This window comes from Notolabrus celidotus, chromosome 10 (assembly GCF_009762535.1).
Source record: "Notolabrus celidotus isolate fNotCel1 chromosome 10, fNotCel1.pri, whole genome shotgun sequence".
NCBI lineage: Eukaryota > Metazoa > Chordata > Actinopteri > Labriformes > Labridae > Notolabrus > Notolabrus celidotus.
Window position 1 is genome coordinate 21,037,075 of NC_048281.1, and position 72,089 is coordinate 21,109,163.

General features: G+C 39.4%; 3 protein-coding genes across 6 annotated transcripts in view; 1 reads left to right on the top strand and 2 right to left on the bottom strand.

Moving 5' to 3' along the window:
• Nucleotides 1-104, top strand: part of edar (ectodysplasin A receptor) — a 51,662-nt gene extending 51,558 nt beyond the window's left edge. The window contains exon 12 of the mRNA XM_034693282.1: nucleotides 1-104. This exon is cut by the window's left edge and continues 2,756 nt beyond it. The gene's annotated coding sequence lies outside the window, so the exon portion shown is untranslated.
• An 11,298-nt stretch (nucleotides 105-11,402) lies between these two features.
• On the bottom strand, nucleotides 11,403-34,899 carry LOC117820663 (coiled-coil domain-containing protein 138-like). Of its 3 annotated transcripts, none has more exons than XM_034694510.1 (16): nucleotides 34,761-34,862; nucleotides 34,552-34,654; nucleotides 32,967-33,006; nucleotides 32,732-32,846; nucleotides 32,556-32,656; nucleotides 32,176-32,339; nucleotides 31,804-31,941; nucleotides 30,233-30,355; nucleotides 29,708-29,785; nucleotides 29,452-29,571; nucleotides 28,803-28,955; nucleotides 28,556-28,672; nucleotides 26,416-26,626; nucleotides 22,717-22,890; nucleotides 13,895-14,033; nucleotides 11,403-11,905 (listed from the first exon to the last, which is right to left on the bottom strand). In XM_034694510.1, exons 2-16 carry the CDS (start codon nucleotides 34,630-34,632, stop codon nucleotides 11,779-11,781), a joined length of 1,881 nt encoding a protein of 626 aa, XP_034550401.1. In that variant the 5' UTR covers nucleotides 34,633-34,654; nucleotides 34,761-34,862; the 3' UTR covers nucleotides 11,403-11,778. The 3 variants fall into 3 exon arrangements, 2 of the variants coding, with proteins under 2 accessions (XP_034550401.1, XP_034550402.1); XR_004632815.1 differs by adding an exon at nucleotides 12,610-12,721 and having other exon boundaries at nucleotides 11,801-11,905; nucleotides 34,552-34,877; XM_034694511.1 differs by having other exon boundaries at nucleotides 30,233-30,352; nucleotides 34,552-34,899.
• A 32,457-nt stretch (nucleotides 34,900-67,356) lies between these two features.
• vgll3 (vestigial-like family member 3) lies at nucleotides 67,357-70,555 on the bottom strand. Of its 2 annotated transcripts, none has more exons than XM_034693272.1 (4): nucleotides 69,996-70,555; nucleotides 68,894-69,242; nucleotides 68,046-68,597; nucleotides 67,357-67,963 (listed from the first exon to the last, which is right to left on the bottom strand). In XM_034693272.1, exons 1-4 carry the CDS (start codon nucleotides 70,107-70,109, stop codon nucleotides 67,923-67,925), a joined length of 1,056 nt encoding a protein of 351 aa, XP_034549163.1. In that variant the 5' UTR covers nucleotides 70,110-70,555; the 3' UTR covers nucleotides 67,357-67,922. The 2 variants fall into 2 exon arrangements, with proteins under 2 accessions (XP_034549163.1, XP_034549164.1); XM_034693273.1 differs by lacking the exon at nucleotides 69,996-70,555 and adding an exon at nucleotides 69,400-69,760.
• Nucleotides 70,556-72,089: the final 1,534 nt, after the last annotated feature.

The window sequence follows — 72,089 nt, forward strand, 5'->3', positions numbered from 1 at the left end:
AGTATAGTAGAACATGTAGAAACACACAAACTCAACACAGAACCAAAGTATAACTGTATATATAACTTATTATTGTACATACTGTATACATTAATAAAGATTTGAAAAAAAAGCTTAATCATATGAATTCTTTATTTTACTGACTGAATGATTAAAAAGTTTGTTATTAGCTCATATTGTTTATAAATGATGAAGGTGTATTTCTTTGAGATGAGTCACTCTGGATTATACCACTAGGATCCACATGGGGCTGGGTAAACAATAGATTGTTTAAATAATGGGCGTAGTATCCTTAACGTCACCCATCTATTCCTGAGTGCTGTTTTGAAGCCAATCGACAGCGGCAGCCATATTGGAGATGCGGAACTCAACCAGGCATAGTGTGACGTAGTTTGAGCCCCCTAGCTATGTGTTCCCGTCCGGGAGTCAAGTCAGTCATGTCCTTATTTGGGCAAAAACTTGTAATCTTAATATCTTCTGAACCGTTGCATTAGAAAAAAATTCACCCCCATTCAGTGTGTGCCGATAGAGATTAGCTATGTAGGGCCAAGCCGTTTTTTGACCCAGGCTGTAAACATGTTTATTAATGCTGCAAAGATCGTCTTTTTTGAATTTGTGTCTATGTGGTTTCCGGTGTTTCTGCAGCCAGCCTCAAGCAGATTCTTGATGAATTTCAGTTTCTAACACTTCTGCATGGGCTCTGTATTTTGAGAAGTAGTGCTGATGTAACCTTTTTTTTTTTTGATGTTTTATTGGAGCGGCAACCATCAAACTCGGCCTTGAGAAATGAACATTATGTATGAAGGCTACTTGCCTTGACTTTGTAGGGGCACTGTAACTGTTATCAATGAGACTAAAGGCCCACCTCTGTTAGGTTGATCAACAGTTAGGTTGAGGCAGGATTTCCAGTGACCATAGGCTTCAAAACTTTGCCTCGGAAACCAATGTGTCACTGATGATGATGTCACTGAGGCTGAGTCCACGTATTATGCGGTCTATGTTTTTATTGAGTGTAAAATTTTATAGCCTAGCTACGCCAGAGCTGTTTTTTTGGTGGAGGACGATAAGCTAAAAAGAAAAGTTATCTATATTCTGGTAGCAGCTATTTGAAACTGTAGTTTGAAATTTTGCTTTCAGCTAAATAGGAATGTAAACGTGGTCATATGTTTGACAATGCGTCCAGTGCCATGCGTTCAATATGTCCAGAAATCAGCTGCCCGGTTACTCACCCACTCGCTCCAGAGCCCACATCACACCCATCCTTCAGCACCTCCACTGGCTGCCCATTCAGCACCGAATCCACTTCAAGATCCTGCTCATCACCTACAAAGCCCTCAATAACCTCGCCCCCTCATACCTGTCACTCCCCATCTCGCCGCCTCAGATCATCAGATGCCAATTTCCTGTCCCCTATCACCAAGTCCAATCACCGCACCTTGGTGGACAGAGCCTTTGCCATCGCTGCCCCGACTCTCTGGAACTCTCTCCCTCCACACATCCGCAACTCTGACTCACTTCAATCATTCAAAAACCACCTCAAGACCTACCTGTTCAAAAAAGCATACAACACATGACCTCTACCACCGCCACACTTCTGTCCTTGTTTTGTTTTATTTACCTGTTTTATTTTTAGCTTTATCTTATGTAAAGCGACTTTGAGTATTTGTAAAAGCGCTATATAAATCCTTTGAATTATTATTATTATTATTATTATTATTATTATTATTATCATTATCAATGCTAACGTTTTTAGTCTAATGTTATGTCAGTGTACGCAGGTAGTAAGCTTACCACCCTTTGTCAACATGCTGACATTTGAGGAGTATAAAAAACACAAATGTGGGAATTTGATGTATCTGGTCAGTAATTTTGAAAGATTTAGAATTTACAGAGTGACCTGAATGTTTGTGCCAAACTTTGTGGCGATGTAGCCTGTAATTGAGGGTTAATTTCACTCAAATCTACAGATGTTTACTTCATAATGGAGCTAAAGAAAAAGTCGAAGTAGGAAGTAGGAATCATTACTCAGGGAATTGAATTGACCTTTTGTAAAGGAGTGCTGGACCGAAGTTGACATATACAGACTCAATGCTAGAAAACCATAAGGAAACAGTTTCATAGAGATTTAAATCTTTTCAACATGTATTTTTGCATGTGGATATATCTATGTAAATGTATTTAAGACAGTTGTAGAATACATTTTTAAAAGTATCTAGAAGTTTTGAAGCACTGATAAAGTAAACACAAATATGATAAGAGCCATGGAAGTCCTGTCAGAGGTGAATGACCCATGCCATGTGGTAAATGATCAGCCATCACAGCACAGCACACAGCAACATGGTCTGTTCATGGCTTTGAGACACCAAATAGAAATTTGCTGATCACATTTTCAAGTTCATTCAAAACTCCCACAGTTAATTATACATCATTAAAGTTGACATATTAACGAGACAGTTTATCCAACGAGACATGATTTCATAGGAAAAAGACTCTAGGATAAGATTAGAAGAAAACTTCTCTATTCAGACGGCTCTCACCCCGTTCTCACCCCACTGACTTGCAACTGCAAGTTTAAAAAGAGCTAGAAAGCCAAACCACTTTTCCCTTTCAAATTAAACATAATAACGTATATTAACTCATTATATAGCATTAATTGATTTCCAGTTTCCACATGGATGTTTTAATACGGTAATTTTACATAAAGGAAAAGTACTTTTTTAGGATTTAGACAAAAAACAGGGGTTCCCAAACTTTTCAGCCTACGACCCCCAAAATATAGGTGCCAAAGACTCACGACCCGACTGTCCCTCAAAGTGATTTAATGTGGCTTCATTTAGCTGGTCTGAAGAAAATCAGCCTACCTATATGAGCATGTGGCTGTGTTTCCCTTGCAGTTATGAATTAACCTTCTGCTACTGATGCTTTTGATAAATAACTGTTTGCTAACCCTAAACTTAGAAGTCATCTGGCGAAAAGAAAGGCAGAAAACTCATTACATTTTCTATTTTCAGGGTTTTATTTAAAGTTTAGCTACTATTTTTGCCCATATTTTTTACTATAATGGGTAAAATTGTCTATTTTTAGATAACTTTAAAAAAAAAAAAACATTCTGGGAGACATCTCACGACCCCCCATTTGTGTCTCGCAACCCCTCGGGGGGTCCCAACAGGACAACCCTTCAGGTAATCTCTGTGGTCCATCCTACTTTGTTTCTCCTTAAAACTTAAGACCTTCACTCCACCCATCAGCCACCTGTGGTGCTGCTCTGTCATCATAGTTTCACTGTGTGGGTGTTTTTTTGTGCCAAAATTCCCAAGGCCTTAGCTCGACCATTAGGCGTGCTGGCTGGGGATCTGAGGACAGGTTCACAGAAGGTCTGCCTGGCACTGACACTGCCAGTGATGCTACTCAGGGGCATCAGGCCAGCATTCAGGTCTTTCTCTTATCATGTTTCAAGAACTCAAAATTGCCCACAAGTAATCCAACTCAATTGAAGAGCCATTCAGTGTTTTAACAGACACACACACATACTAGAGGTACACTCGTGTATGCAAAGGTGTGCAGTAGTGTCCCCAGGGTGTGTTTTTGTGTCTTCGACGCTTGGCTTGACTTTAAATGAGGGGGGTGAGGCCACAGAGAGCCACTTCAGGGCAAGGAGTGCCAACCATGAGACTAATTAAACCCCTGCCAGGCGGTTACACCTTCATCCTCCACACAACATCTGCTCATCAGTGTCAGTCATCAGCAAAGACATCAAACAGCAGCAGAACAAGTGCTGTCCGCACCTCAGTCAGGTGTGTTTTATGTAACTGTCTGAATCAGATCATGTATTTGTCTGCGGTCCAGGATGACTTGAATTCGAACAGCAGAGCGTTTTGGTAACACTGCCACACCTGTTAGAAAATAAAAGAACCTGGTGGCAACACATCTTGTTTTATGAATCAGTTATATCAAAATATATCAATCGAGGAACTGTCAGTTGTGAAAAAATGTGGCGCAACAAAGCTCCATGAACCGATCCGGAGCTGCCATTGTGGACCATCTTAAAACAAAATAGAGGGAAAAATTGTTTAAGAGGAGTTCAGGTGGAGTATTCACCCCAATCTGCTGAGCAGAAGGCTGTTCTGTAAACATTCACAAGGACAGGCACAGAGGTGACTGATGTAATGAAAATAATTGTTTAGAAAAGTAGCAACACAGATAAATTGACATAAAAAAACGGTGTGGTGCATGAGTGGTTTAAGAAGTTTCCATCAGAGAGAAACTTCTTATCTAATTCAACCAAACTGGCTGCTTTCACTTAAGATGCCAATTTGCCAGCCTGAGGCAAGAGAGCATTTGATGTTTCTGGTTGTGTTACACCAAAAATATGCTTTAAATGTTGGTCAGTGTCTTAATTTCATTACTGAGCTTTAAACAAGTGGACTGTTATCACTCTTATTACCGTGAGTTGAGTGCAAAGCTGAAGACATGATGCAATAACAAGCGGCAACCTCCGGTTTTAAAATATGAAGTCAATGCGGAAGTGTTATAAACTGCAGTTCATCGAGCGTCCACTTAAGGCTGGCTGTAGAAACACCAGAAACCACATACACACCCATTCAAAAAGCGTTACCGCGAAATGAACCATTTGTAAGACAAAGAAGAAGAGAGTTGTTCTTGTGCACAACGTCTTGTCTATTGGAGGATCACTCTTATTGTGCATCATAGGAGCTTCTTGCCCTCAAAGGCCACCGTCACTTCATCGATGGGAGGGGTGAACATGGGAGCGATGAAATCAAGAACACTGTATAACAAACTGGTCAACAGCAAATGCAACAACACTCAAACCAATAGAATCTCTTTAAAAAAAAAAGCACTAAAAGTCTTTGACAGAAAGCCACTTAGTTTACATCGTTGCATCGATCTACAAAGTCTTGCATGGACCTGCTCCACCGCCTCTCGTGAATATATTAAACTTAAATCTAGAGACAGAACCGCAACCAGAGCTTGCACTAGAGGAGACTGTGTGATACAATATAGGCGTACTACATTTGGTCAATCCATGCTGTCTGTTAAGGGAGGGGAGATCTGGAACAAAATACTGATTGCAATAAGGGAATGCCCCACTTACCCCACGTTCACAACCCATCTGAAACGTTGGCTCAAGACACAGCAGGTCTGTAATCACTAACCTATATCCATTGCTCTCTCCCTGTCTCTCTTCCGCTGTGTGGGCGTGTGCTGTGTGGGTGTTATTTTACAGGTTTAAGGTATGCACTTTTACTTTTACTCCGGACATTCACGTGATTATGCTCAATGTCACTTTAATGCACTAACTTGCACTTTAGTATAACTTAGTATGCTCTTGTGATGTATTGTTTTTTTCATTGTCATGCTACCATGATGTGCTGTTTTCATGAACTCTGTTTTGACCTGCCGGGGACTAGGATGAAAATTAGCCTTATGGCTAACTCTGGCATATTTACATTGATGCAAACGCTGAAATGTTCATTAATATGCACTGTCCCTTTGAATAAATAAATAAATAAATAAAATAAATAAATAAATAAAAGAACCTGAATGCTAGATATTGCTAAATATTCCCATTTCTTTTCACCACAGAGGACATCTTGAACTTTGTACTAAGCTTGAAGCCGTTGCTCCTGCCTTCAAGCTTTACACTGTGCAAATCAGAGATGGCATGAATGGCATTAATGTAATACTCTAGCTGTAAGCAAGAATATCAGTAAGTGAATTCCAAAATTGACAATTTCCTTTAACATTTATACCTTTGCACACAATCCTCTTTTGGTTAGGACAGATTTGTTATTCTGTGAGCTGTAGGGCTGCAGGAAATTCAAGTCTAGAGCTTAAATTTTGAATAACACTAAAACTGATCCATGTCGTATTGCTTCAAGACTTTATACTGACTAACATTCAACAAAGTATTTTGGTGTAATTGTTTGTGGAATAAAAAAAATATTACAAAGTACGCACATCATCTGTGGAAATGTTGGAGGGATTGAGGAAACAAGGTAATCACATCCCAATTTAGAGGCACACAAAAATGGATTAGGATTGACACTTCATTTAGCACATACAATCATTCAATCATCAGATGTAAGCTTCTTAGTCCAGGATAATGAGGGGAAAGCAGAATAAAAGAAGTTAAAACAAACAGGAATGTTGGAAACCAGTGTGATCCCTTCCTGCCTACCATAAATAACCTCTGACAGCTGCTTCCACTCACAACTCCTTTACACACTCCCTCATTTACAGCCAGGTATATTACCAGCGCCTGCATGTGCTTATTGCATTACTCCAGCAGCATACTTATGCATGCATATTGTGGCTTGTGGAAATAATTTACATTTGGTGGTCTGCCATGTCAAATCGCTGATTGACTTGACTTTATGGCTGTGCTGAAGTGGAACCACTAATTTTTCCCCCCTGCCAGCCTCCTCCGACAAACCAAATAACATTTTAATGAGGTTTACCAGCCAGACCAGAGCAGGGCCACTCTTTGGGTAATTTTCTGAATTTTTGGTCCACTGAAAAACCCCAAACATAAATCAAGATCAGTGTATAAAGTCGTGTGGGTGATGCTGTGCAGGGCGGATTGGCAGCATTAAGCCCCGATATGCCGACTGCAGTGCAGACCAGACTTTGCCCAAGTCATGAAAGTAAATAAATCAGTTGCTGATACATCCTGGAGTAGTCATAGAGGCAATAAGGCCTGGAAAACGGTATCACACTCAAACTTTAGGTCTGAAAAAGCAGCTGTAAGACAGATTCCTCTTGCTTAAATTTTTGTCACACAAAATAAATAAAAAATTTAAAAAGTTTTAAAAATCCTTGGAAACTTCCCATTTATATGCTTGTCTTTAGCATGTGTTTCAACTATATGTTTTTGTTTTTGTTTTTGTCTTTATTGTGAAGTGTATGTGCCTGTTTGAGCCCTGTCAAGGAAGAATTTCTGCCACCATCTGGGGCAGACAATAAAGCTTTATCTATCTATCTATCTATCTATCTATCTATCTATCTATCTATCTATCTATCTATCTATCTATCTATCTATCTATCTATATATATATATATATATATATATATATATATATATCCAGATGACACTGTATTATATCCAATGTATGGTATGGTGTGGAATGGTATGGTATGGTATGGTATGGTATGGTATGATATATGATATGATATGATTTAATATGATATGATATGATATGATATGATTTAATATGATATGATATGATATGATATGATATGATATGATATGATATGATATGATATGATATGATATGATATGATATGATATGATATGATATGATATGATATGATATGATATGATATGGCTATGTCCAATAAAGTAGTGAAGTAACATACTGGATGTGTCTTAGGGTTAAATGCCTAAATATCTATGACATAATATCAGGGAATGATCATGGTGATGGTTAATAAAAAGGCACAACATTAACGGCACATAAATGGGGTGTAAACTGTTAGTCTGAGTCATTGTCCCATGACATTAGATTTCAATGTGTTCACATACAAGGAATTTGACTGGTTAACTTGCCCTGAGTACAAACAATAAACATAACTAATATGTATATTACGGAGGCCTTCAGGTGAAATTTTATAAAAAATAATCATTTGTGGCCATGAGAAAAGTAAAGCGTGGCCAGGAACTACTATTTTGTGGCCACAAATAGTTATTGTAAATTATGTCCATGCAGAAGATGTTCATAATTGCCTGTGTCACCCTATTAAAATTTGGCCTAAGTCATTTTTTGATGAAAATGAGTTTTTGGCCTACACCATCCCTTGATGATTCTGGCCACCTCTGGTAAAATTGCCTTAATCCTTAGTTGATTATGCTCTTTATGCCCTATAGGACAATGCCCTATCTCAAGAGGGTGACTTAGGCCATTTTATTCTTGTCCTAAGTCAAAAAATGTTATTCTTTAGAATAAAATGTTTGTCTTGGGCAATTTAACATGCTTTCATGATGGCAGCTGCTTCAAGAAGCAACAGAATGTATAGTGCAGAAGAAGCTCTAAATGTGATCCTTGCTCTGCCAATCAAAGAGAGGAAGTTCCAGGACCCTCAGTCCATGAAACATGTGATGCCCGTCGAGCGTCATCACTTCTTTGACAATTTGCCACATAGTTAGGCAAATCAAGATGACCGAGAATGAAGATTCAGGGGATAAACTGATTAGTACTGGGATAGGTACAAAAACCCAGCAAAGAAGAGTTGGACAAGTGAGGAGAGGGACATGCCTCCTCAGCGTTTGATTGACCTGACATTTGTTCAATTTAGGTTCGAGTTATTTTCGTGTGAGTTTGCTTTATGGAATTAAAGGACAGTTAATAGTCAGGTTTCAAAAAGTAGTCAAAGCTGTATGTTGGAAATGGGTTAAGTTCAATAAAAACCCAGCAATGAAGACCTGGAGAAGTGAGGAAAGGGACTGCCTCTTTACCAATTTGATTTACCTGACATTTGTTTAATTTAACTCAGGGTCATTTCAGTTTTGAGTTTGCACTATGGAATGAAAGGGCAGTTTAAGCCAGGTTTAAAGTTGCCTAAGTCACACTAGAATGTTCAAAAAAGGGCCTAAGTCAATTTATTCTTTAATGTTACATAATTGACACACAACGTTCTATGTATGTCAACAGTCATCCACTGTCAAGGCCTTTTTGATTGAAATGATTGATAAATATCATATGCTCTGCAACTGGTCAGGTTTTTTGTTTTCCCAAAAGCTCAAAAAAATGACGTAGGCCATTATTTTAATAGGGTGACGTTGTGTTGCTTTCAAAATGTAGATAAGCTGTTTTTTTGTCCATTTACTATATGAATAATAAAGATGAACCGTCAGAGAGACAGTGATGTTTACCTTCAAAGTAGGTTGTAGCTCGAACTGAACTAGAACTAGACTGAACGCTTAAGGCGCTCCTTTGTGCCCACCGCCATCAGACTGTTAAACAGTAACGGAGGCCACAGACTGCACCACGCTGACCGCTGACCCCCATGAACAGATTCATACCATCCCTGCATTGTCTGTCACACTCCCTCATCTCGTACTGACTAACCATAATCACACCATGTCAACCTGTCACTACTGAAACATTTTTAATACTGCCTGCAATTACTGCTATTTAATCTAAATTCCATTTGTAACAATGTATATATCTAAATTGTATTCTATATTTATTCATCTATTTTTATTTTTACTTATTTTATTTTACTTATTGAAAATTCTTCTTGATTGTACTTTTGTCTGGGTTGCTGTAACAACTGAATTTCTCCCCTGGAGGATCAATAAAGTAATATCTTATCTTATCTTACAATCAGTAGAAACCTGCCTGACGTGTCATGCAGTTGAAATGGATGTTAACCAAATGGTTGATGATACTATGACATGTCAGAACTGACTTGAAGAGGCAGAATAAAAACAGATGTTTGATCACTGAGGATTCATGCAAGTGAACCCTTGGTTGTGTATAAAGGATGATGGTCAAAGGAGAAGTGTTTACATGGCCGCCATAAGTCTGTTCCGCTGTTGATCATACAGTCGGATGTTTCCATTTGATATCATCCAGATGCAACCAGAACAGCAACAATGTGAAAGCAATGCAAAAGTTATCTTCCTGTATAACACTGAGCAAAATATGACCTCTGTTTAATTTAATATATAACCTCTTCAGCTTATGGCTGTTGGTGTCGTTGTAAAAAATGTAAGCAGGAAAAAAGTTAATAAGCTCAGTTGGATGGAGAGGGATTTCTCTGTACTGGTCCCTGCATCTCTACCACGGCAATTTACTCTCACCCCCGGTTAAGTTTAAATTTTACTACTTATTTACAACGGTGCAATCATTTTTAAAAGGGCCATAAAAAGAATAGTTTTCCAGTCATTCTGTATATAGAGAACTTTTAATGTTCCCAAACGTGCTCTGTTGCTTGCCACGCAATAACAGACGAGGCCAGAGACCAAAGTAATTTAGAGTATTGACATTCAATAGCGTTAAATGGGATAAACTTTCAGCTTCAGCTCACTGCTGAACCCTGCCACAGTTGATCAAAGGCTGTGATGTGGAAGCTTCCAAACAGCTCAAAACATAAAACGAATGCTCCAAAATAAATTCAATGAATGCACATTAGATTGTTTTAGAAGTGCATGATGCTCTTAATTTTAATGTTATACCAAACACACTCTTTTTACTGAAAGTCCCAAAATATTTTTTGACTGGGTTACATTCATCAGAGCTAATCACTTTGTCTTTTTTTTTTTAATTCTTTATTTTTCTTATTGGACAGAAGTTTGTTATACAGAGCATTGACATATGAAATAGAGAATAATGTTAATTTCCTCTGCAGTCCTCCTTTCTTAAAGATTATTAGAAGTAAATACAACCTTGGGGAGACTATATGTAAACACTAGAGTGAGCCAGAAACATTTCAGGGAGAGATGAGTGACGTAAAATCACACACAAAAAACAATTAACATATAATTAGCCAAGACAAGACAGCATCACCGGGTCCTTGAATGGTATCATCCACAAAATCTGTCTGTAGGGGTTTTACATACTTAGTCCACTTGGTCCAGAGTTTAATAAAGACACCTTTCTGAAGTTGTTAACAGAAAGTAATCCTTTCTGTAACATAAATATAATTTACTATATGAATCCACTCCTGTATTGCGGGAGGTTCTGGAAGCAACCTCACTTTGTCTTTTTTAATGATTTTCGACATTTTTTTCCCTGAGAAAATGTATGACTCTTAAAAATATAAGATAAGAAAACTAATCTTAGAATTTATTGGCTGCCGCCTTGAACCAAAGCAGGGGCAGCTGGCGCTTATAAACACCGTGGCTAGTTACCACCATTTCTCAATAGTTGGTAAATATTTCACTCTGACTGCCAGTGTCAGTGAATTAGGTGTTCTTTTCCATGAGGCTCATTTGCGTAGAAAAGTCCCTATTTTGCTCCATATGAATGCATAATGGGTCATATATAAACACTATGCAGTTCAAGATGCTTTTAGACAACTAGTGTACAAATATATGTTCTATATTCTAAAAGGACACAAACTTCTAGAAGTAAACTCACTATCTTTGAAGCCTGAGCAGAACACTGTTTCACACAATGACCAACATGCAGTTCATTTTGGAATTCTGAGCTTCTAAGAGCCTTTCTAAGCATTTCCAAGTGATTTCCAAAAAGTATGTTTTAAATATCAGCTGTAATTGTTCCAGTACCTCCAATCTCCTCCATCGACCAACACGAGCGATGTGTCCCATACTGATACCATTACTCCCATCAACCCAACCATTCTCTGGAACAAACAAATACGACTTATTTATACAAAACATATGAACTCCAGCATCTCATACGCATATCACATCTTAATAAGCTTCAGTTATTTTTGTTTATTGTCATCAAAAAACTTCACTGTCTCATCTCTTCCTCTGGGCACATCAGACACCCATTAGGGCCTCTGGAAAGACTGACGCATTAAAAAAAAAAAAAAGGTTCATCACAGAAACAACAGAGGACAAAACATCAGACTGTCATTGTGCAACATGAAAACAGGAAGATCACAAAGTCCAAACAATGAAAAAAAAATTCTGACAGACAAAAGAACAACAAAAATATGTCACAGTATCATTAAGAATGTGAGTTTGCATATGTTACTTGAGGTAGAGGGACTTGAAGTATTTTAGCTGTAGAAATATGAGGATATATTATGAATGTTTATTAAGAAGAAGGAAACATGTGGCGAGTTTTATTGCAGGTGGTGGAGGATGGACCTGAGGTTCAGGCGGAGGAAAGTGTGTGTGCGGTTGGTTCTGTGATAGAGTTCTTGTAACTGAAGGTGGAGAGAGGACACTTCAAACAAACGACGGTTCTTCCTGGATGAAATCAAAGAAATACGACATGAGAATCATCAGTCAAAAGTCAGTTACACTCTAACTCTAAACCAGTTAATTTGAACTAGTTCCAAGCTACAAGTTTACATTGATTAATTTATCTTTTAAACAGCTGATTGTTTTTTTGGGGGGGTGCTGTTAAGCATGCACCCCATGTACAGAGGCTATAGTCCTCATTGCAGCACTCGCTGGTTCAACTCCCAGCCTCTACCATTTGCTGCGTGTCTTCCCCCACTCTCTACTCCCCACATTTCCTGTCTCTCTCCAGCTTTCCTATTCAATAAAAGCAAAAACACCTAAAAAATAACTTGAAAAAAAAGTGAACTAGTAAGTGCACATTAATCATAAATACAGTGGGTATGGAAGGTATTCAGACCCCTTTACTTTTTCTACATTTTGGTATGTTACAGCCTTATTTCAAAATGGATTTAAAAAAAAAAGTTCCCTCATCAATCTGCACACAATACCCCATAATGACAAAGTGAAAAATGTTTTGCAAATGAATTAAAAATAAAACACTCAAATATCGCATGTGCATAAGTATTCAGACCTTTTGCTTTGAAACTCAAAATTGAGCTCAGATACATCCTATTTCCTCTGACCCTCCTTGAAATGTTTCTACAACTTGATTGGAGTCCACCTGTGATAAATTCAATTGATTGGACTTGATTTGGAAAGGCACACACCTGTCTATATAAGATCCTACAGTTGACAGTGCATGTCAGAGCACAGACCAAACCATGAAGTCAAAGGAATTGTCTGTAGACCTCAGAGACAGGATTGTATGGAGGCACAGATCTGGGGAAGGGTACAGAAAAATATCTGCTGCATTGAAGGTCCCAAAGAGCACAATGGTGTCCATCACACATAATGGAAGAAGTTTGGAACCACCAGGACTCTCCCTAGAGCTGGCTGCCTGGCCAAAATTAGCAATCTGGGGAGAAGGGCCTTGGTCAGGGAGGTGACCAAGAATTTTGGAATAAGGCTGTAACATAACAAAATGTAGAAAAAGTGAAGGGATATGAATACTTTCCGTACCCACTGAATGTACATTATACACCTTGGGGGTCATAACACAGTTTGAGTTCTGGAGCTAAAAAAAAGGAATGTTATTAGTAACATTTATAACATTGTACTATATTACTGAAAATGACAGAGATATAACAAATAGTCTTTATAATGTCACTTTCAAAGCACACCACAGTGCAAGCGCTTGCTAACAGCAAAAGCAGTACTGTTAGTAATTTTGAATGTGTCTAGGGAGTAGGGAGAATATAGATTATTTAAAAACAGTATGGTCCCTCCAGGTCTGTTCTTCATACTGTAGTCTGAACACTGTAGGTTTGCATAAGATAAGTGTTTGTGAAGTAAACACACAGCCAAGGGTCAGTTTCTTTAATATTCATTTTACCCCGTAAAATAAATCCATTTTAGTTCTCTACAAATCCCAGTGCCCTGGATTGTTTTCTGAAGCACAGTTGCAGTTTTAACCTTTTTTTGACTGAGTATGTTTTCTATTCATGAAACTTTCTTTTCTAAAGATGGTTTGAGCAAAGCAAGCCCAAAAGCAAGTGATACACACCCACTCACTCTTTTGCTCCCCTGTCTTCATGACACAAAGCCCTTTTAAAGAAGGGCTGCACTTGAGCCTGAGCTCTTTCGAACTCTTGCGTCGACTCCTGTGCCTTAACAACTCATGGGAAAAATGTGCTTCACTGTTTCAGCTGTACTTTTCCTTGAGGGGGAAGGGCTGGTTGGTAACACTAGAAAGCAAATAAAAGAAAACAGAAAACAGAAGCAGCAGCTCCTGGCTAGACTTTAAGGATTTTGTTTTTTTTCTGTGACCACCTGAAAAATATTAAAACCTGTCTGAAAACAGGTAAGACTCTTTCTTTTTCCTCCCCCTGAATGCAGATATGTTGGTCCCTGTGCATTGTCTGATTTTGTCAACACAGAGATTGTTATCTCTACCTGATGCTGGAGAGCTTCTGCAGAAGAATGGAGAGCTTCTCCAGCGATGAGAGCTCCAGGCGTGGGTTTTTAAGAAGCCTGGAGGCCGTGTGGAAAAACTCCTCGCAACTACACGACTCCAGGAAGGTGTTTAAGTAGCCTGTGAGCGCACAAAACACCAGCAGAGCAGAGAAAGCAGGATATTATCAAAACAATTCCCTTTAATAAACAACATATTCGTTTTTGATGTGACAACTTTTGAATGGATGCAAGTTTACAACTTCACTTTGCCATATTTTCCACATTTGCAGAGAAACTAAAACTACATGGACGCAAAAACAAACCATGAAAACAGTCAATCAAAGTGAGTTTGACAGGGACACAGATGCTGGTCAGAAAGACTCTGAAAATATTGCATTTGGAAGAACTTCCATATTGTCACTCTTAACTCTGACCTTCATCAAACTCAAACCTCACACACATGCACAGGCAGATGTAACACAGAGAGGGTAACAGCGTCAGTCCACACAGATGGGAACGGCATATTCTTTAAATCAATAAAAAGCAAATGCGGACCTTATGAAATCCTAAAATTAGTCAGTTCCTAATAAACAAACATTTGTTTCTGCTAAAAAACACATTCCTGCTCCTTCAAAAACTAACTCCTCACTGTCTCAGACCACGCACAGGAGTGAAGGAATACAATCTGAGCCGCAGAGGGACTCTTTGGCGGGTACAGGGTTTATGCTGGCATCAAATCACAGCAAAAGATTGGACCGAGAAGAACAGGATCAGATTCGGGTCAGAAAGGATAAGACGGGTAGAATCTGATCTTGTGAGAAAGAAAGAGGCAAAGGATAGCTTGGTCAGACTATTTTCCAGAGATAACATCACCTCACCTCAAGGTTATAAAACTCTGGTATGGAAATGACACACCAGCACGTTTTCATCCCAGGTTTTCAATTGCTGCCACCATGTGACTGCGCTTTGGAGTCACATTCAGATAGCTGCTATTTTCTGTCTTTTGAAAAAGTGCTGAGAGTAAATTAAGACAAATGTACATGATTAAGTTGAGGAAAAACATCACAGGGTGAATCAAAATGATATATCTCAATTGAGTTTTGTATTATTCGATTGGTTGAAAATCCTGTGTTGTGTTTCCCATCATGACTGCTACCCTAAGCAGGCTTTATCTGTCTTTCTACTACATCACTGATGGCAGTTGTTTGAGCATCTACTGTTGTCACAAAGGTTGCAAAATTACGGCATATTTCAAAGTTGAAAACTTTCCATAGGAATTAACATGAATTTATAGGAATAAACAGGAATAAACCAGGAATTTACTAAATTGAAGGTTGGCTCTTAATAGGCAACTTAAATATAGTTGGGGAAAATATATTTTAGCATAATCCTGACTAAAGCCACCAGATTTCATTCAAGTACAGTTGAATATCTATGCTATTCCTCAATCACACATGCACATAGCACTGTTTACTACAGGGCTATTGAGACTACGCCCCCTACATGCACTGTGCATTCCTCCATCACATGCACAGATGATTTCTAGAATCCTGCAGAGGCTTGAGAAGCTTAAGGGAAGATGCTTTTTCATTTAACATTTTGAATGGGACTTTGTTGGGATTGCATTTTTGAATGAGTTGGGTCGGGGGTCGGGAGGGGTAAAATTTAATTCAACATTCATGTTTTTGTTCTTAAATGAAAGAATTGATTGTTCAATAAAATATTTAACACTTGATAAAGTTCTACTTACAAATAAATCTGTTTTAATTGTATTATTTTGGATGGATGTCTTCTTATAACAAAACAATTATTTATGCTTGGATATGATACCTCTCCGTTAATTTACCCTCAATTCCCATAAATTCCTATGGAAAAGTTTCCAATTTGGAATTTTTCCAGAATTCCCCAGCTTAACTTCCATGGAAATTTACCAGACATTTTCCAACCCTTTGCAACCCGCGTTGCCACTAAGGGAGTTTACTTTGGAGTTAGGTGAACACGTCTCATGCAGATGCTAAAAAAAATACAATTTGAAGATGAAAGAGACACCAAGGGCTGTGGCAAAGCACCAGTTATGTACACCAGGTAAATGTGCATTGATAGGTCATGCTTATGACATGACATGAAACATGTTTCATACATTTTTTCCCATTAAGATGAATGTTTAGTGTAACATCTGTTTATAGTAGCTGGGCAAATTTTCAACTGACGGTCAACTCTGAGAAAAGAGGTTTATGGATGTTAATAGGTTTATGGATGGCTGTGGCTCAGAGGCAGTTTGTTGTCTCTCAGATGAAAGGTTGGTGTTTCGATTCCAGCACTCCTGCAGCCAACATGTCGTACTGCAGCGTAACACTGCACATCAAATTGCTCCCAATATGGAGCTAGTATGAATGCCTGTGAAAGACATTAGTTAACACACTGATTGGAACTTTGCATAGCATTCTTTGCTATCAGTATATGAATGTTTGTGTGTGTGATGATCATTAGTCAGAGAGTGACCATATCTTATTCCAGAGCCAAGTTGCAGAGGTGTGAACGATCCTGCCCCCTGACCGACTCTGCTGAGAGTTGTGCATGCAAACCAGCAACCAGGAAGTGACAAGAAAACAAAGAGTAAAAATGGCAGTAGCCCATGCAACATTACTGCTCTCTGAAACTTTCAAAGGACCCTAAATGTTGCAAAAACAAGGGCCGTCTGCAATATTGGTAAACAGATTGTGAGCTTATTATGGGAGCATGTCGGTAATGCATGAGCATTGAAAGGAAAACACATTGGACCTCTTTTCTAAAACATTGACTGTGACGTTAAACTTCACGCTCCAAAGTCACAGCCAAGCTCAGTGATTTTTCTCTCATTTATATTGTCAAATCCTCACCTTAAAACCTTTCCCCTGGTACACTACATCCTTTCTTTTCTTTCTCATCTCTTTGTCTTCCTTCTCCCCTTCCACCAAACAGTGGATCAAACTCTTACCATATTACTATAGCAACCATGCAACACAATACAACAAAATCACTAGTCCCTGGTCACAGAAACTAAAGAAAAGATGAATTTCTCATAGATGGTCTTCAGTAAAAACTGTTTTGAAACTGTGTTTTATTAATTTTTGGGGCCATGTGTTTGTGACAAATTTCTTTTTGTTTCCATTATGATGTTCCTTATCATTAATTTGCTGAGCTACTTCATATATTAATGTATTTTCATTTTTGATTTGTACAGTTGGCTTCTATTGAATTTATGTTGCATGGATACTGTGTGATTTTAAATTGTTGTTTTTCTTATTTTTGTTTGTTGTGTTGGCCTCAGGAAGAATAACAACCACTATGTGGCAGCTAATGGGTATTCCTATAAATTCCTAAAAAATAGAGAATAAAATCACCTGTCTTACATCAACACTTGCGTTTAAAGTCAAGACAAAAATGTCTTGGCTTAAGATTTTTGATGGCATGTTTGTGTTTCAAAGAGTAATGTTTCATCTAAAAGCTGCTAGCTAAATCAAAGTCATGAAGTAGCTACTCATCATCTGATTGGTCAATCTATTGTTTAAACAATCAATGACTCGTTGACTATCAAACATATGTGAGTTGCAGACTAAAGACCAAATTCCACCAGATCCGTGTCCGGTCCGTCTTCGATACGTTACGGCACCGGATCTGATAGGTTTCTATTCTAGTTAATGTGTTAACCCCCACTGGATCCGCTCCATTACATTCCAGCTGCGGAAGACTTCTATTTTTGCCGGATGCCGGAGCACGACGCATTAATTCAGCACAGAGCAGATGGAGCGGGACAGGAAGTCAGGCACCAAAACAAAATTAAAACATCTGATTAATTTTCAGAATAAAACACTGTGTTATCATTAGATCGTTTTTAACTTAAAGCTAGGGTTGGTAGTCTCGGAAAACCAGCATGAATTTGAATGTAGCATTTCCTCAGGACTCCGTCCAACCCCTCCCCTCCTCCCTCGGAGCTCCTCCAAAACGACGCCCCCCCGCTCACATGCACGAGCGCCGCTGATTCTCGACCATATGATCGTGACTGATTCAAAACCGGTCCTCACCAAAACATTATCATAGTGAAAGTTAAAAACATAAACAAATATGGCTGCTGTTAGTACTCACAACTATCATGCTAGCATTATCCAGTTGTACCGGTGACACGATATCAGGAGAAAAGTTATAACACATATAATACTGTAACAGCTCTACTGTTTGTTAAACGTGTTCAGTGTAGATGTTCTTAATTCTTACAGTGTTGACGGTCAGTGAAGGCATCAGGAGAGGTGTAGAGTGTGTGAGTGGGAGAGAGGAGAGGAGAAGTTTTTCATTCATTCAAACATTGATTGTTGCTTTGTTGGTTGGCGTGATCACGGCCGACAGTGACCGGTTATAAAAGATCAACGTGTTCACGAATCGGCTCCTCATCACTACAGCGTCCGGACGGACGCTACAATAAATATATATTTTCTGTAGGACTTACTGAACGTCATTAATTATTCTGCTTGTTGGTGAGAGCTTTTTAGACTCTGATCCGGACTACAGTCCTGAGCAAAGTACCTCATCAGGTCAGAGGGGACAGGCCCGAGGACGAGTGAGAGGGGCAGTCAGTAGAGTCAGGGGAAGTAGAGGCAGGAGACGGGGACTCGGAGGAGTGCACGCCGGGGAAATGTACGCGCAGGAGGAGGGCAGAACGGCTGGACGGGATTTGATTGGTTTAAAATTTGGGGAGCCAAAAAACGGTGATTGGTTGGTGTTTTCCCTGGTTTACTCCGGCTGTAGATAGCAGCTTTTTTTTGCTCTGTTTTAGGAACACATTATGTATTGATTGCCATCAGGACATAAAGATCATTTTAACCAGTATGACAAAAAGTGTATCTAAATCTGATTACCAACCCCAGCTTTAACTATGACAACAAAAGGTCATTTTGAATGGAGGCAGGCCTGGAGTCATCAAGTCAGAGGTTTTCAGATGATGATACAGACGGCATGGATGAGGGGAGGAGGAGGAGAATCCTTGATTCAGTGATTGCCGGGGGAAAACCTTGGTCACATGACTCCAGCTGTCCGGCGGTCCTGCTCCTTGCTGCGTTCCGGTTATCGGGCGCAGTTTGTAAAGTTGTGCACACTGAAAAAACCTTAACATTTCTCTACATTTAGCTCCAAAACGTCATAACAATGTAGTGTGAATTTTTAAAAGTCACTTTTTTATCACATTTAGAGGAATATTTGTGATCTTCTTCACATTTAATTTTCTTGTGAAAAATACATGTTAAAATCATTGTTAAATCCAAATGCTAAATCTAAATCTAACTTTAAATATAAATATAAATGTTCAACGATAAATCTAAATGTTAAATCTAAATCCAAATGTTCAATGTTATATCGAAATGTTCAATGTTGCTCCGCAATCCTAAATATTTAGCTGATATGCTGCAGCAACATTTAACATTTAGACTTATATTTAACATTTAGATTTATCAATGAACATTTAGATTTAGATTTAACATTTTGATTTAGATTTAGCATTTGGATTTAACAAAATTTCAACTTAATATATTTTTCACAACAAAATGAAATGTGAAGAAGTTCACAAATATTCCTCTAAATGTGATAAAAAAAAGGGACTTTTTAAAAGTTCACCCTACATTGTTATGACGTTTTTGGAGCTAAATGTGGAGAATTGTTGCTGTTATTTCACTGTGCACAATTTTACAAACAGCGCCCCATAACAGCTGGGTGTTGACGGACGAGAGATAACGGAGCCTGACCGCAGCGGATCGGAGACGGACCGGACACGGATCTGGTGGAAGTCCTGTGTAAGAATAGGTGAATGCAGCATGTAGTGTTCAAGCACTCTGAGCCTATTTCCAATTTATCATGTAAAACATCAGCTTAAACATGTAGAGAACATATTAAGGGTTGACAGGTTATGAAAATTGTAGTCTGGGCTTTTAGCTATTTGATAGAAATAATAACAGGGGAGAAAGTCCAGGAAGGCATGGTAGGAAAACACACACACACACACACACTGTAACACCCCATACGGGAGATTGGTTGTATGAAGCAGTTTGGTTGTAATGCACCCACTGTAAAGCAGACATCAGCCACAGCCAGTAACAGTCCCCACACAGTGTTTGTGTATTTATGTGTGCCAGGATAGTTAATTATATTTTTGTGATCTGCAGGATTGGATTTAACAACACGTGTTTGGTAGCTGGTAAAGCATGTGACAGAACTGCAGAAAAGCAGTCTCCATATGACCACTAATGTCCTGTACGTATGATTTGCGTACAACCAGACCTCTTTTTGTTTAACTGGCAACCTACAGGTGTAATCCCTTCCCTCTCTGGACCTCACCCCTCTCCCGTCTCCCCTCATTTCTGCTTGTAAAATGAAATAATTAGAAAGTCTTGCTAGATTTACAGTCCCCTTGAAACACACGGCTATATTTGCACACACAATTCCAGCTCCAGTCGTCTGGTATGTCTCTGCTGTGTGTTAGCATACACCAGGCCTGAATGATATGGCTCATAACCCTGACGAACTAGCCCTTCCATGTTAACACACTGCAGCTGTTGGTCCACCTCTGTCAGTCTTTTGTCTTACTCTAAACGAGCCAGGAGGTTGTGGAGGTTCAAGGTTTTATGGCCATCACTTCCCGATCTAATCCCTGGCCTATGCTTATGATTGATGGGAGCTGCAGTCCAACCTGTTACCTATCACATGTGGTTTTTATGGGCGGATGATATGGGGTGATACTGCAGGAGGAGCTGCAATAACTCAAAGTAAATAGTGATAGAAAAGCCAGTCTATAAATCTGGGCTAGATGAGTGATCACAGCATCTTTCAAGGCTACGTCAACTGCGGACAATTTCCTACACAGAGTTACAAGTACAGTTTTTTAAATGAGTGTTCAGCTCACAGGCCAAGAGCTGAGGCCAGCTGGAAGTTTAAAGAAACGTATTGATAAGTTCAGAAAAAAGCTTGTTCTTTTTTTGAGAAATCACTATGATGTTCAAAATCCACCACATGCTAACCAGCTGTTAAAGTAGTGGTGCTATAGTTAGAGTTCCTGACTCCCCAAACAGATGCTGCTTAAAACTGATTTAAAATACAGTATACCATAGCATCGTTTTTCAATAGTTGTATCCCACTTGACTCCATTTCTTCAACTTCTCAGCAATGTCTCTTAATTTCATTAATAAGCCTAGTTATGGTTTATGCTTCATCATTATCATTAAAACTATAACTTTAAAGTTAAAGATTTGAAAGTCAAATATGAGTTTTGGAAGTTCATCCTTTGACCTGATGGAACTTTTTAGGCACATGGATGTTGTTTATGTTTGACCAAGAAAGGGAGAGTCCTTCAACCCTGAGAACACTGCTCTCACAGTTAAACATGGTGGAGGGAGCATCGTACTGGGGGGCTGTTTTGCAGCCTCAGGTACAGGGAGCCTTGTTTGGGTGCATGGCATCATGAAAAAAGAGAGTTATCTTGACATTTTGAGGGATGATATGAAGAACTCTGCTCTTAGTCTAGGCTTAGGTCGGCGCTGGGTCTTCCAACAAGACAATGACCCAAAGCATATGTTGAAATTGGTCCAACAGTTCTTAAAGGACACAAAAACCAAGGTCCTGGAGTGGCCTGCACAGAGCCCAGATCTCAATCCTGTTTAGAATCTGTGGTGGGTGCTCAAAGTGAATGTCCATGATGAAAATCCATTTACTTTGGACCAGCTGGAACAATTTGCATTGGAAGAATGGTCCAAAATCCCTCCAGAGACACGTGCCAACCTTGTAGAGAACTATTTAAAGAGGTTGTTGTCAGGTGTGGCTCAGAAAGGGTGCACCATTGACTACTTAGGGCCAGGGGGCTAATAATTTTGGACGTGTCATTTTTACCTTTTCTTGTTTCAGTTCATTTCATTAATAAAGTATCCAAATCAAACATAGTGAAAATTTTGACTTTGTTATTTTAGAAACAAATAAACTATAAACATTAGTTTTTAATGGTCATTTTCATGGAGAAATCAAGGGTTTTATCTGATTTCACAAGGGGGGCCAAAAATTTTGGCCTCAACTGTATGAGGTACTTGTCAATAGGAAGTGCATTCGCCACAGGTGATGCTGGTCAGCTCGGCCCTTTTGTTTAGAAAGTGGACGGAGAACTGTAACAGAAGCTAGGCTTTTCAACCACTACAGACAGGGCCAGTTGTACCAAGTATTTCAGCTACTTTGAACAAACTCCAACCAAAGCACTACTGCTGGTTTAAGTCGGAAAGCCTGTTAGTTTTTTCCCTTCTCTCTAATGAGGCACATACATATTCTTCCGCCTGCAGCACACTCATCAGCTGTTTGAAAGAGACAAAAATACAACAAAACTGAAAAATGAGTGATTTTGACAGACCAAAGACATGCCTTGTACTGCTGACACAAGTAGACACCTTTATTAGCCAGAGTTAACAGAAGAAGAACGAGACTGGACGGCCCAAAGGAAAGAGGGGAGAAACTTTTGGGCTAACTGGCAGAGATCCCAAGTTACCTGGAGGTGCAGACTTGTTAGTTGCCAAGTCCTGAGGAAATACTAGATTCAAATTCATGCTAGTTTTCCGTGACTCCTGACCCTAGCTTTAAGTTGATACAAAATGTATGGAATCACCACAAATACTGCATAGTTGTGAGGGTCCTTTAAGGAGTGAATTTCTCGAAAACAAACCAACAAAAAAAAAAACCCTAGCTGCTCATCCCTGGTGGACTGACATACTAGCTCACGGTTGATGGAGTACTACTCTTAAGCAATGTGACACATGTCTACTTACGGGACTGTTCAGTGAGTTGCATCAGGATGTCCACAGGTGTGTGTAGACCTCCACGGCCAGCCTGCAGCATGGACAGCAGCACACACACTCCTCCATAGTGGATGAAAAGACCTCGGCTCTCCTCTGACATCAGCTCAGTGTGGAGACTGTCCAGAGCCTGGGCCAGCACATCAGCTGCAGACAGGACAGAGACAACAGAGACTGACTATTGGATTTTGAAACATGTGTTCAGACTCATTCTTGTGCTTATATTTAGTCTTTTATGAATCAGACATAAGTCATAAAGCTCTAAGATTAAGATACAAGCTTTATTATAAAAGTCTAGGTTATAAAATAATGCCCAAGTTCAACACATTTTGTCTTCCATCTCATCTTTCTTATCTCATTGCCATCATTCAAGCAGTGTTTCTTTCTTTTTATATCTCCGTAAAACTAATGATGCATTACCATCTGCCATTCCTCTGCAGTTACTTTGAAAGTCCAGCACTCATTCAGCCTGACATATTCAGACATATGATCTGTGATCACCTCCTCAGATAGTTCTGAGAACTTCTGAAGTTCTAAGAAAATGCTTTACAAATGTCCAGCAGTGCTGGATTTACACAACCTGACATGGGATAAAAGCTCTCTTTATGATTTTGGACTGATTATGGTTAGTTCCTTCCAGACTGGTATCTATTATGTGTAAAAGTCCAGGGGATATGAGAGAACGAAGAATCTCTCCATTATGCTCAATCTGGTTTCGCGTCAATCCAGAGAGGGAGAGCAAACCTGGTGAGCAGATTGACAGCAAATGGTCTATAGAGACATACTGAGAGCCCTGGAGCATGACGAGCAGATGTATGGTTGATTCTGAGGTGAGTTTCACAACATATGTCAGGATATGTCAGCTGCAGCCACTCAGTGCAATAAGATTTATAGCATGGAAGTCCAGTGAGCAGGATTTGGATGTAGCTGAAAGCTCCTTGCCCTTTTCAGATATTTGGATCAGAGTCAAACTGAGAATCTAAAGCCGCTCGGGGAGGATAATGAGCTTTGGAAAGAAAACAAAACTGTAAGTTTGGCCGAAGTAGAGAACCAAAGATTGGTTTTGATCAGAACAATAGAGGACGTATGGCAGGGGTTGCAATTGCAACATGTTAGTGTCAGTATTAGTAACATTTTAACATAGAGTGTTTGCCCTACTCCTTACTGCACAGTTATCTCCAGATAAGCTTTTAAACTGATTTCATCTTGATGCAAACTCTGTCGGGTTAAACATGTGCAACTGCTGATTATCAAACTCACTCTTTTTCCTGACCTGCAGTGCAGCAGTGAGTGTTCTTTCTCTCACATCAGCTCCTCATTGAGACTGATTAAGCTGTTTTTCTCTACTTTTCCAAAACTGAATAAACATTTCTTTTGTTCCAACATTACAACGTGCTGCTTTGGTTTAACATCTCTTCCTGTTATCAATATAGTTGCAACACTTGTGTGCGCTTTGTTGTTTTATGGAATTACAACGTTGAAGTTTTTTGAGCTAAATATCAGATTAGATGAAAATGTTATCATTTGTTTTGATGTAAAAACAGGTGCTCTTTATTCCAAGCAAGGTGAAGCAGCTTTAAAACGGTACCAGATATAAAATACCACCAAGCTTGTAAAGATACTTCCTTGATCTTCATGTACTTATCTGTGCAGGAATCTCCTCCAATAAAGCTTAAGATAGGTAAAAATATCAACCTCTAGTGGGTGCTAAAATAAATGTCAGCAGATCACTACAGGGATAAGAGTCATCCCTTTGGGACCACATGTACAACATCACAGCAATCTAACACTCACTGTTGAGATATTAAGTCTGGATGATAAAGCGATGGACATAAGGTCCCTCTTACAGCTGAGTGTCTGTGTGGCAGAAAACCAACATCTGTACTTATAAGCTGAATTGTTCAATAATATTTTAACCTTTCTTGGCAAGCAGAGTTTTTATCACCTGAAAGAGGTGGAGCGCACAAACAGATCAACATTATATTATATTTTAACGTTAGCTATTGTTGCTCTTTTACTGAAATTAAATCATGAACATATATTAGAAACTTTTTACCAAAACAGCTAAGAGGCATTTTGTTTCTTTTCAGCTGCACCTCAGAGATCTTAATCTGATTGTGAGCATTTACTGTGCATTTCTTTCAATTAGAAAATGTCTTGCTTATTTAAATACAGCTGTTCCCAGGATGAAGAGCAATGAGTGTAATATTACAAATTTCTTAAATACTGGTATGTTTGATTGACTTGTTTTATGATGATAGTGAAACTTTTACACTTAAATTCAAGGTAGATCAAACACCTAGTTTTGCTCAAAACTAACAGAAATGCTTGTAAACTAGTTGTCGATCAATCTTGTTTTTTTAACAGCTGAAGCCAATAATTAGAGAGCAGGTCAATAGCCGATGTGTATTGTTGTTGTTTTTTTAATTTGATAACTTAACATCTATTATTCATTGCACATTCAAATCTAATATCCATGGTTATCTTAGCTAGTATCATGTGTTAGATGGATTTTAATTAATTCATGAAATAGAGAAGTACATTGAAATTTATGTCAGAAGCAACATTGAACTGCATTATCCTAAAAACGCCTTTAGTTTCTTACAGAAAATAACTCTGTCACGTTTTAACATCCTGCTGCTTCTATGGATTAACACACACTGACCGAAGGTGGGGTTTCAACTAAGTGTGAAGTGATAATGAACTACAGATGTACCGCTCACGTTGTGGAGAGCTGAAAGTGATTCTGCACAGTGAATGACAATAGATCTCTCACATTATGGATGTGTATTTCTACCAGCAGGACGGAACCTTAAACACCTCTAAACTAAAGGTTTTTTTTATGGGGGGGGGGGGGGTCTTATGTTGATAAATTATTTCATGACTTAATATGTGTAATGTTGAATCTTAATAAAAAAGTAGGTCATGAAAAGCATATTTTACAAATTTTTTATGTTCAATTGTTAGCCTTTGTGGAGCCAGTTTGGCTCAGCAAAACAGAGAGGGTGAATATTTTACATTTCTTCACTCTATTTCTCCTCTAACTGTTTATATTTTTCTCATTTAATAAAAAAAGGAGCTGTTTGGTTGTATTTAAATTTCATCTGTCTTCTCTTTGTAAAAATATTTTTCCTCTCAATTGCTTGAATTCCATCCTGGATGCTGGAAGGAGACACATGAAATAAGTCAGAGATCTGTGGTTTCCTGTCACAGTAGATTATATAGATTACAAACTCTAAATTCAACCCCTGTATAGAAAAATTAGCTCCTAAGACCTAAATCATTTTTGTACCAGGTTGTAGATGTGTTTACTTAAGCTGGAAAGATATGCTTAATTTGAATGTATGTGGTGTGGTGCATTTTCGCATCAGCTTCATTTCTCAAGACCGGAGGTTGCCGCTCTGTGTCATCGTAAGTAAACTGAATACTTTGGGGTTCTGGCTCGTTGGTCGGACAAAACAAACATTTATCTTCGTCACCTTGGGCTTGGCTTGGGCATTCTTGTATTTAATTAAACAGATGAAAAAACAACAACACATCTTTTGATGTGGGAAAACAATGTCATCACTTCCCAATTCACACTTCAAACTCCATATATTGATTTAGGTCTGTAGTTGAAAATCATCTTTGCTTCAGTGTGCACATACGTACATGTGAGTTCAGTATGATTACCTTGTGTGACTGTGCGGAACACGATGAGGGTGGAGAGGATGCGTGTGTGAGGACAGGGACTGCGGTAAAGGGGCCAGCTCCTGCAGGGTCCAGCAGCAGCAGCCACACTGCAGTACTTGTGCCGGTCTGGATCTTCAGACATCGTTGACGGAGCTGACAGCTTTGACACTTGCTCCCCTATCCGCCGCAGAGTAGCAGACAGTGCTACATGCTGTGCAAACACACAGACACAGACACAGACACAGACATTCACATATGCTTGTTGCTCAACATTTATGACCGTGTATGCACTCTTGTGTTATATAACTGAAAATAATCCTGATATGCCTACAGTGATCTTCATCAAACGTCAGTGTAGAAAATACATGGCGGGCCTGTCAGGGAGCCTGCAGGTTTCTTCTCTGACTTCTCCAAATAACTGATGCAGCCAATAAATCAATTTGGCTAGCTCCCTACAGCAGGACTGCAGATGAGGAGGCTGTGGATAGAAAACGGCAGGCCACGGGCAAGGGTAAAGGCTGGGGCACAGCTCACAGTCAGGATTGGGAGGTTGGGCAATGATCTAAAGCTGAACGTTAACGCCTGCAGTGCTGTGAAGGGAAATTAAGCGATAAAGTGGATATCCCCGGCTTAGAGCAGATGTGTATTCCTCTGATGTGTTGCTATGTGTTGAGGGAAAACTGTTTTGGTTTCTTTCTTATGCTGCTTTAAAAAGTAAACCAGGAGTTTTCTACAAAGCAACATTCCTCTCTGACAAGGCCTAAGATAAGGAAGGTGCAGGCGACAGATTTCACAGCGTTTTGTCACAGACATCCCCTGAGTTGATGGTGTTTGACAGCACAGGTAGTTTATTACAAAACAAAGGTGATGTTGCTGAAAGGGGCAGGTATCCAAAAACAAATTTTGGCTCCTGAATAAAATGTCTCTTTTAATCTATGGACGCTGATGTGAGATAAAAAGTTTTGTTTTCACTTTTAGTTTTGTTTAGCTCAGGGGGAGCAGCTGTGGCTCAGTGGTAGAGTCGGTCGTCTCTCAATCAGAGAGCTGGGAGTTCGATCCCAGGGTCCCAGGTCCGGATGTTAACATGTGGCTACGTTCACTCTGCAAGGCTTAATGCTCAATTCCAATTTTTTGCTCAGATCCAATATTTTGTTCGCCTGTTCACATTACCATCTATAATGTGACCTGTATCTGATTCCGGTGTGAACTGTTTTGGGTCTCCCAACTGCCCCTGCATGCAGCTGTTTCACAAACGTAAACATGGAGACAGTCAGCATGTTCGCCTTTGTTAAAAAGTTTTTGTGCGGTGGGAGCCGGAGAAGGAATGAGCAGGTGCGGAGGAGGTCAAGTATAAAGAAAAAGAGAGCCAAATTGCTTGTTTTGGCTTTTTGCAGAGATGTGGCCGCAAATACGATTGAAAGGTATGTTTATTATTTATATTTATACGGTTCAAGACCTGGCTGTCCCTCCATTGATTTGCTCCATCTTTGCTATCCTCCATTTTTGCAAGGCTACCGCCGCGCAGAATTGTGACGTGTGTCGCTATAAAGGGATGTGAAATTATCAAATGCGCATCAAATCCGCCTTGGCCCTTCACACTGAGGTCGCATTGAAAAAATCAGATCTGTATCTGATTCAGGACCACATATGGAAGTGGTCTAAATCTGATTTGAAAAAATCAGATTGGGCCAGATTTGAGTGTTCACACTGCCTCTAAAAAATCTGACCTGGTCACTTGACCGTAAAAAAAAATCTGATTTTGGCCACTTTTGCCTGCAGTGTGAACATAGCCTTAGTGTCCTTGGGAACTTAACCATGACGCTTAACCCTAGCTGTGCCATCAGTGTATGACTACGGTGTGAACGGCTGAATGTGATTTGTAATGTAAAGCACTTTGAGTGGTCAGAAGACTAGAGAAAGCTATATAAAGTATATAAACATAGTCCATTAAGAGTTTAAAAATAGTACAACATTACGCATACTTCTCTTGAATCATCAGTATTTCAAGAACTTGCTTAAAACCTCAAGTTATCATACTGTATGAAATCTAAGAACAAGGCTCATACCGATTATTCCACACTATTCCTTCTATTCTTTCCTATTACCACTACATGCAGGGGAAAATGTGCCATATTTTTACCAATGTAGTGCTGTCCATGTGTCCCAAAACCAAGTTGATGACACGAAGAAGGTTGAGCAGGAGTTCATCTTCTGACGGAGGAGTACGATGAAGCTGATCTGCTAATAATGGTAACACCTACAAAACAGACGATAAGGTATTGTTGTTGTGCCCTGAGCATTCACTCTTTCGAGGTCATCATGGTCACCAAAACCTGCATTAAAGAATGTAAAGACCATTGTGTGTGAAGCTACGTTCAGGATGTCACCTTAAGGCATCTCTCGTTGAGTAAGACCTCTGGAGGAAGACACTGGTCGACACCTTTCCCTTTGTTTCCTGCTGCTGATGAGACTATCTGTCCGTCAAGTATCCAGTCCAGAAGAAGGGCAAGCAGCTTTGCTGACGTGTGACCGGAGCAGCCCTGAAGGAAAGGAGATGAAAACATACAGGGTTCAACTTTTATTACAGGGATGCACAATTCAAAGAAATGTGACTTGAATAAATCATAATATCTATTTGAGGAGCAGCCATGAGGAGTACAGGTATATTCAGCAAAGTGTGAATATCATAGCAGGACTGTGATTCTCACAGGGGAGCCTAAAGCTGTAGATTAAACTGTGTAATCGTAAAGTTATGGAATGAAAGTTTGCCTCACTCAATCTTTGAATCAGTAAGAAGGAAAATCATCCTTGAAATGAAAAATGCAGCTCAACTTTTTTCACCACCGATTCGTCTTCATCAACTAAAGTGATAATCTGCAGGATTGGATGTGTAAATGAGTGTGTTACTGTTTATCTAAACTGTGTGTTTTTCTCAAGTAAACACGGCAATGAGATTCTAATCAGAGCTAATCTTACTGATTGGCAGTAAATTGCTGTGTAACAAAACAAACACACAAACACGCAGGATTTGAGTACCTTGTTGCGAGGTTTCCCGGCAGCAGCAGTTTTCTCCTTTTTGGATGGTTTCAAACCCTCGGTGCTCTTCACACTCACTTTTTCACAAACTCTCGATGATACATTGTGCTCGAATTTCCTCTGAAATAAACCAATGAGTCATGAAACTGATTTCACATAAGATCTTATCTAACATATGAATGATGTGGAAAAATTGTCAGACGCCAGTTACACAGAAACACAATCATCATCTGGGCATGTTGTCAATTGTTCTTACCTGAAGGTTGTCAAGTCGGGCCTGCACCCTCTTCGCCTGGCTCTCCAACTTCTCATTTTGTTCACTGATCGCTTTCATCTGTTGATTTCAAAATATTGAACATGAATCTGCTGTTTAAAGAATTGTTCTATTTGTGTTAATTCCTTTCAAACTAACATGCATTCATTTTCATATCCTTGTTATGTCACAGCGCCCTCTTGTGGTTGACGGTACTAACTGTATGCTATGATCTGTTTACTTACCCGACCAATATAAAATAAAGGTTTGATGGGCCACTTCAACATTCAAGTCTTATATTGCTTTGATGACTAGTCACTCCAGACTCCATTTTTTAAGTTAATCTCATAGCAAGCAAATAGTAGTGCAGCATAGTTTAGCCCTAAAGACATCAAATCATAAAGATGATTTCATGCCTCGTCTTTATTCAATTTCAAATTCCATAGATTTTAGTCAAACCTCAGAGATACCTCTAAAGAATAAATACAACAGAGCATACATAATGCTTCATCTGTGATAACGTCTCACCTGTTTCTTCATGTTGTCGTTCTGCTCCTTGATGATGTCAAAGCTAGATTTAAGCCTCTTGTTCTCCTTGTTCTTCTCTCGGAGAAGATCCTGCAGCTGGCCCAGCTCATGCTTGTGTTTCTGCTGACATATAGCTCACACATTCACACGTCCTGAATGTGTAAGTTATAATAACAATGCACGTCAACAAGACTGAGACACTTCGAAAAGTGTGGGGACTTTGTTTTAGGGATTCTATGAAACTTCATTCTTCTGTGAGAGGATCTTTCTGACTGAAATGATTGTTTTTGCTGATTTAGATTTGATGAACTGATTTGACTATTTTTGGACAGCGTCACAGATCAAGCTGGTATTTGAAATCTTTTTTTTTTTTTTACTTATATTTTTGGCCTTTTTGCCTTTACTTGACAGGACAGCTGAAGAAAGACAGGAAATGTGGGGAGTAGAGAGCGGGGGAAGACATGCAGGAGATATTCGACCGGCAGGGAATCGAACTGGCGACCCATGCGACGAAGACTGTAGCCTCTTTATGTGGGGCGCTTAGACCACCAGAGCCCCGGTATTTGAAATCTTAAAGTGTGTTTTCTGAAAAACATGTCAAGGATTCATTTTAAGTTCCTGAAATGTCAGAAAACTAGAACCAACGGCATGTGCATGCTGTAGTTTACACCTGCTTTCCTACATATAAGATGTAGATTTGCTTACAGTGTGGATGGAGAATGTTTTCTAAATGTAATGTTTAAAAACACAAATGTGCTATGAACCCTTAAAGACCTAGACCATTTTTGGGGGTGCCAGACTCTCCTATATTTATTTTGTTTTTCTAACCTATTGAAGCACTCAGCATCAAGTGCCATACATAATTTTATTTAGGAGAACCTTATCTTTCACTGTGCTGCATTTAAAGTGCCGGTTTTACATTTGTTTTTTCTGATAATGGATGAAAATACTTCTGGAAATTTAGGTCATTTTTTACTGCGAACTCAGACAAAACATCAGGAAGTTTGGTTTTGTTTTGTTAGAAAGTTGTACTTAGATGTTTTAGACTTCCAAATGAATTTTTTTCACCATCAAACCTTTACTAAGTAAGAAACAGCCATTAATCATAGTATTTTCTAAGGCGTTTTCAGTGTAAAAAGTAGGTGTATTCTTATATAGCATTTACTGACCCTGTAGATGTGTATAAAAAAGGTCTGCGGGTAAGTAGAGATGTTATTATATCATAAATTAGGACACTGAAGCAAAGGTGACTTTTAAGATACATTCTGAACATACTGAATATGCAAATTAGACAGTGCGGTATCAATGGAAAGCTGAGAATGTCGCTGTAACTGAGTTTTTAAAGCTTGTTGGTAGAATTAGTGGTTCAAAAGTAATTAAACATTTAAGAACAAGAGCTATTTTTGGCCATCTAGGTCTTTGAGGGTTACCTACAGTTTAACAGTGCTTGAATTGTCCTGTAAGATTGACTGTGTAGTACAAATTTGAAAGAGTTGACACATGTTCAAGAAAAGAAATGAGTAAAACCTCTCATGCTGAGTGTAATTATTTGGAGCCTATGAGTGTCTGACCTCCTCTACAGCGTACATGCGAGTGTGCAGCATCTCCTCAAGACCGGCCAGCTTCCCGAAAGCCTCCTTGTGTTGCTTCAGCCTCTTTTCTCGTTCCTCAAGCTCCCTCTCCCACTCATGCTGGCTTTGTCGCTCTGCCTTTTTACAAACATAAAAACACACACATTATCTTACTACGTATATTTTATATGCTATAAAACATTTGATATCTTAACCTTTGCCTATGTAAACATTCAGTAAACACAATGCCTGTACAGGAAGCAAAACAGTTTCTGTAAATGACAAAAATGTCAAGTAACTTTTACTAGTTGGTATTTCCCTCATCTGGATTAACTGATAAACAGTCACTAAGAGGGCTCAGCTCCTGCTCACCCTTAGTTGTTCATAAATGGTCATCATCTCCTGGTACACCTCTGCTAGCACCAAGGTAGAGGAAGGACTGGAGTCAGGGAGTTGATGAGCTCTCTGAAACTTCCTGTTGATCTCATTTTCCTGGGACCCAGGGCTTCCATCCAGACAGGAGGGCAAGGTCACATCTGTACAAACAGGGTGATAATATGTTTAGGTATATGGATAAGAGATATTAACTTAACTCTGGCTCATCATATATCTACAAAAGAGGCTTTTTAGAAAGGACAAAAATGTCAGCAACAGGAAAGTGAGTCAATTGCAAAAAAGAAATCCTTGTATATGTACTGGATGATTCAGTTCTCAAAAAGTACAAACACAGCAGAATGGAAAAATAAACACACCTGTTTCTGTGAACAACACCTGAGAGTCCTGAAATCGGTCAGCTGTCGAGTCCTCCCTCAGGTCTTCGTTGCTGTCATGAGGACTCAGGTCACTGCCAAAGCTTAAAAAACACAACAAAATGAAATAACCAAGGAACAATATTTACAAATGGAAGGAGTATTTGTATTAGACTTACTTGTCAGGATGGTTTGTAAAAGCTTTGAACAGATCATGTAAAGCTTTACTGTAACATTTCATGTCTTTGCTTCGCCGTTTGGATCTGTTAGGATAGATGAGCCTTTGTTCTGTCTCTAAGATCATGACAATAATGAAAGGCTAGTCATATTGAAACAAACATTATCTGTGGATTACAGATCAATATTTGCAGTGTAGCAACTCGTGTCAGGGCAGGGGTTGTGAAGTCAACTTACCATCATTAGTTCCTGAGATAATGTCTTCTGATCGGAGCATCTGAAACACAACAGAACACGTTTTAATGCTGGGTTTATTATAGGGTGACATCAGCTAAATTGAGCCACTTTTTGGTTAATTGCTTAGGAAACTAAGAAAAAGCAATGTATGACACGGAATTGTGTTTTTTTGGCAATAAGAACTTTTTAAAATATTTTTGTATGGATAATGTAAAAAAATATAATTGTTTAGGCCTTGCAGATTTTAAAACATCAGCTGTCACATTTTTGAGATGATCAGTGTTCAGGTAAAACTGAAACTGCAAAGCAAAAAAAGAGTCATTCATGATAAAACAATCAGATTTACTTTTATTGTAACACACTAAACACAATATAACATTACATTACATACAACAATTCATGAATCATGTCAATAAATGTTAAAAATTAATCATTTTGGAAGTCTAATTTGTATGTGTGTGTGTGTGTGTGTGTGTGTGTGTGTGTGTGCGTGTGTGTGTAAGAGAGAGAGAGAGAGTGAGGGGGGGGGGGGGGCTCCTGCATTGCCCTCTAAAAGTTTTATAGGCAATCCTGACTAACCAGATTGTACTTTCCACTTCCCTTGTGGCCATCCTTTTTTCCTCTCTCTTCTTTTCTCCTCTTTTCCTCTGTTCTTTTTTCCTCCTCTCCTCTCTCTTGTTTTCTCCTCCTCTCCTCTCCTCTCTTGTTTTCTCCTGCCCTTGTCTCATCTCCTTTCTCCTCCTCTCCTTTACTCTACTATCTCTTGTTTTCTCCTGCCCTTGTCTCATCTCCTTTCTCCTCCTCTCCTTTACTCTTCTCTCTCTTGTTTTCTCCTGCCCCTGTCTCATCTCCTTTCTCCTTCTCTCCTTTACTCTCCTCTCTCTTGTTTTCTCCTGCCCTTGTCTCCTCTCCTTTCTCCTCCTCTCCTCTCTTTTCCTTTCTCCTCCTCTCCTTTACTCTACTATCTCTTGTTTTCTCCTGCCCTTGTCTCATCTCCTTTCTCCTCCTCTCCTTTACTCTTCTCTCTCTTGTTTTCTCCTGCCCCTGTCTCATCTCCTTTCTCCTTCTCTCCTCTCCTCTCCTCTCTCCTGTTTTATCCTGCCCTTGTCTCATCTCCTTTCTCCTCCTCTCCTTTACTCTGCTCTCTCTTGTTTTCTCCTGCCCTTGTCTCCTTTCCACTCCTTTCTCCCCCTCTCCCTCTCCTACTACAGTGTTTGGAGCAGGAATATTACAACTTTGGCCCAAATGTTGACTTTTCTGTCATATATAAAGCCAGTAAGTGTAGGTTAAATATGAAAAGGTTCGTTGATGCTTATTATTCTGCACTCAACTTTAAACTTAGGCCTACTTGTAAATAAATCCAGCTGGCTCATGTTAGCTTATAGACAAACATTGAGTATTTATTAACCTAAAGCCAAGGGGAAAAAATACAACTCGTTTTACTAAAGTAAGCTCGGCATTGGCGTCCCATTCGTGCAGAGGAAATGTGAATATGATGGTTGTCAGGTACTGCGTTGCTCCAGCTGATTAGCTTCAAGTTAGACAGGTTGAGTTTGTCAAACAATACTTTAGTTTAAAAACAAACCTGCTTCCTCCGGGACAAATATTTCTGCGTCAGCTCCTCGACCGTCTCAGCAGTGTGGTGGATTTTAAAGTGCAGATTCATAGCTAATGTTGGCAAACACTTTCTGAAGATACAGAAGTTTAGAGTCGTCAAACAAAACTTCCGGTTGAATCTCTCAAGTAAAAAGGCATTTCAGTGATAAAGTGTAGAGTTTCTGTAGTTTGACTGACAGTTTGGAATTTTCACTCGTCAGATTTCAGGAAAGCTCATACACCTCACATGCCTGGAGGTCTTGAGGTCTTGCAGCAGCTTCACAACAAACCACAACAAACCTCAATCCAAATTTAGCGGACGGATGATCACGTGACGTCAATGCTGTTTGTTCCAAGCAACCAGCGCCCTCTAGCGGCTGGAGGAGAGAACTGACCAGTTGATTTTATTTTGTTTCACACTTATCACTTGACGAAACATTGGCAAAACCTAATAAATCCTATTAACACGATTAGGAACAGGGACAAGAGGAAACTTGTTCGATTCAAATTATCCTATGCGAACAGAGAGGTAAGTGAGTTAATTAAGTAAGTAAACTGTATTTAGTATAGCACCTTTCAGAATAAAATCACAAAGCGCTTCACAGAAAAAATATTCCAATTAAAATGAATGATCATAAAACATTAGAATGAAATCATAAAACAGTGAAAGAAATAGATAGTAACATGATTAAAACATAAGTCTGTACAAGGTGAGTCAAAGGCCTGTATACATAAATGTGTCTTTAAGAGTTTTTTAAAAGTGACAACAGAGACAGCTGAACGAATATTTACAGGAAGAGCGTTCCACAATGATGGTGCCACCATTTTAAAAGCATGGTCACATTTTGTCCTCAAACAAGCTCGAGGGACAACCAGCAAGCCCTGGTCAGAAGACCTGAGTGACCTACTGGTGAGGTAGGGGTGGAGCAGGTCGGTGATATATATTCAGGAACCTGACCACCAGAGCTCTATACACAAAAACAAGAACCTTAAAATGAATCCTAAATTTAACTGGAAGACAATGTAGGGAAGATAGAATCAGAGGTCATACAGTATACATAAGAACAGCAGGGCTTCTCACCAATTTAAATGCTGGAAAAAAAAAATCTTGCTCTTATGCAGCCTATCTACGGAAGCCCATGATTAAATACATTTTATTTTCTCAAGATCACAACTTATTTTTCTGGTCATCTCAGGTTATAAACTTTTTTTTCTCGAGATAACAAGAAGAAAAATGTATTTAATCATGACCTTATAGGGCTTCCGTAGTAAACCTAAAAAGGACACTTTAATACATATGGTAACCAAGTTACTTCAGGTAATAGGAAAGACCTGTTATCAGTTTCTTTAATAATTAGGGGTTTTTTTTGTTTTTTTCTCAAACATTGCTTAGAAAATTTTGCCACAGTAAAGAATAAAAATATATTTTGTCATGAGATATTTATCCAACAGGTTGAAGATCAAAAACACAAGAAACAAGCTATGTTCTCTGGATAAATCAGATAAATTATCTCATTATCACAAGAAAAACAATTCGATATCTCAAGATAACAAGCTTTGTTATCTCAAGGAAAACAAGAAAATGACATGTATCTAATTATGTCCTTTTAGGGCTACCTAAATACTTTCTTCGTCGTTTTTTGATTTGTAATTTTCCTTTTTTGTTTATGTTAAATTATAATCTCGAAATGTTCTGCCCATTTAATGACTGTTTTTATGTATAATTGTTTTTTGTGTCACTGGGCCAGTAGCACTTTGAATGGACTGATTTTGATGACCTGCCCCGGTATTATACAGTTATAACACCTGTCTTTTGTTAAATAATATAACCCAGTATAGTTTAACTGTTGCTTTGTCCCTCAAAAGAGCTGCATTCTATCAAGTAGCAAAGTATAATGTTGCATTTGCTAATTTTCTTTTACTTGTGACATATACGTAATTATTTAAAATACAAAAAAAAATGAGCTAATTAACCTCAAGCCAAAATCTTGCATCTAAGATGAAAAGGGCAATCAGGGTTTTAATTTGGTGTAACAGTGGCAATTGAATCAGTTACAGGAATTAAAAAGTTTCAGCTCCTTTCAGTTTTTAACGTCCTGAGGCGAGGTAGTTCTTTTTGAGGCTGATTGATGCAGAGCTTTTCATTCAGCTTCACTGTAGTTACACCAACAAGCCAGAGGGTGTCAGTGTCCTATAGGAGACAACATCATCAGGCACTATCTGTGCCTGCAGGCCGCTCCCGGCATGTTGTTGTGTTTTCTGCCTCACCAAGTGCCATCAGCAGTAGAGTCTGTCAACTTGCTAGGAGCTGAGGTCAGTCCACATGTTGTTTGATTCACCTACCAACAGAATGATTCTGTTCTATACAAATGATTGTGTCCTGATTTTTTGTTTCCATGAGAAAATGACAATTAACTGTAGTTGGTGGTATTTAAGGGCATGGCCTCTTTGTAAATACACATTAAAGTACAAGGTAACTGTGAAAGATGTGTAGTGCTTAAATCCATGCAAATAAATAGAGAACAAATAGCCTCAATTATTAAACAACAGCACCACAGAGTCACTGTCAGCTCACTCAACAATGACAGCCACATTCTGAAGAGCAACAGTTTAAAAAAAAAAAGGTGTAAGACTGAGTTCCTGAGGATCACCACAGATTAACCCTGAGTGCCTCTCTCACCCACTGTAACGTCATTATATCTGGCAAGCCGTGCCAAGTTTTGCTCCAGACCTGAACAGTCTACAACTAGGCTTCAAGATTAATGGCCTCTGTCTCTGTTTGGCTAATTAGCAGCCAGAGCCATTAATACACATTTTCATGATTTCATCTCTTAGCCCCCGCAGGCTTTTGCTGACATGGAGAGAAATTAGCTGGCACATACACTAACACTGATCTTCATTAGAGAGCTATTTGCTTTGTCCACTTTATATGGAAATTACTGCTCTTTCATGTTAATTGGTCATTTTTGGTTTCTTATTCGGACCTTTGTAGTCCAGTTGTGCCAAAAAAGCGACAGTGTTGGACCATCCGTGGTGCGTTTCATGTGTGCATGTGTATGTGGATAGAGGTTTCTGGTAATTATGTTGAGGTCATAGGTTAGATGAAGGGTTAAATTGAAAGGCCAAGGTTAAGGTTAAAGGCCATGCCTGGGTATAACACATGTAGCTGTACTTACCACTTTATATGATCTTTATCCAGCTGCTATATGTTCACTGCCACAGCTGTCAGGGATAGAGGCAGATATACAGTACCAAGGCGACATGACATTTTTTTAATATTTATGCAGCAACGTTTTGTCTTCTCATTTTCTTATATGACAAAAGCATTCCACAGATAATGATAAGATAATTGGGGTTGATGGTCACAAAACAGTGGGACATCTCATGTGTTATTCTCCTGTTTATTTCAGCAGAGTTTATAGATTGTGGGGTGCAGCTCAGACAAATTTTCTGTGTACAGTATGTGTGTGTCTGTGTGTCTGTGTGTCTGTGTGCAGTAACTGGTTTAGCACAGACAGTCTGATGGGATGTGGCCGGCAGTTATCGCCTGCACCTTCTGTTTTCAGACAAACATCACAAACACACATGAGCCTGCCCAGGGGAAACAACTAGACAAAAGCAATCAAGTCCCATCATTGAATTAACAACATATTGCCATGTTGTACTGCAGACACAATTATCCCCTGTCTCATGATACAAAGCCTTGCACACACACACACGCAAGCGCTCTCACACTCAATTAAAGTGGTGATGGCAGCGCTCTGCTGTGAGAATGATTGCGTTTCAATTGGCATGACTCTTTGAGTCCTCAGAGCAGTATTATGTATGCTAATGCAAGCTGTAAAGACGGATCTGGGGTTCGGGGGGGGGCCAGGAGCAATTACACAGCCTCAGAGCCCGGACAAGACGCTGGGTCCCTGGGCATGAGAGGGACTTTTATGGGCTTTTCATATTAAAAATATAACTTTGAGATATGGTGGGGATAGCAAACTGCAAATAGAGACCATGGTGTTAGATCTTTGTGTGAGCCAATTTTTGTCTTGGAGTAAAAAAACACTGTTGCCAATGTTTGTTTCCTCAAAGTCAAGGGTTAATCAAGATCATATGCTGAAGGCTGAAGTAAAACCATAGAATGAACATTCAAATGGATGCTATAAGCGTTCACTGACTGTGAAGCCAAAATATTTAAAGCTCCACCTGCTGGCCGGCTGCAGTACAGGTCATAAACCTGCCTCCTTCATTCTTACAGATGGAGCAAGGGTAAGATAAAAACATTAAAATATACACCAGATACTTTTCTTAAACATTTCTTCAGTCATTATAGTGGGTTCTTATTGTTCCAATTTATATCCAAATTTTCATTGTTCTGTGAGGTTTTTATTTTTGGCTCAAAACGTGACACACGTAACATAGTTAACAGCCAAGAGATTCTTTCTTGCAAGATTATATTTTCCATAGATAAGTGTATCTGCTTCAAACCATCATAGGAATCTGTTCTGCCGTGGACTGTATTGATCTGAGGGATCTTTGAGTTTTATTGAGAAGCTTGGTGCATATTTTGGTTAGCAGATACAGTGTGTCACTACCAGCCAGGTTGCTTCTGGGAATGCCTTGGCTGCACCAGCGCAATATGTCAGCGCTAAGCGGCAACTATTAGTCTTGAAATATGAAGCCAATGCAGAAGTGTTAAAAAATTGTAGTTCATCGAGAGTCCGCTTAAGGCTTGATGCTGAAGCACCGGGAGCCACATAAACACTCATTCAAAAAAGCCAACCTTAAGGGCAAAATTAAATGTATGTACAGCCTGGTTCAAAAAAACGGTTTCTGCCTGAATAGCTCATTTCCCCTTACCACACTGACTGTACAGGGGGTGAATTTTTTATTACTTATTTTTGAAGATATTAAACTGATGAGTTTTGCATAATGATGGCATGTGTAACTCCCTGGGAATTTAAAAAAATGCTTAAAAACAAACAGATAAATAAATATACGGATGTAGTATAAACTTTAATTTAAATTGGATTTCACTAAGATTTCTGAATTGCTGCTTGTTAAGACTGACATTTTTTTTTTGTTTTTTGTTTGTAAGCTTGTTTCTGAATGAAACGTTTGAAGATTGCTCTGCTATAAAATAACATAATTACTTGCACAATGTTGCCTATACGATATAAATCATGTTAAAGGGTAGGCAGGATAAGCTTTAGCTTCAGCCTTCACCTTTTTTGGTCAGCATGTGATTGGCTAAAATATATGTGGATGTGGATGCTTGAATGTACTTGTGTATGTATACATGTGTATGTGCACGTATACATGTACATATCGTTATGTGTGTGTATGTATGTGCTAGACTCTGTGCATATTTTCTTGATGAATCCCTCTGTGATTGTTTTGTTTTTTGCTTTTATTTGTAATTTTCACATGGCTCCTATGTTGTGGAGGGACATGTTGGTTGTTGATGCAGACCAAAATAAAGTTAATCAATCAATGGCTGACTTGACTGACAGGCAAGCACACTGTAGATTTTTGCGAGGAGGTTAAATGCCTGCCTTGACTCTGTCTCTTTATCTGTTGTTAAGTCAAAAGAAAGTTAGGTTGAGTCAGCATTTCCAATACGGCAACCGCTGTCGGTAGGCTTCAAATCTAAACCTCAGAGACAACTTGGTGACTTCACTGAGAGCACATTCAAGCATTATGCAGTCTAAGGTCAGCACCCAGAGAGGCAGTAACAGCAGTCTTTTGGCTTAACAATCTCCCAATGACCGATTTCCATTCAATAATGCAGTAAATGAGTAAAACTTAGTTTATACAGCACTTCTTAAATATTTAGTTACAAAATGCTTGACAAGCATAGGAATAAAAGCACAAGTAAAAATACACACATAAATAAGGCACATCATCAAACAAGGTATGAAAAAAAGAGAACCTGTTACATGTTCGTTATTCACCAGTAATATTGGTTCATAAAAAGCTCCTGATGACACATTCCAGGATCTAAATGCTTTAGTAAATTAGTAATACAAAATTAGCAATAATATAGTTTCTTACCTTAACATCTAAACCCTTTTTAGAAATTGGATTGAAATTACATTCTTCCTTTAGAAGTGTTGTATTTCATCTTTAAGTCTTCAGTTATAGCACATAAATTTATTCTATGAGGGCAGCATTAACAATTCAGAAGCTTTTTGAGTGAAGTTCCAGATGAATTGAGGTCACATGGGTCATTAAAGGAGCACTTAGAGATAATTATTTCAATCAAAACATGACGTGCTAAACGCAGTGAGTGTCACAATGTTGTTTTTATTGTTTCTAAATTAGTTCATAATCTACTTGTACTCAAATTAATAATAAAAACACTAAATTTAAAGACTTTCTGATTATAACTTTGCAATTCAGCACTCTGAGCCATAATCGAGCAATCAGCATGCCACCAAGGCCCTGCAGGATTTATCCTCATAATAATTCCTGGTGTTTAAGAGCCCGTAATTGCTTTGTCAGGTTATATTTATTAGATTAATTTCTACAGATTTAATTGATGCATGAATATTTTAATGTTTACTTCTTACATATACTGTACAAGGCCTTTGGGGCCCTATGAACCAGACGGAAGGAGATGGAATAAAGCATATCCTGGACCTATGAAGCCCCTTGAAACTCACCTTTTAATGGAATCTTGTAAAAAATGTTTTAATTATTCAATGGATTCAAAGTTTAAGCAGACTTTTAGATTAGTCTGATTGTTCTGGTGTTGAAATATAGATGGGATCTAAGGATTACAGGCAGAGGAATGTGAAAGTTTTAGATCACAGGGTCATTGCCTTGTGTTAGACTTTCTCTGTAACACAGTGCTAGAAGTTACTTAATGTTGTATAAACATGCATCACACAGTCTTCATGGAAACTCTTCCAAATGCTTAATAATGATGTCTCATTAAGTAAAGACAACACACAAAGAGGATAATGTAATTTAGGAAGGAAAGATGGAAAATGAATACTTGAACATATAATATATTAATTTTTTTTTTTTTTCATTACTTTTATTTCCCTAGACACAATAATTTACCCCCACCAAATTACATTCCTCAATATTTTTCACTACTTCTCTATCTAAAACAGTCATTACCTCACAGGTATAGTAGTGCTGGGTACCTTTCAGTGGATTCAGAGGATGGGACAGTTCTCAAACCCTCAGTTGAATCCAAAGACTGTATAAAATATGGACGTAGGATCCATGACGTCACCCATCTGTTTCTGAAGAGCTGTTTGAGGCCAATCGGTGGCGGCAGCCATATTGCTGCTGTCGAGCCAGTGTGATGTAATGAGGTGGACTTTGAGCCTCCTAGCCAACAGTTACAGTGTTCCTGCAGTCAGCTGTGCCTCTCATTGAAAGCCTCAGAATCTCAATATCTTCGAAATTGCCGCGTTAGAAAAAAATTCACCCCCCGCACAGTGTGGGCCAGCAGTGGTCAGCATGGTGCAGTCTGTGGCCTCCGTTACTGTTCAACAGTCTGATGGCGGTGGGCACAAAGGAGCGCCTGAAGCGTTCAGTCTTGCACCGTGGTTGAATGATGTGCTGACTGAACGAGCTCCCCATCAGCCACAGCTCATCGTGGAGAGGGTGAGAGGGGTTGTCCAGGATGGCTCGCAGTTTGTCCATCAACCTCCTCTCAGCGACTGACTCCAGACTGTCCAGTTCTAGGCCAACCACAGAGCGGGCCTTCTTTACCAGCTTGTTGAGCTTGCTGGCCTCACCCGTCTTGATACCTACACCCCAGCACGCCACAGAAAAGAAGAGAGCACTGGCCACCACAGACTGATAGAAGGTCTTCAGAAGCCTGCTGCAGACACTGAAGGACCTGAGTCTCCTCAGGAAGAACAGTCTGCTCTGTCCCTTCCTGTAGATGGCATCAGTGTTGGTGGACCAGTCCAGTTTATTGATATTTGGACCCCAAGGTACTTGTATGAGTCCACCCTCTCCACATCCTCCCCCTGGATGAGGACTGGGGCTGGGGGTCTCCTGTTCCTCCGGTAGTTCACCACCAGCTCCTTAGTCTTGCTGATGTTGAGCTTCAGGTGATTGCTGTCGCACCCCGCGATGAAGCTCTCTATCAGTCCTCTGTACTCCTCCTCGTCATCTTCACTGATGCGTCCAACGATGGAGGAGTCGTCAGAAAACTTCTGGAGGTGGCAGGAACCGGAGTCGAAGCGGAAGTCGGAGTTGTAGAGGGTGAAGATGAATGGCATCATCACCATCATCATCATCATCATCATCATCATCGTCATCGTCATCATCATCATTTTCACCAAAGAGGGTTCAACAAGACAAGACAGTTTTTGGAATTATGGGAAATGTAAGATGCATCAATTGTAGCACCCAAACGGCCTTAAGAAGTTAAAATATCTCAGCCTCTGTTGCATCCATTCGTTTTTCATTCTACTTCTTACAAACCACAACCTGCATGAAGAGCAGATAAGATCAGTGAATATCTGATGTAAACACAGTGGCTTAATGTGGATAATAGCCATTATAGCCATCCCGTGCCACTGCCTACATCATGGTACTTCCTATGAACCCTGCTGAAAAGTGCAGCCCCTCAAGGAAACAGCAGACATAACTGGAAGTTGATCGACCTCTTTAACACTCTACAATGATCACTTTAGTTGCGTCAGAGCCCTCGTTTTTGAATGTCGCTCTGCTGGCAGGATGAATTGACCCACTGTTAAACAGATCTCTGCCTGAGTCAGCCTCTATAGGAGTTGAATGCATTAACACGGTCCCTGATAGTAATGTTTGACCTCAACTCCCACTCACAGTACACACAACATTCCTCTGACTGTGTGTGTCAGTGTGTGGGACACAGGGTTTTTAAGAGCGGATACAGACACTGATAGATTTTATATGCTTGTACTGAATCTTAAATCTGAACTTGTTAATTTCTCCCATCAGATTTCCAATACAGTACAGAGTAGTGTAAAGTGTAAAAACAAATGCATTTAAAGGCACAGTGAGGAGTTTTAATGTCGTTGACTCTGGTGACTCCTTTGGACAAAATTGGTACTGATTTTCTGGAATGAAGACTGCATTTCCCATGAGCACCATCACCCAGTGTCATAAAGACATAGCTCTTACCAAAGTGCGCATTTTTGGGGAAAGCAAATGAATGGAACACAGATCTTCTTTTTAATACCACTTTTCTTTGATGAAAGCTAGTGGTACAGTGCTATAGTACATTTTTTGAGTATCTGTACTTTACTTGAGTATTATTTTTTGAGGAAACTTATTACTTTTACTCCACTACATTCAGAAGACAATTATTGTACTTTTGACTCCACTACATTCCTATCAATGCTCTAGTTACTCACTACTTTAGCTTTGAAGTCAGCTCATGAGTTTCCTTCTCTTTTCTGAAATCTGATCCCTAAGACAGTAAACTGTGTTTGTGTAGTTCTGTTTGTCTCAGTGGTTTGGTCGTACCTGTATATCGTGCATCTCCACGGTTGAACGTTGAGCAAACACAGAGCAAATTTCACTCAGATCAGGCCGTTCATGTAGAGGTGGTAATGATGTCTATAATTCTCCACCTGAGCACCCACTGTCATATCTTCTGTGTTAGAGGTTTTTTCGAAATGAAGAATGATCCGTATTGTATGAAATGTTCTCCCTGTTTTCCACTCTGCCCAAACATACAAACATTCGCAGTCTAACCTGAGAAAGCTTGTTGAGCTACTTAACATTTGTTTCATTCCAGATGAACATTTCAAACTAACTTGTCTGTGCTTGGAGTAACTTAGTTTCTGTTTTTATTCTATGGTATAGTTTTTAGAGATTTCAAGTAATGGTTTCTAAATTAACACAATGTAACAGAATGTTCTCCTATGTAGTCTTTACTGCACTTGTGTATTTTGAAAATACAATCTTTTGAGATTTTTTAAAGAAGTACTTTGAATACTTAAGTATTTTTAAAAGCAAGTACTTCAGTACTTTAACTCAAGTAATAATTTGACAGAGAAACTTTCACTTGTATTGGAGTAATATTTGACCTGGAGGATCTATACTTTGACTTACGTAATGAAGCGGTGTACTTTGTCCACCACTGATTAAAGCTAATCAAATACATACTTTGTTTATGTGGAATTGGTCAGCCTGACAACTAACTATTACAAGTTAGGTGCTTCCATACTTCATGACTGAGATGAATGAACAATTAGGCAAAATCACATCAGATTGAATGCAGTTGTACATCAGAAATTCAGAACAACCCCATAGATGTTTAGTGTATCTGCACTCCCTTTCGTGTGACATTGCTTCGTAATGCATTACATCATGAAGTGTGGAAACTGACCAACAGTTGTACAGTTGATCTATAAGCATAGTTATAAACAGTGAAAGTCAACAGCGGTAATCATTTGATTGATTCTGTGGAGAGGGATTGCTGTTAGCCTGAATATAAGCATTGCTGATAGACATTAGATATCGGAAGATAATCATACCTGAACCTTTTAATTACCATTACTTATTATCTCTATTCTGAAGTAAGGGTTGTAATAATTCTTTAATTTTTTTGTTGATTCCTGAGTTATCAAATTGGACTGTCAAGATAAATACCACCTGGTGTTTTAAAAATCTCAGTGCTAGTGCACTTTTTATCGGCACTTCTGAAATGTCTTTTGCCCAATCAAATTCCTCCACAGAATTTTGTTTCAGATCTTCTTATCTGAGGTAGTGTAATGCAAACATACGTTTGTCATCATGTGTGTCATATGTATAAATTTGACCTGCAAGAGCAGCAGAACCCTAAATCTTAGACTTGTAGAATTAGTCTGGGTTCAGAGGTGAAACAGCAACATTTGACCTTTGTCATTAGATACACTTGAGAAAAGCCCAATGAGACATGTCAGGTGCCATCAAGTATCATAGAGACATCATTGACATCACACAGAAGGACAGAAATAGAGAAAGGAGGGTAAAGAGACCATATCCACCAGAAGACCTTCATCAGGGACCCTGGCGGTGCTGTCATTCCTGCAGCGTTGAGTCATGTGGGATGTTTCTGCATAGTCTCTGGGCTCCAAGCAGCCCTTTTTTGGGAATGTCATGTTTTAACAACTCCAATGCCTTTTAATTCCTGCTTCTAAAAAGTCTGTCTGGAAGTATTGGAATGTGTGTGAGGCAACAGGCCAGACGCTAGTGTTTGGAAATAAACTGTCTGTCTGATCTGATTGGCCTCATTCTCAGGGACGTGGGAGCAGCAAGTCTGCAATACACAACATACACACATGCGTGCACATACACAGACGGGCATGCTTCAACACAACTTACAAAAATTGCACTCGATTATCACTGCATTCCAATTGTTGCAAATTTGGGTCAAAAATATGCAAATGCATGCATTCCTACAGAAAAAAACACAATCGTACACGTGGCCACTGGAACACACACAACACACGAACAGTACATGTCAAACACGAAGCAGAAATCTTGGCTGTGTGTGTGAAGAGGGAGAATAAGGCCGATGCTATGGCTAATTTGCTGTTGTTCATATCATTCTGATAGAAGCGTTGATGAGCCTGATGGAATGACTTTGATTCAATTGCAGGAGGCTCCTGGGAGACCGGTAGAGTTAATGAACCATGTGTGTTCATTTCATCATTTATTTGTGTGCAATCATGTGTGCATGTTAGTGCGTGTGTGTGTGTGTTATGAGTCCAAAAAAGAAGGACCAATGAAGGGGAGTGTGATGAGATAAGCTATAACAACATAAAAGGAGCCTAATTGTTCCCTTTAGGCAGAGTGTTAGGAAAGTGACAAGGATGACTCAAACCTTCCACAACACTGGCAACTGAGAATAGATTAAAGATATAACAACAGTAAATGCTGAACAAAGGTCAAGGAAAAGGAAGTTAGGGAGAGAAACATTTGTTCTTTCCAACTGTAAAAGCCCATGAGGTAAAATGTATGTTTGCTATTTGAAATGAATGAAGTAGGAGTACTGATCTTTACTTGCTCCTGTGTTTTTCAAGAATCAGCAAAGGAGTGGGAGAAATTCCTGGCATATTTTATGTCATGAATGTATTAACAACAGTAAATTTATCCAAGTTTTCTCCATGCACCCCTGATCCTTTTCATTTTTATTGCACAAATAAACAACTCTCTGCCAGAATCCACTTGTTTATGTTCCCTGCTCTGTTAGCTTTAATAACCTAGTTTAATGCAGCATTGGTCCAACACGTTCATCACTTCCTTCAAGTGACAGCAGTAGCTTCTCCAAAAGTACAACCACCAGTGATATGAATGAGATCCATGAGAAATAGTGTGGATCTAAAAAGTTTGTGACAAAAAACTAGCCTCTTATTATGTCTCTATCACTATCATCTCAGATATTATTCCACCTGTTCATTTTTGGTCTGCATATTGTCATGGCCGGCTCTAAGCCATTGACAAGAAACGGAGAAAGGACAGAGTAGGTTGAAAACCAAAACATACATTCATTACAACTGATAATTAAACAGGATGATTACATTAAACAAAAACCCAGCGTTGTCAAGCAACCTTAAAAAAAAGAGAATAACTAAGTTGGCAAAGCGGGGTCAATGGGGAGCAGGATCCCTCAGCCTCTCCTTCCTCACTGCCCCCCAAAGACACTGACGAGCCTGATTTCATGAGAACACCGGGCCAGGTGTTCCCAATCCGCACGCTGATCCTAGCGCCTGCCAGACCACACCCACCGGCTCCTGAAAACAAAGCACACACACACACAACAACCAGCAAACCGGCCACCAGTGGGGTCGTGACAATATTTACTCACATAAAGTTGGCTTCCCATCTATCTATACCACATGCATAGAGAATGTTGCTAAACTTCATGAGGTCCTTAAAGTTCTCCTTCAAACTTCTCACAGTTTCCTACACCAAAGTTGTCGCCCTTCTAGGATAGCTTGGCTGACATTGTATTCTAACACTGACCTCCATGGCCTGATGTTTTGGGTTGCTTCTGTTACTAACACGCTGATGGCTAATTTGTTTCTCTTGATGACATCCAGCAGCCATCAGCTTTTGATATCATGTCCCCAACTACTGTATCTATGAAGAGTGTTCTGTAGACCTGTAACTTCTTCTTTAAGAAGCTCTTCTGTCCTCCACTCGTTACCTGTATTAATGGCACCTGTTTGAACTCGTAATCTGTATAAAAGACACCTGTCCACAGCCTCAAACAGTCAGACTCCAAACTCAACCATGCTCAAGACCAAAGAGCTGTCGAAGGACACCAGGAAGAAAATTGTGGACCTGCACCAGGCTGGGATGAGTGAATCTACAATAGGCAAGCAGGTTGGTATGAATAAATCAACTGTGGGAGCAATTGTAAGAAAATGGAAGACATACAAGACCATTGATAATCTCCCTCGATCTGGGGCCCCACGCAAGATCTCATCCCGTGGGGTCAAAATGACCATGAGAACGGTGAGCAAAAATCCCAGAACTACACGGAGGGACCCGATGAATGACCTGCAGAGAGCTGGGACCAAAGTAACAAAGTCTACCATCAGTAACACACTATGCCGAGAGGGACTCAAATTCTGCAGCGCCAGGCGTGTCCCCCTGCCAGTACATGTCCAGGCCCGTCTGAAGTTTGCCAGAGAGCATATGGATGATCCAGAAGAGGATTGGGAGAATATCATGTGGTCAGATGAAACCAAAATAGAACTTTTTGGTTAAAAACTCAACTCGTCGTGTTTGGAGGAAGAAGAATGCTGAGTTGCATCCCAAGAACACCATACCTACTGTGAAGCATGGGGGTGGAATCCTCATGCTTTGGGGCTGTTTTTCTGCAAAGGGGACAGGACGACTGATCCGTGTTAAGGGAAGAATGAACGGGGCCATGTATCGTGAGATTTTAAGCCAAAACCTCCTTCCATCAGTGAGAGCAATGAAGATGGAACGTGGCTGGGTCTTCCAGCATGACAATGATCCCAAACACACCGCTCGGGCAACGAAGGAGTGGCTCCGTAAAAAGCATTTCAAGGTCCTTGAGTGGCCTAGCCAGTCTCCAGACCTCAACCCCATAGAAAATTTGTGGAGGGAGTTGAAAGTCCGTGTTGCCCAACAACAGCCCCAAAATATCACTGCTCTAGAGGAGATCTGCATGGATGAATGGGCCAAAATACCAGCTACAGTGTGTGCAAACCTGGTGAAGACTTACAGGAAACGTTTGACCTCTGTCATTGCCAACAAAGGTTATGTTGCAAAGTATTGAGTTGAACCTTTGTTATTGACCAAATACTTATTTTCTACCATAATTTACTAATAAATTCTTTAAAAATCCTACTATGTGATTTCCTGGATTGTTTTTTCTCATTTTGTCTCTCATAGTTGAAGAGTACCTCTGATGAAAATTACAGACCTCTCTCATCTTTCCAAGTGGGAGAACTTGCAAAATCAGTGGCTGACTAAATACTTTTTTTGCCCCACTGTACATCCTCAAACTACATGCACACAATGAAACACCTACTCCAGAGCATAGCTGGCTTATCCTAAAATCAACATGATTGAATATTAGTATATCCAGCTAACTATGAGGTGACATTATATCTCAAATGCTTAAATTAAACTTTGTAATCTTATTTCAAGTACAAGATGGTTTTAAACCTAGAGAAGTGCCGCTATAATACAACTCAAATTAAGGTGAATATATCTCAAATGCAGAAGTTGACATGAAATGTATTAGTGCAAAAACATTTTTTGAGTGAAAAAATACTAATAGTTATCATTCCTGGCTTATTCTGAGACACTAAGCGTTATAATACTGGTATAATATTACATCTTATTTTAAGAAATCTTACCAAGCAAATTTTCATTTTTTCTATCGGCAGATTTTTTTTGCTCATTTCAATCTAAAAGTACCTTTTAAAAAAGTTTTTTTTTCTTCTTGTTTTTGGAGGGGCATTTTTTCCAGTGTGTGGATGTTATCTTAACAAATGAATAAATCAGCTTTCTTGTATGTTCTCAACGGGCTGCGCAACGAGCAGAGTTACAAACTTTGTGGCAAATCTTGCATTAAGGCATAAAACCTTAATCTGAAACAGTCTTGAGTTGCTGTGTCTTCATCATTCTGTCAGTGAATGAAAGTGCTGATTCAGCTGAAGCTTAAAGGGGAAAAACAGTGGAAGAAGAAGGGAGAGGGCTCATATTTTCTCAGCGTAGGTAAGATTCTACAGCTTGTGCTATTGTACTTGCAGGGCTCTCTTGACATTGCTATCATGAGGTTTAATATGTTTGCACAAAAAAATGTATTCCCTCAGGGAGGGAGTCTTTATCCACTCTGAACATGACCTTCTCCAGAGCAGATTAGTTGTGCAGGCTAAGTCATTCGAAGCCAGACCAAAAGAGAGCCACTTCTCTGACATTCAAAACTCAGCTTTGGGCTCACCATACATTTGCTCAACCATTAATCCCATTTCATAGTCCACCCCTCAGGTCTCATAAAGGCCCGTGAGATCTCATATAAACAGAGCAAACACATTACAACACCTTGGCTTTGAAAACACAAAGGAAACAGCTGTGTGTGAGAGTGTGTTTGTCCATGTGTTAATGTAAATTGTGTAGAGTTTAATGTGTAGCAAATTAATTTGCTCACATGTGGGTACCATACCCACTTTAAGTTGGGTAATCGGGCCCCTTGGCAAAAAATACACAGTCTGAAAGCCAGAAGGGCCTGAATGATTAAACTGGAAACAGAGAGATGAACTAGCTTTACACCAAACACACTATTTCACAGTGTGAGCATGAGATAAACAGAATGATGAGAGAGAAGGATTAGAAGATGAAACAAGCTCTGGACCAACCTGCATGGAAAGTTTAGGCTTGCTCAATCAGTATCAGCTCAGTATGTAGTTTCGTAAACTTGCTCTCATGTGTTTTACTCAATTATTGGTTTGGCCAAAAAGAAGCAGTAGCCCCAGCTGCACACCAGCCCAAAGGGTCAGCGAGTCCTTGAAGTTAATCAATTCTGGTAATGGCAGGCATGCTGGATGGAAGGTCACCTGTGTAACCCTGGCTCTCTAAGTGAAGAAAGTAACTCAAAGCCCATCAGAAATACATTCCAATCAGTTTAACTAGAGACACCCAAGCCTGGCAGGAATCACATTTTCATCGTACAACTAAGGGACATTACAAGGCTCTTGAAGCCTTGATGCTGGGATATGTGTGTGACTAATGTAGCAGTTGGTGTCAGATGCATGATGTAAAGCTAGGACCAGTTCCTTTTCAGGACTCTTTATGGGATTGCTGAAACTTACATGTGACATGTGCTCACGCTACCCACTGCACGGTGGTGCAGTGGGCAGCGCTGTTGCCTCACAGCTAGAAGGTTTCTCGTTTGAATCCCCGGCCGTGCAGGTGCCTTTCTGTGTGGAGTTTGCATGTTCTCCCCGTGCATGCGTGGGTTCTCTCTGGGTACTCCGGCTTCTCTACTTATGTTGCGCAACTTAACTCTCAAGCCAAACCAGTGGCCCGAGTTTCCATATAATGGATCTAAAGTTGCTTCTTTACATTGACCATAATCGTCCTAAAGTATGTTTTAAAAGAATGTTCGAACATTGTCTGTAAAGCCAATAATCCTCAAAGTTCTGTGCAAAAGACAGAGTGGATTTGGTCAGAGGATCACAGGCCAGCAAGAGAAGTAGTAACAGAGGTTGATAGATGTGGGTATATAGGACTGCATAGTTGTGCTGTCAAATACCCCACACTGTGACTGCAATGAACTGGCATGTACTTTTATGTTGAAACATAATGGCAGGGTTATTTACAGTATAATTGCAGTACTTTGTATCAATACATCTCAAGTGCACTGGGGTCAGTTTCTGTAGATATGCTATAATGAGACTAGAAATCATGTATTCCATCCATAGAGTGACGCTGCCCACTTCTGGGCTATGTGCTAATGCATTTTCTTTCTTTGCAAATAGAAAGTGCAAATGCATACTGAGTGATCAATGCATTCCTTCCACGCCTACTCCAATCCTATCAGGGCTACTTTAAAAGTTCAGCAATAAGAACATCATGTCTTCCATTAGGCGTTTTTCGACCGCAGGAACTTTACCCCAGAACTACAGACTTTACCCCTGAACTACGTGTGTTTCGACCGGAGGAACCAGGGTCTATATTTAGTTCAGGGGTAGACATTCTCCCCCCTGAAAAGCCCCTGCTTGGGCAGTAGTACTTTGCAAAGGTCCTGGGACTTTCGGTTGAACGCAACAATGTTTGTGGAGTTTACACAGTTGTTGAAACACAGAGGGAGTTCCTGGGAATGCATAGTACTTTAGTTTTTTATTAAGATTTCAAAATATCATTTAATATAATTATTTTTCTCCATACGTCACTGGCCTGATTTGCACAATCTACCCGGAACTTCAGCCTGCGGTCGAAACACAGACAGCAATGGGGGAACAGAAACCTTTTAGTTCCAGGGAAAGTAGTTCTGGGGGCTAAAAGACCCCGTAACTCTTGGTCAAAATGCACCTATATAAAGAAGATTTTGTCACAATATTTGCACATTTTCACTTTTTATATAACATTGTGAGCAAGATAGAAAGGGGAGTATAATAATACCAATATTTTCCTTGTAATCATAGTTGTGTTAACAACAGGTTTATTTTCACATTAATGAAACGCCCACTGTTTTAATTCCATGTTAGGACAAAATGAAATGCAGTACACTGAAATAAAATCCAATCCAAATCATACTGGTCAGCTACTTCAGACTGTAAAAATGAGGCAGCAGAGGGGGGTCCACTTGTAGAGAAATATGTAACCAAACAGAGAATCTATTCTCCTTCGGGGCTCATTTACATTTCCCTTGGTGTTTGCAACTCTGCTTCACAAACTCTTCCCCTCACTTACACACACAGACACACACATAGTGAGGGGTGTGCGTGGGCAGATAGAAAGGAGAGGAATCCCTGATAAGCCTGATGCCTGGCGGAGGGCATAGAGAGAGGAATGGCAGTTATGTCGGGCATTCACAACACTGTGTGGTGTCACCAAACAAAGCCTTCCCTTCTCCCGCCTGTCAAAGACACCATTGTGGCGTGAGGAGAGAGCCTTTATATCACACACACATTCCACACATGCCCCCCCCACCCCCATTACACACGTACTCATGAGCACACACACACATGCACACACACACACACACGCACACACACACACACACACACACACACACACACACACACACACACACACACACACACACACACACACACACACACACTCACTAAAAACTCTAACATATATATACCAAGATTAAAACAGATCTAGAAGCAGATTTCAAATATTTATCTGTCCTCTGTTTATTCACCTAGTCTCTTTACTGTCATTTCATTAGCTCCCGGCTGCTTGTTTGTGTTGACAGGATGGAGACTTCCAGGGGAGAGGCCGTCATTCCCAGCATGGAGCCCCCAGTGAGAGTCACCTGTGAGGGGGGCGAGACCAAGGGAAGTCCTCCCCATCCTCTCTGGAAGTCTGGGAAGTTAATGACAGCTGACACACACACCAGGGGGTTGACGGTGATACTGTATGAGGGTTGTTCCTGTAAGAGTGAGAGGGAAGCTGTTTCTGCCTATCTGTGTGTGTGTGTGTGTGTGTGTGTGTGTGTGTGTGTGTGTGTGTGTGTGTGTGTGTGTGTGTGTGTGTGTGTGTGTGTGAGAGAGAGTGTGTGTTAGTCTCTTCCTGTTGCTCTGACAAGCTCCTGACTGCTCCTGCCACCTTCACCTCAGCCACAAAGGACTCATGGGATGGCGGACATGACAGGGGGGTGGGACTCCCATATGTCACGTGTCTGACTTTGCAGGGTGACTCTGCAAACATCTGTCAATCACATTTGAGACAGGGCGAGAGTTACAGGGATGTGTGTTTTCGGATGATTTAAGAGTAGTGAAAAGAAGGGGAGCAAGTTTTAAATGTTGATGATTTGCTGTGTGAGGGCGTTAAAAGTTTTAAATTTTAGATTTCAGAGGCTGTTCCTTCAATTTTCCAGACTTATCGTTGTCTTTAATTTTGTAATTAAAAGGCACTTCATATCCTTATTGTATGCCATGTGGATGTTCATCAGATATATCTGCTAAAGTAAGTGCCAACAATTAGGATAATAGTTTGAAAACACATACTATATTTTATTAAAATATAATGGGAAACCATTCTGTCTAAACTCTTTTTCTCAGTTTGGTAGATGTGTTTGTGGAGAGGGTTGGGTGGGTAGCAGGTGCTGACAGGCGGACAGTATTTGGGGCCGGCGTTCCTGTCAGCCTCGCAGAGAGCCTCACAGCATGTGGGACACCATCACAGAGGAAGCTCCCAACTTCACTTCCCCAGGCTTCAGTGACAGGACCTACCAGGACTCCAAACCCTGACAAGAAGCCCTGCTGAGGGGCTTACTGTCTGCAGGGAGTCTGGTTAGATTGGTGGATAAAGACCTGGACAGTAGGGGCAGAGTACGAGGACAATAGAGGGACAGTGGAGGGACAGTAGAAGGACAGTAGGGGAGAAGGGAATTACCTGCCAATTAGGCAAAGTTAATGTGAAGAATGATGGATGTCAACCTGTCAGAACCCGGGGAGGTGGGGGATCATCCGGATAAGCACCATGTTATCCCTGAGATTACACTGAACTGACATGATCACACACAAACAGGGACACAGACACATGCACAGTCACTCAGGCATACCCATGGCACTAATAGTAAAAATGGTTAATTATTTTTATATAAAAACTTCACATCTTAGTTAGTTTGAGCAAAAACAACAATTTTGTTAATTAGGTGACACAGTATTACAGTTTTACTTGAGCTAGTATTACTCATTGGTTATGGACATGTTCTGGTAATGTATAGCTTATATAATAAAATAATAGTCAGCAGTAGAGAGTAGAGAGTAGATAGAAAATGAACATTAATGTTAGAACAGAAATGGTTCTACCTTATTTCATTTTGGTTTCATCTGTTTGTACTGATCCCTGTAGTTAACCTGAGTCACTCAAAAGAGTTCAACCACACATTTGAGATTTTGCTGGTTGAGCTTGACACCAACAGCAAATTTATAAAAGTATACGTTCAAATTTTACACATTGGCAGGGCTAAACAATGCTTGTGTTAAATAATCTTTCCGCATTTCCCCACTGCTTGACAGCTCAAAAGGTAAATGTACGGTGGCCCACAAGGACAGATGGTCTTCAAAACCTGAACAATCGTCAATAAGAACAATGCAAATTGTGTGTTTGCAGTGCATTTGCTGTTAGTGCTGTTTTTAGGCTTTTGCGGCATGTTTTTCTTTTAATTTGTGTTTCTAGTTGAATTTGTTTTGGACTTTTACATGTGTTTTTGAATTTACTCAACTCAAGTCAAACTTTATTTATAGAGCACATTTAAAACAACCAGGGTTGACCAAAGTGCTGTACAGATGAAAAGCAGCACAAATGACAAACATAACATACAATACAATACTCAAATACAATACAAAAATACAATACTAAAATACGTAAACACAGTGCTTATGTATATACTAAAATAAGATAGAATAAAATAAATTCAAATTTAATTAAGATTATGCCAGAAGTCCACTCAACCTTGATTAAAAACCAGGGAGAAAAGGTGAGAGAATTTACATCATTGGAATGTTTGCAACATGTTCCCCTCACAATTGCTCAGGTCATTGCAGGTCCTTTGCCCTTGTCCGCAACACTATAACGTTTCCTGGAAACTTATCCCCAGTATTCAGGACATAATTACATCTGTTCTGTTCTGTTTTACAATATAATACTATAATACTATATAAGACTTTTTCTTACCAAATCACACTTGATTATTGCACTAAAATCTTGCAAAAGTAGGCAATGTTGGTTTGAACTTATTTTTGCCACACTCTTAAAAGATTATTACTTCCTCATAGGGGAAAAGGCATTATAAAAAATGTATACATATATTTCAAGTAGCCATACTATGCCTTTCTGGGCATTAATTTCATTTTGTTGAATGATAATAATTGCTTTTATTTATTGGTCACAAGGTTTTTCAAAATTGTGGCTTTGTTTAATGGATTATTATCTGCTCTTGGCCACCCTACAATACACTTTCATCTTGATAGGCTAGTTGTGGAGTTGCTTTACATGTATTATTTGTATTGCATCAAACTGACTTCTTATCTGCTATTATAAATATATTCACCAGATGTTTTGTTTTTAATATAAGATCAGCCCTTGCTGACAAGACTAGCTGACTCTTGAGTATCTGTAAAACTATGAAATGCACAGCTTGTGACTCCACATCTTCAGGAAAGCTTTCTGTAGTTGTTGTTATCCTCATTGAAAACTTGTACTCTGTGACAGCTCTAAAGCTATAAAACGATCTGGGTCAATAGTCCAGGAATGCCCCTCTGTGGCTCTGGTATGTGTGGTATGGTCATCATTGGCAGCACGGGACAGTAGCAGCAGGTAGGGTCACATAACTCAGGCCAGGATGATTGACAAGCAGGTGGCAGAGCAGGAGATTCCCCACTGTTGAGCAACTGTGTGTTTTCAGATCCTTTTAAATCATTTGGCTCAAGAAATACAATATAGATTTTTTTTGGGTACATTCCTGACATTTTACAGCTTTCTTTTAAACAGGGTTGTGTTTTCATTGAGGATTATCATCTACATGTCCTTTCTTCTTTTGATGTTGTGTTTTAGACTATTGCCTCTATAACATCAAATAAGTACAGAATGCTAATAATAATAATAACACATTTTATTTATATAGCACTTTTAAAAGACTCAAAGACACTGTACAACTGTTAAAATCAATACAAGCAAAGAACATAAGTCAATCCAAATCAAACATAACAAAACAACAACAGTACAATCACAAATTAAAAGCTAACATAAAAAGGTTAGTTTTTAATAGAGACTTGAATGTTAAAGGGTCAGAGCAGTTTTGGATATGAGTGGGGAGTGAGTTACGTGGGAGCGGCTATGGAGAAGGCTCTGTCCCCCCAGGTTTGGTGCTTGGTTCCGTGAGGTGGAGACAGGAGGTTGGCATGTGAGGAAGGAGTGTGAGGGTGGAAGAGGTCAGTGAGGTAGGAAGGGGCTTAGTGGTGGAGGGCTTTGTGGGTGAGGAGAACGGGTAGGTACCATCCTACAGAGTGAAATCCTTAACAAATGACAAATCTGTTTAAAGAGTCTTTATCTAATAGGATTTCTTTCTGACAGTTTCACTGATGGAGATAAATGTTGCACCAAGGAACTATTGCCGGCTCTAATTTGCAACACAATGATAGATACATTTCTACCATAACACAGCTGTGTTAAATACTTAACTCTTATTGGTCAATTATCAAAAGCAACAGTCTGTTCTTAGGAGAGCTGCACAAAATGATGGGCCCTGTGCACAGGCATACACTATGGACAGCCATCAACACTGACGGCCTTAATTTTTTGTCTTTGCGGGCCCATTTCATATTAGTGCCCCTGTACTCTGTACCGCTTTCCCCCTTAGACTGTCTCCTCCAGTGTACTGTGGATTTGGCTCACAGATTCTAGTACAGGGGTTCCCAAAGTGTGAGTCGGGACCCCCTGAGGGGCTGGGGGACACCAATGGCATACACAATATAACTTGCTTATTTTGAAAGTCAGACACACACTGAAGGAGCAGAAAAATCCAACGCCCTGTAGGACATTACCACAGAGTATAAATACCACCAAATGATTCATGTTAAATGAATGATACAAGACTAAATAAGCCAGTCTATGTCTTACATGGTTTTTATACAGTCTTGATATTGGTTTTGGAAAAATTATACACTTTAAGCTAAACAACGGTTTCTACATTTTTCTTGTATCCTAATCAGACAATTTAAAAAGTGTAAGTTTATAAATTGGATGTTTCATAAAGTATTACCCCAAATTGGCATTGGTTTTGACCCACAACCGTTTAACAGTTTCTTTCCCCAGTTTAAGCTCTACAGAAAAAGAAATAACAAACTGTCAATGGGGAAATGAGTTGTGTAACTGTTGGCAATAAAAACAGTCTTTAACCTACATTCCAGACAAAGCAGTATTGGCGTATAAAAAGAGTTGAATCCCCGTTCCTCTAGATGCAGACAGAGCTGTAGTGGAGCAGCCCAGAATGGAGACAGAGCAGGGGAAACAGGTGTTGGTTGCTAAATGTGCTTTCAGTGAGCAGAGGAATGACAGCTATGCACTGGCCTCTGTGGTTACTGGCACATTACCCAGAGCCGAGCAGCGGAGCAGACAGAAACAACGTACTGCTGCTGCTGCTGCGGCTACTCTGGCCTTTATGAATGAAGTGCCTTTCTCTCTGATGGAAGGACTTTGGTTTAGTAAATGGACTTGGCAACAAACAATCACAAGGGAAATTATGAATTGATAGCATGCTGTGTGTATTAATCTTTCTCTTTTCCAAATCCCAACTGAGCTCCACATTTGTTTTTTAGCTGTAAAAGCTCATGGCGTGAAAATTTATGATGATTCCAAAGTATTCACGACTCTTAGTGAATTGGTATTCTTTCAAAAGATTGTTTTTTTGGGAAAGATTGATTAATTCTTAAAAAAATCTGAAATCTAGGAAGAGAGACATCATCGTGTATCCATGCCACTGTGTGTGGGCAGGCAGAGGAATGCGGCTGGCCTGTGTTATGGGTGGAAGTTCTTGCTGTACATGGTAAACAGGCGTAAATGTTGATTCTTCCCCGTGGTGTATGTGTGTATTGAATTTTGATAGAACAGCTTGCCCTTGGCTGTTGGAGCTCCAACAGATCTCATGCTTGGCACACTCATGATCACAGACCTGTGCAAATACTCCCTTCCTCATGCCATATGGGACACATATAAACACCAGCCCTGTTGAAACTGCTATAAATGCCTATTTTTCCCTCCAGTACTAATTAAACATCCTGGAGTGATAAAAGTGAGGCCTTACCCAATGAAATGCTCACTGCTTTCCTCTTTCGGTGAAAGACACCACAGTGTGCACGCTGACATTTCTGAGATGGTGAAAATTGTTGGCTAGCAGTCTGATCCTAACCAGAACAGTACCTTTACTGTAACCTCTTCAAAGCCTTTCATAATTAGCTTCAGCATGGTGCCGTCCTCAACAACACGTCTGAATCAGAGACTAAGTGGTAAGACTGCAATCATAATGTTATTCATCCCAAATGGTCCCAAAGAATAACAATATACAAAATGCTGAGCTATCCCTCTAATAGTAAATTGTTAGCAAAAACATGCAATGCTAGCTGAGGTGCCCCTATTTGTTCTTTAAGATTTGAATGCTTAACTAAATGACAGGTCCATGGTGTTTACTTTGTGATATTATAACCTCAGTTAATGTTCAACATCTGCTAAAATATCATCAATGGCCCTGACTAAACTCTGGCAGCCAAATGTACATTTGGGCCAACAGCACTTGGACCAAGGACAATGCTTTTGCTGAGTGTTACCAGCTCAATTGCTGCATTGTGATCTGTCATGTGATGGGTTTACTGAAGTGAATATGCTATTTTAGTCACATTGTACATATCTACCCTTAACCACACCTAAGTAACATCATGAAAGTTGTCTGTTTGTTTGTTAGACCAAAGAGGGCCAAGAGAGCATGTGAAATATATTGGACTATATTGGCTTTTACATGTCCAAAGGGGGGGCAGGGGAAATATCAACCCCTGGTCTTATCATCACTATGGCTAACAGTAATCTCTATGGGGAGGAACAAACAACCCTGACTCAAAGGCAGCCACAAATGTATCAACATGTGACAAAGTCTTGACAAGCTAACAGGTTAGGTGTGTTCAGCATGGACACCATTACAGGCTAACTAGTGCTATACCAATAATTTCATAATAAAGTTTCACTCACCAGAAAATTGATCAAATACAAATCTCTAAGATGTCCAGTTTGCAAGTCACATTTTTCTCATTATCCACATGTCACTCAAAGTTACCACAACCGTAATTATGTGAAGCAACCTAAAATCAAAGTTAAGAAGAGAGTTATTTTAACATTCTGCCCCAGTGTATTTGTTATGAAAGAGTAATCAGCTATTGAGACCACTAACATGTAAGGTTGGACCATAGACTGTATAAAATATGGGCGTAGTATCCGCGACGTCAACCATCTGATCCTGAGCGCTGTTTTGAAGCCAATCGGCGGCAGCCATATTGGAAATGTGGAACTCAACCAGGCATAGTGTGACGTAAAGAGGCAGGGTTTGAGCCTCTTAGCCAACAGCTATGTGTTCCCGTCCGGGAGTCAAGTCAGTCATGTCCTTATTTGGGCAAAAACTCGTAATCTTAATATCTTCTGAACCGTCGTGTTAGAAAAAAAATCACCCACGTACAGTGTGTGCTGATGGAGAAATTAGCTACGTAGAGCCAAGTCTTTTTTTGAACCAGGCTGTAAACATGTTTATTAATGCTGCAAAGATCGTCTTTTTTGAATTGGTGTCTATGTGGTTTCTGGTGTTTCTGCAGCCAGCCTCAAGCGGATTCTCGATGGATTGCAGTTTATAACACTTCTGCATGGGCTTCATAGTTTGAGACTGGAGGTTGCCGCTTGGGTGGGACGTTTCAATATAGGGCCCAATCTCAGGAGTCATTGTTGACAATTTAGCCTCTTGAGGCAATGTCTAACTTTTGAGGTTTTTGTGTGGCCAGTAGTCAAGGACAAAGGACTTCCTTTAAAGATTTTCTTGTATACCTTTGAATTTTTTTTTACAGTTGGTCTAGCAACCTGATAAACTAGAACTGTGCTACTGTTGAGAACCGTCAGAGTAGATCGTTGGCTGCACTTGTATGCAGATGTGTTTTACGCACTACTAAATGCTGAATCATCAGTCGATGACTGCTGATGGGTTCCAGGATTGCATTATGGAGGATTGTTTTTTGCAACCTTTGAGCTCCACATGGACTGTTTTCCTGTGTGCAGTCAATGCCTACTGAGACGTTAGTGGACAATACTAATACTTGAAAATAGAACCTGAAAACTTCTTAGACAAAAATCTGAATGAATACTAAGAGGGAGTCTAAGGGGAATGACTTGCTTGTAGAGTCAGCCTCAAGAGACAACTTGAGGAACTGCAGATTTAGGCTCTTTTGACTCCAAAAGAATGCTATTGTAGCTGTGTCTGCTTTGTGCAAAATACCCACTCTGTTCCTACTCTTTATGATGTGACGAATAAGATTTTTTTTTATAGCTAATTGTGCTGCCTCTTACATTGCCAAAATGAATTGTATCAGAGTTTTAAAGCTCACTGTACAAGACAAAAAACACATAAAAAATTGAATTAACATTTTAATTGTTTTCCTGTTTTCTTTCCCACAGTAGTTTTTTATTGCTTTCCACTTAGGTGGAGATGCAGGAAATATTTTAGCTCATTTCAAACTGCATTAAAGTAATATGATTTAACATAATCCAAATAAAAATAGAAAACTTATAAAAATATGATTTTCTTTTTTATGAGCCTATGCGACCTGATTTGTTCACCTCAACTTCCTTTGATAATCTCAACCACACTCTCTCAGAGAAGCTGTATCACTGGCTTCTTTTCTCCTTGGGTGTTCCTATGTTTTAGTTCAGAGTGGTCAGATATCATTTAAACAAAGAAGACTCCACGAATCAACTACAATCAGCAGGACAAGTGTTCTGTGACACTCCCAGCACGCTTCATTAGGCTGCCCTGTTGACACAAACTGAGTGGTGAAAGCTGAGTGGTGAAAGCTGAGTCCTTCACTAATACCACAGGCACAGGGAGGAGAATTAGCTCTAATTATCCCAGTGATTTGTAGGCATAGGGAGGGCTTGTGGAAGTGAGAAAATGATGTATGATGAAAAAGGGGAGGAGAAGGTGGTGAGAGGAATATGAGGGGAGATGATGATTGACATATGCCTTATGCGTTTGCCTGTACTCTTGTCTTCTTTCCTCTCTTCTATGATTCTTCAATCTTTTTCTCTCTCCCCCTCTCCTCTTACCCTGATCTTTGTATTTGTATAAGTTTGGGTTCAGACAGCTGGTGTTGTGTTGCTGATTGAGAGACTAATCATCCGCTCAATTACTCTGGAATGTGTAGCTGGGCCGTGTTATGACTGATCAGCTCCCCCCCCCCTCTTCTCTCTCTCTCTCTCTCTCTCTGACTTCTTTCCTTTTATCTCTTTTCATGGACTCCAGCTCTCTTAAGTCAGCACCTCTCTTTCAGCATCTGTAGTCTGTCCTCTCACTGTTTTTGATTTAATGCTGGTCACAAATATAATGAATAAAAGTATTTATTATTATTTAGTACATAATATGCTAGCCACTTTCATTAGTGGACAACCTGCTCCACCTACTTGTGATTTACAAAGTGCAGTGGGTTTGCAGGTGCATTCAAAAAAAAATTAAACCCTGTGATGTGATTTTTTGTAAAAGTTTGAAAGAAAACAGTCTCTCGCTGTTGACATTTTTAATAAATCTTTCAAAATTGTATGTGTTATTTCCAATTTCTGACCGTATTTTCTGTGTGTTTGATCCCATTCAACCACTCTGGGCTGCATTTTTTTAATGAAATATCCCATAAATAATGTTAAGTTGAACTGACTTGAGTCAAATGTATCAGTTTTACAATATATAAACCAAAACAAGTTCATAATAATATATATGATTAAAATATATATAGATGTAATATGATGCTTTATCCTGCATTCATCTTTTTTTACATCATCAATTATTAATAGAGAGCCACTGAGGAGCATAACTCCTGAACACTACTGCCATTAATTATTGCTAACAAGTTTTTAAAGATCAGCACAAAACAAAGGCTACTTAAACTTTAATGAGTAGTTAATTCTACCCACGCAGTATTTCCTAATACTCAGACTACCTCCTTATTTTAATAATTGACATATCAATTCACTTTTATAAAGCTTCCACATCTCTGTTTCTGTAACTCAGTGTTCTTCCTGTGTAGTGGAAGTGCCTGTGGGGCTGCCAGTGGGATGCCTGTTAGCATATAAGTACACAACATGCTGATGAGGGAGCTACATGCTAATGCTAATTAGGTGTTCAGGAGGAAAGGAGAGGAAAAGAGAAGAGGTAAGGAGAGGACAGGAGAGGACATACTTTCTTAAAATTGTGTTGTTTAATCTCTCCATTTTTTCCTTTGAGCATGTATTTTAAAGTATTCCTTTAACAGTATTCTTCCCTTTATGATCCTCCTGATTTTGATTTTTTTATATAATAATTGCTCAAGCAGGTGATTTAACCCTCCTGTTATGTTGCAATCAAAATGGAAGTTAAAAAGGGTCAGAATTGGTAAATATTATTTCAAATGTTTTTATTGGATTTTTTCAAGCAATTACAGGTTATACATTATGCAAAAGTTTGCAACCCACCCGCCCCACCCCCCTGGGAGACTGGCCAACAAACCAAGAGTAAAAAGGGATAATTAACCAATTACATGAGTAGATAACAGCAAAAATAATAACATATATAATAATAGAGATAATGATAATAATGATATGTATACACATACATGCACACACATATATATAAAATGAATCACAAAAGGAAATTAGAATTGGTAAATATTAAATGTTTCTTTGCAACTGTGTGACTTTTTCACCCCAATCACTTTCCAATGTACATAAAAAAAAGTTTGAACACAATTAAAAACAATGTGTGTTATTGCCTTTTCAATGAATATGTAGAGAATGTTATTGCAAGTGGAATTGCTGATAACAACACCCATGAGTGCAATGATTGGATGGCTCCTTACCTTCTGTATGACTAAACACTAAATGAAAAGCAAAAAAGCAAAACACTTGTGCGGCTGTTGTGGAGTCTCTCAATTAGAAGGTCAGGGGGTTCGATCCCTAGTCCCGATGTCCACATGCCATAGTGTCCTTGGGCAAGACACTTAACCATGAACTGCCCCCAGTGGCTGTGCTATCGGTGTATGAATGAGATTGGTTAACACTGATGGGCTCTTTACTCAGCATCAGTGTATGAATGTGGTTTAAATATGACTTGTTATGTAAAAGTGCTTTGAGTGGTCAGAATACTAGAGAAGGTGCATTTTAAACACGTTTAACATTTTGAGTCTGAAATAAGGAAATCGTTAATTAAAGTTAATGACTTTTATGACCTCTAACATTTATAATGCCACTGAAAATGTGAACAAACAGCTCAATAATTTCTTAAAGCTGGGGTTGGTAATCAGATTTAGATACATTTTTTGTTATACTGGTTAAAATGATCTTTATGTCCCGATGGTAATCAATACATAATGTGTTCTTAAAAAAGCTGCTATACAGCCGGAGTAAACCTGGGAAAACACCAACCAATCCCTGCCATCAGGAGCCAAATTATGAAACCAATCCCAATCCAGTCCTGCAGTTCTGCCCGCCTCCTGTGCATACATTTCATGTTTGTTTGTGTTTTTAATTTTCACTATGATAATGTTTTGGTGTTTTCTTACCCCTAAGTGAGACATGAGTTGACGTAGTGCAAAACACAAACGATGTGCTGAGGACCGGTTTTGAATCAGTCATGATCATACGGTCGCGAATCAGCGGCGCTCGTGCATGTGAGCGGGGTTATCGTTATATAAATATAGATAAGCTAAAATTCTTTATTATTTGCCTTTGCATCACAGTTTAATCTGATCATTGAGTAAAATGTGACCTAATATCCAATGATATAGAAATAATGTTGTCTTGTTAATCAACTAATGTCATCAATATTGTGGGTTGAATTAGTCTTTTCTATCTACTTCACTGCCTCATGATTTGTTGATACTTCAGATGGAAAAGCAGCTGCTGAGGTCCAGATTCAAAGTCCTGCTGCCTAGTTGGGATCGCAAACAAGAGACGCAGGAGAGGAGGCTGGAATGTTAGTGGGCTACTACTGCTGATCATACCACCTGGTCTGACCACTCAATTTACACACACACACACACACACACACACACACACACACACACACACACGCACACGCACACGCACACACACACACACACACACACACACATTTAGCCATGCTTGCGTAAGCTCAGCCAGCTGCTGATTATATGAGGATGAGTACAAATAATGCTCATACTGGCACCAAACCAAATCTGTGTTAAGAATTCAAAGCAGCAACTTTTTTTAGAACTCAAATTAACGATCAACCTTTCTAAATACCCTTCAGATATACCTTTACTTGAACACAAAGACCTTTATATAAACACTAATCCACATCTTATCATGACCTCAACTTGGGTTACATAAATCTGACTGTATCCTGAATGGAACCATGAGACCGTTAACTGTGGCACCTGAAATCTGTTTTTGTTTGTACATGTGTCTCTGATTGTCTGAGCAGTGTGCCACTCTCTGACAAACTTCCTGTCCAGACAGGAAATACATTCTTTAGTGTGTGTTTGTGAGTCTGGGTGTGCTTGTGTGTTCTTATGTGTGTGTTTCTGTGCAGACAGACAACAGAGTTTTCATGGTATCTTACAATAATGGTCTGTGGAATGCAACCCACTTCCCCTGGTTCCAAAACTCAGCGCATGCTGGTCCCTCATTCTAGGTTTGTTGTTTAGCTGTATTTTTGCCCATAACAATAAAAAAGAAGTCATTGGGTATTGTTAAACAGCTATATCATTATTTTTGACCTACAACAAGAGACTGATAGGAGTTTATGAATGTATTGCTAAAAGTTAAAAAAAATTTTTTAACAATGATTACTTTAACTATAATGCCCTTTGCAAAAACACAGTTCCAAGGTGTGACAAATCTACTGTTATTGAGTTTTTGTCCACTATTGCTGGAGTAAACAAAACAACAGAAGTTTAAAAAATATATTTTCTTCTGGTTTAACCCTCTTGTTATGTTGCGGGTCAAATTTACCCTTTTTAAAGTCTATTTTAGGCAATATATGCCTTCCAAACCAGCTAAATGCAGCACAAAAATCTGGGCAGCATGGGACAGATGAGGTGTTGAGTTAATTTATCAACATCACTTCATATAAATAAAAAAAATAAAAATTTTAAATAAACAAAAATCTATATGACGTAAAACTATTCCATTTATATTTAGGGCTTTCCAATGTAAATTTAAAAAAGTTTTAACATGGATTTTAATGAAAAACGAGTGAGTTATCCTCATTGAACCATGATCTGTGAGAATTAAAGAACACCAATGGACCAAATCTTGATTTAAATGGTTAGTAATGGAGTTAATAATAAGATTAAAAAATGTGTATTGGGATTTTTTTGGTTTCTGACAATTTTGGATAATTGAATGTGCCCCGGGTCAAATTGACCCAGGAACATTATTGCTGTTCCAGAGAAACAAACAAAACAGGAGGGTTAAATTTTTATTTTTGGACATCCAATTATGTGCATATAAGGAAGATGATGCCTGGCTCATAGGTTGGGTCCAAGACTAATTTACCTACAGTGATGATAAATTGCATTGTAATTAATCTTGCCATATGGTATGGTATGGTATGGTATGGTATGGTATGGTATGGTATGGTATGGCATGGTATGGCATGGTATTGTATCTTATCATGCTGTCTTCTTTCATATCATCTCAAACAATATCCTATGCTATGGTATTGTATGGTATGATATGGTATGGTGGCCATATCTTTGGGTATTTTATCATGTTGTGTCATACCATACCCTATCTTATCATATCTCATCACATAATACCTATGGTATGGTATTAGTATTTTATGGTATGGAACGAAATTGAATCTGGAGTAGCTTATTGTATCGACTGGAATTATATCGTATCATTTAAATTAGCAACATGTTGTATCCTGTTGTATTGTATTGATCAATTCATGTCATATCGTATCGTATCGTATCATATAGTATCCTATGGTAGCCTTAAGTGTTGCAAGATGTCTTACTATTTTGTTTGGAATGGTTTTATTATGTGTCATATCATATTGCAGTGTCATTCAAGCTATTCATATCATTTGACTTATCAATATCATTATTAAGTACTTACTCTATTGTATGGTATGGTATGATATGGTATGGTATGACATTGGATCATATCTTACCATTTCAAATGTATTGCATATTATTATAACATATTGAATATTGTTGCATTGTATGGTATTGTATCACATGGGGGTGTATCATATTGTAATGTGGCTTACCATATTTTCTGGTACAGTTCTGTTTTCTATCGTGTTCAGTGTTAGTATTATTTTACATTGTATCGTATAATACATCTTATTCATAATGGTCGGTTCATTTATATCATATTAGGTCTTACTATACAATATGGTATGGTATGGTATGGTATGGTATGGTAACACATCGTATTGTATAGTGTTGTATATCATATCACATCTTCCCTGCTTTGCTCATCGGTTTTGTCAGATCATAGACTCTTTTTTTTAAATGTGTAATGTTTGGTAAGAATGTTAAAAAGAAAAACCCTGCAAAAAATTGACACTAAGTGGATTCATTTCCCTTTCCACGTGAAACTTATTTGTATTGTCAAGCTAAAGGAAACTGAGATTTCCTGATTTTACATGAGCAGAGGCTTCCAACATTATATGGCCTACACTGGGAAAGTTGTCTGTAATGATTTGCATGATACATTTGTCTCTCAATAAAAGAAATGTGGAGTAATCTTCAATAAGTATACATCTTAGTGATGTGCTACTCTTTGAAATAAATACGTTTTAGTTAAAAAATGAATATTTTGCGATCATTTTATATATGTCGTAGGAAAGCAGTAAACGCTAGTCTTAAAAAGAACCTTCATTCATAAATTAAGTTCAACCATTTATTTCTTAAACATACATTATTACCACTATTTACACTACACAATCTCTGAAGGCAATGTAGCAAAAACTCCAACATTTTTTTTAACAGAAATCATCCAGCAAACACCTTAGCCTGGCAAAACTGTACACACAAAATAAACATTCATTAACAAAAATGTACTGTACAAAACCAAAATGTGGATCAAAATCAAGTTCTTGAAACAGAACCACTTTGTCTCACACTGCACTGAAATGAAATATCCTTTGTGCCGACAAGGAAGTGGATGTCTCCCATTCTTAAGTAGTAGTCTGTGCAGTCCTGTCGTAGTCTGAACATTTCTCTTTTCTTCTTCACAGGCCAAAGCATTAGCCTGCTGTCATTTCAGTCCAAAGCCTGAGTTCATCCGAATGAAAAGCTGTTCGAACAGTGCAGGACTCATAGTGTGAGCTACAATAAGCTTTCCATGTCCATTGTACATTACAGTGCTTGTGTTGCAGCCAAACAATAACAGAGCCACAAAATAGGTCCTTCATTGGTGTGAATTAATTCCATCCTTTTGTCCGTGAGGCCATCAGAACCAAACAGAAGTCTTTGCTTTGGTTTGATCAAGAACTGCATGAAGGAAAGAAAAAGGTTAGAATACATATTTAAGGTTGTGTTTATTACTCTGTAGATATTCTTATGATGTATCTACCTGAGTCATACACCTCCAAGGGCCCATGGAGTGACGAGGGACTCCAGGTGACAGAAGTAGCTGTGACGGGGCTGTTGCTGCCGGGGTCCATCTCTGTCTTCACCCCATCGCTGTGAGGCGAACTTCCTGCACTGGTGCTGGGCTGGTTCTGGCTCCTAACCCCAGACATCAACAGAGGGTTAAACCTGGGATCCAACGCTGGGCTGTGAGTCGGGTATGAATGGAGCATGGGATGGTGGTGGTGGTGTCTGGTGTGGATGTGAGGATGAGGGTGGGGACGGTAGACGTTGTGAACATTAGGGTAGCCACTTGTACTTTGGGGACTCAGGCTGTAGGTCCAGCTTTCAGGGAGGGTAGATGGAGGTGGGAGGCTAGTCTGGGAGAGGCCGTGGTCGGCCCACAGAGCTCCTTCCGGGTGGTTGAAGGGAACAGGGCTGGTGGAGAAGTCTGAGTGGACTGAGACTGAGACAGATGGGAGGCAAGGACTGGCCTGGGATGGATAAGTGCTGGTCCACACAGAGCTGCTTTGACTCTCAGGAAGAGACCCACCATCTGAAAAAGACAACACAAACACTTTACCAATCAAGCAAGGGATTTTTATAGTACTAATGACGACACAAGCTGTGTCATGTTACTTCCAATAAAGACAGGGTCAAACATTAATCCACTTGGTGACAGTGGTAAAAAACTTTTTACAACAGGCAGAAACCTCAATCAGGTACACTGGTAGAATGCCATCTGCCTGGACCAAATGGACCATGAAATCATATCAAATTATAAGCTAATGATAAAACCAGATTACCAAACTAATTATAAAAGTACTTTAACCAGAGTATTTGCCCCCTCACCTTTCCATAATCCAGTGGTGGCTGAGGCAGACGGCTGAGTCACTCGGATGGGTTTGGTCTCACTGTTGAACGTGCTGGACTGGCTGAGAGCCCGTGAAAAATGCTCATCCACCACATCGCCGATGTCACCTTGGAAGTAGGTGAACAAAACACACCGGGAGCTCAAGTACTCTGCCTCTGCTGGTTGAGTACCATCCTTCAGCTCTGTTGTGGATCTACGGCCTGACTCGGTTCCTGGTGCTGCTTGAACCTGGCGGCTGAGGCCCTGATCCCTGGAAAGCATCCCTCTCCCTCCTCCTTGCTGCTGCTCAATACACTCCTGCATTTTATTGTAAACACTCAGCCGTCTCTGGAGGAAAAAAGAGGGAAAGATTGACTGTTAAATCCCAAAAATGTGTATACAAATAGCAAAGTTCTTACATTTAAGTAGATCATAACTTCTGTTTCAGAGAAATCAAATTCCCTAATACTCTTTATAACCTCTCAAACTTATAATGAATAAATACCTTATTCAAATTTACACTGATATGAGTCCTTGTTTGATCTGGGAGCAGCTTGGGAGTTGTGTGAAAATGAGTTTCTTTTTTCCCATACCACATTCCCACTGCTCAATGAGTCTCATCCACATACTTGAGTGACTGACCGGCTGTCATTACATCACCATTTGACCGCAGGATTAATAGTTCCGTGTCATTACGCATGACCTGAAGTGAATGCCGAGCTTCAGGCAGGAATTTTATCGTCTAAAACACAAACTGAAGTGAAGAGGTGTGTGTATGAGGCGTAAAGAAAGTTTGAGGCGGTGTCCTGAACAGGAGCCAACAACACAGAAAAACATTTTTGATTTAAAATGCGTCCAAAATATTTCTACAATGACTTTTAATTAAAGATTTCTTCACTTTATGTACTTTACTCCTGAAGTTAACAACTCAGGCTATTTTTCATTTTTCTTTGCGTCATACTTTATTTCGCACTTTTTTCATTAATAACTACTGAACAGTAAACCAAAAAGAGTAGTCATGACATCTTCACACAGAACTTTGTAAACAGCCTTGATCCACAATGAATAAAAAACCCCTCTCTGGTACGGTGTATCTCTCACCTGTTGTTGCTGCTGGTGGTGGTGGTGGTGGTTGTAGTACGTCGCCTTGTACGCCGCTGCAGGGAGGTAGTGCGCTCCATAGCTTTGATGGTACATCACATCCAGGCAGCTCATAGCGACGGCGCGGAGCGGTTAATGCCAAGAGAAAGTCTGAGGAAGGAAAAACGCGCAGAGCAAAACACAGCCGAGGGCAACACTCCGCTCCTGAAACTTCAGTCGGGTTATATCCTCCGAGCCGTCGGTGCGTCCATATATGCCCAAACGCATACAATGGCCATGTCGTTCAGTTTGCATACGCACAATGCACCTCCCGCGGTGCGCCCCACCAGCACCACCCGGGGCCACAAAGTGGATCAAAACGGTAAGAGACAAACACAGTGTATCCTAAAAAAACTCCTCTCTGACAAGTTTTCACAGCGCTTCTGATTGGGTGAATACTTCTTTCCCTCCTTCTCTCTTTCTGTTATGGAAGGGAGTTATATTTAGAGAGGGCTTGGGACACTCACGCACGCCCACCAGGGAAGGGCCTGCTTCGAGCAGGGGAGTTTAGCAAGGCACTAACACAGTCATGAGTCAGGTTCAAATCCCACTGTTGAATCTCTTTCATTTTATAGTTGTGAGTCATTTTTTAAGATCTTACAGTTCAGAGACCCTTAACCTCTGCCAGAGCCTAGGACGTGGTCAGGATGTTGGAACTATCTCTCTGTACACAAAACTTAAAGATGGTAAAGTTTTTACAATCTTTATATTTTTGAAATGCATTGCTATACCTAATTCTATATCCCACCATAATGGTCTTCATAATACATTTAAAGCTTTTTATTATTTTTAGGATCACTATAACCCTACAATGAATCCATTAGCTATCATCGAAAAAGGCTTCAGCTTCTACGTCTTGTAATATTTGAAATCTGTGACAAATCTTCTCTGTGGACTGGATAATGTTTGCAATCTACCTCAAACATGATAGGGTTTTAGTTCAATAAGACATTTACAACTGTATTGTTGTTTGCCTCTATATACAGATTTAATTTATGAGAAGTTAATCAAAAAAAAAAAAAAAGTGAAAGACATATGAGTTATGGGACTGTATTTGGTCCAATTGAACTTCATTAAACTGACAGGCTCCACCAACTCTTTTATCATCTCTGAGCAACAGGTGCTTTTCTAAGTCAGAAACTTTCTAGTCATCTATACAAATGGAATACCCTTTGTATTGAAGACTATATGAGGTTGCTTGAAAAACGGATTGCTCTTCCTGTAGACAGTGGAAGTAATCAGGAGATGAGGTAAAAAGGTTTTAAATGCAACAAATGTGGCTCCTTATCTTGTTTTAGAAAGAAGCACTCTGTTTGACACAGGGAGCTGTTTGCTGCCATCTGTTGGGAGGGCCAGTGATGTCACATGGCTATCATTTGGCCCCTGAGGACCTCTGTAGGCCCTACTAACCCACCCTCCATTAAGCCTTGAATAATGGAAGTTTCTCTTTTGTAAAGTTAATAGATTACGAAGTAAAGTGGATATAAAAAAAGTGACAATAAAACATATATAGTTACATTATACATTATAGTGACATTAACCATGTGAATACACAAACAGGAAGTGTTTGGAAGTAAAATGATCGAACCTATAAAGTTGAGAAGTCTATGAAATATTAGTATTAGTATTGGTATTGTAGTAGTATTGTACCATGTAGCAATGTGAGCATAGCTGAACCGTTTTCACTTTTTCTTTTTTTCTTTTTAAGTTATATTTTTTGGCATTTTGGCCTTTAATAAATAGGATAGCTGAAGAGAGACAGGAAATGTGGGGAGTAGAGAGTGGGGGAAGACATGTAGTGAATGATCGACCAGCCGGGAATTGAGCCAGCGACCTCTGCAACGAGGACTATGGCCTCTATACGTGGGGCGCTTATGGCCACCAGCGCCCCGTTTTCACTTTAAAAAAAAACAAAAAAAACAGAGGTATTCCAGTTCATGTATGTTCACCTCTTTATTCATTGAATTAAGTATGGAATATATTATCATAAATCCTTGTAACCCACAGTATGTATCCATATTAAAAGCTATATAAACCATATTAAATGAGGTTCTT

Excerpts from the sequence above, each read along its gene's own strand:
- vgll3 (XM_034693272.1), bottom strand. The coding sequence starts at position 70,109 with ATGAGCTGCCTGGATGTGATGTACCATCAAAGCTATGGAGCGCACTAC. Across the intron at positions 69,243-69,995 it reads ACCACCAGCAGCAACAACAG|AGACGGCTGAGTGTTTACAA; the intron begins GTGAGAGATACA and ends TTTTTCCTCCAG. Across the intron at positions 67,964-68,045 it reads CTTGGAGGTGTATGACTCAG|TTCTTGATCAAACCAAAGCA; the intron begins GTAGATACATCA and ends TCCTTCATGCAG.
- LOC117820663 (XM_034694510.1), bottom strand. The coding sequence starts at position 34,632 with ATGAATCTGCACTTTAAAATCCACCACACTGCTGAGACGGTCGAGGAG. Across the intron at positions 33,007-34,551 it reads ATTTGTCCCGGAGGAAGCAG|ATGCTCCGATCAGAAGACAT; the intron begins GTTTGTTTTTAA and ends GTTGTGTTTCAG. Across the intron at positions 32,657-32,731 it reads TTTACAAACCATCCTGACAA|CTTTGGCAGTGACCTGAGTC; the intron begins GTAAGTCTAATA and ends GTGTTTTTTAAG.